This window comes from Eublepharis macularius, chromosome 16, assembly GCF_028583425.1.
Source record: "Eublepharis macularius isolate TG4126 chromosome 16, MPM_Emac_v1.0, whole genome shotgun sequence".
NCBI lineage: Eukaryota > Metazoa > Chordata > Lepidosauria > Squamata > Eublepharidae > Eublepharis > Eublepharis macularius.
Genome location: NC_072805.1, coordinates 32,253,758 through 32,311,732, shown reverse-complemented (window position 1 = coordinate 32,311,732; position 57,975 = coordinate 32,253,758). Strand labels below are relative to the sequence as shown.

The 57,975-nt window shown below is 43.2% G+C and overlaps 1 protein-coding gene across 1 annotated transcript; it reads right to left on the bottom strand.

Annotated features, from left to right (window-relative positions):
* Positions 1-5,787: 5,787 nt before the first annotated feature.
* On the bottom strand, positions 5,788-53,108 carry RHPN2 (rhophilin Rho GTPase binding protein 2). Its single transcript, XM_055000313.1, has 15 exons — positions 52,959-53,108; positions 33,914-34,029; positions 32,311-32,439; positions 28,929-29,004; positions 25,882-25,959; positions 24,571-24,695; positions 23,153-23,319; positions 21,542-21,729; positions 17,901-18,057; positions 15,180-15,299; positions 14,071-14,265; positions 12,594-12,670; positions 10,857-11,003; positions 9,524-9,679; positions 5,788-8,566 (listed from the first exon to the last, which is right to left on the bottom strand). Exons 1-15 carry the CDS (start codon positions 53,028-53,030, stop codon positions 8,312-8,314), a joined length of 2,058 nt encoding a protein of 685 aa, XP_054856288.1. The 5' UTR covers positions 53,031-53,108; the 3' UTR covers positions 5,788-8,311.
* Positions 53,109-57,975: the final 4,867 nt, after the last annotated feature.

Below are 57,975 nucleotides of genomic sequence, written 5' to 3'. Positions count from 1 at the left end.
TTAATTAGTGTGGAAAGTTGCTTAAAATCTAGGCACAAATAAAAAAATGTTTATAGTTGTGCCGCTGTTGCTTAGATCCCATCTCAAATGAAATGTGTCAAATTTGCATCTGTGCATATTTCACCCTATTAATCCTTGCCTTTTTATTACCTGTCTCTTCCCCAATGCTGAGGGTTAGATCGGACAGGTGGAACTACATATTACATTATTCCTTTCCCGCTCTCATCGGGTCAAATAGCATCAAGTGTTTAATCCTTTCCTTTATTCCAGTCCCCATGCTGGGGCAGGAGAGGGGGCTCATCACAAGAAATATAATACTGCTCCCCCTTTCTCTTACTTCTCAAGGAAAAAAGTAACTGGAGTGTGTGTAAAGGAGCTAGGACTGAAAATGTTAAAACTGTTCCATTTCTCTTCTGTTCCTCCACTCAATCTGAAATCACCAGTTGCTGCTTTTCCTAGTAAGAGAGCCTTCAGTGAAGATAATGCTTTAATACACAGTTGTGTGGCACAGGGACCACTCTGTCTTTTGTTTTTATGCTACTCTTTATATTGTGATGTGTGTCCAGGGTGCTTTTTATTTGCACCAGCGCTAAGAGCTCTTAAATCTAACCTTTGTAATACAGAGTAAGAATCTGTGATTTGGCTTTTGAGTACGAGTGACCTAGGAAGTTAGGTCGGAATCAAAAGCATTGTTCACAGTGCAGCGAGCTGAGACAGGCATAAGCAGGAAGAAAATTTGGTTAGGATCCTTCGGATTCTTCCCTTTATGGCTTTGTGTGAGTCATCAGAAGGGCAAAAAATTTCTCAGTGTCTTGTCCTGCTAAAATGAAAAGACAGAGATGCCCTTAGGTACACATACTTCCCCAGAAAGTTCAGCTCTGGTCACTTAAAGAAAATGAATGAAAGTCATCTCTCTGACATATCTATGATAACCAGCAAAGTTTTTAGGTAACCAAATACTGAAATGTCTACACAACCTTAGAAATTTAGGTTATAGATCACCAACCCGATATTGTTCCTAAAGTCTTAGGAAGGGCATGCAGCATTTTGGGTCTGCTGTTGAAACAATCTTCCCCACTGTCAACAAAATTGTTTATTTGTAAAAACACTGTAAGAGTTGGAATGCATTTAGAGTGATGTTGACATGAAAACCTTTGCGGTGTGAGCACATGTTTTGTAAATACATGTTGCAAAATTTGCAGCAAAGGAGAAATGTAATATTTTTCTGAATGACTGTATTGTGTCAATGTGAATATCATAGCAATATATCTAATTCTCAGTGTGGCCCGATCTATGGATACCTAAAGCCAGAGACCATAAAAACCATAGTGGGGAGGGGGTTTAAAAAATACTCCATGATAAAAGGAGTGCCTGTAGCTTTAAGAAATTAACATCCTCAATGGCTGTTACTAGGCAACCCCAACAGCATTGCCAGCAGTCAAGATGTCTTCTGTCAAAGAAAAAGGTGGAGGAAGGGCCTTTTCCAGGGCTTGTGTGGCCTTTGAGGGTCAGGGCTGGCAGCAACTACCGGAGGACTTGCTGCTACACAACTTGCATGACTGGGTGTACAATACCTAGTAACAAACTTAAGACGTTGTTTGTGGTGTACCTCTTGCCAGGGGTTAAATGATTTGATACAGGCTAACTAGATGCTCTGGGCTTCTTAAGTTCCCATCTCTCTCTGAATCAGGCCTGACCAGAGTCATCCAGAACATGGGAGTGAGATATCAAACTGCTCAAGTTCTTGAGTTTAAAAATCCTGGAGGGGAACAAATTGCCCCCCTCCTTGCAGTTCTTCACACATGCCCCCTCCCAAGTTTTTCTTCTAACCCATTATAGTCATTTGATTTTCTATGTGAGTGTATTACACGTATTCATTTATTCTTTTATGACCTATGCCCCCTTTAATTATTTAAATGGCTGGCTTGTTGTAGTAGATTAAGCAAGCCATAGAACAGGAGTAATCAAGAGCAATAGCTGTTAACTGCTAATGAAGTTAATGTCCTTATCTGCTAATCTAGCCCTATCTTTTGACCAGTCTGAAATGGCTGTAGAGCTTCTCAATAAAAAGAATGGCTAGGTCAGGTTAATAGGTGACCCCAGCGAGATAACACTGCCTTTTTCCCTGGCTGAGTATAGTGGGTTGAAACATGGAAAGGGGGATAGGAAGACCTTTATTACTGCTAGAATTTCTCCAACAAAGGCAGCTTTGACTCTCAAAAGCTTATACCCTGAAAATCTCGTTGGTCTCTAATGTGCTACTGGACTCCAATCCTGTTCTACTATTATTGTGTAAGCAGAAATGCATGAAGATTTCTCAGGGGAATCGGGCTGAGAAAGTATACCCAAGGCCCATCTTAACTTTTATCCTCCCAACTTAAAGGATTCTTTAAGGGGATGATTGGTTTCAGAAGGTGTATGCCGGTGGGCTTGCTAAGTTTATTTTCTCCCTCCTCTTTAGGCTCTATGCTGAAGAGAAGTAAATGAACGGTAGCTTTCTTTCCGCCTAACCCCTGGGCCGTTTCCACACAGCTTACTTTCTTTCGAAAAACAGCGTCTTCACGTGCGAAATCACACGAGAAGCCAGCGTCTTCTTGCGCGATTTCGCACAATAACAGCGTCTTCTCGCGCGATTTCGCACATGAAAACGCTGTTTTCCGAAAGAAGGTAAGCCATGTGGAAACGGCCATGATTCCCTAGAAGATGAAGGCAATATTGATGCAAAGACCATCGTTTGCGAGAGGGGGGGGGCTGGTTGCATCATTTGGAGTTCCTAACAATTTTTTGCAAGAATGAGATCAAGGGGGGGAAATCTCTATTTTTGGTAGAGAGCCAAAAATAGGCTGCAGTTACACCTGCACATTCAACACCCCTGGAAATGATGGTGGTTTGTTTGGTTTTGGAGGAGTAACAAAAACCACATTTAATGACATTATGATTTAGGGAAAAGTTTACGTGAAACTGACATACTTTGGTTTTTTCCAACGTGGTAAATTTCTCTTGCAAAAAACCAGATGTCATGGAGGAGGAAGGGAGTAGATTTCATCACCTCAGACACAACTGACTTGCAAAAAAAAGAAATCAGCCTTGTTTAGCTTCTGTAAGGTGGTTGTTTCCCGTATACCATGGATGGCACACAGATGAAACAGGTTTGCAATTTTAATTATTTATTGACTTAATTTATACCCCACCTTTCTTCCTATTGGCAACCCAGGGGCTGACATAATTCTGTTTTATCTTTACAACAAACCTATGAGGTAAGTTAGCCTGAGTGTGGGACTGGCCCAAAGTCACCTAGTGAGATTCCATGGTGGAGTGGGGATTCAAACTTGGAACCTCCCAGATCCTAGCCTGACACTAAGCACTGTATCACACTGGAAGTTACAGCTATCCCATCCTTAAGGAGGGAGGATTGCCAAATAACTAGAAGAGCAAGTTGCATTTGCATCTTTCTCCTCTAGTAAAATTAGGCAGAATAAAACCCTGTGATTGTTTGCATTTTAGGAGAGCTAAAGTACACTCTGGTCATCTTTCACTTGCAGGTACTTTCCAATGTGATGAAATCATGCCAGAACGGGATTCTCTTGAGGCTTATTTCATGATTTCAAGCTCGGTGCACAGAAAGCAAAATTTAAAAAAAAACACCTGGGTGACAGAGGATGTTTTGTTGATTCTTCTGTTGAAATCAACTGCCTGTGGGTGTGTATTTAAAAAAAAACCATTTCCTCATGTTCTGAAGTGAACCTTGGAACCTGCTGTCTAGGCTGAGACCCAGGAACATTTCACAAGTCCCAAATAGGCTGAGAATTGGACTTAGAAGTACATCTGCCAAGGTTGATTCCAACTCAAATACAGGAGGAAAGACAGAGAATGGGGTGGGGCATACACAAAAGTGAGCATATGATTACAGGCAGTCACTGGGTCTAGCTAGAGATGCCACTGAAATCATTCCAGCATCTTTTTGCAGGCTGACTGCAGCCACAGCCGCTCACACTGGGGGTGGAGGCTGAATTATTTTATTCCAGGTTTTCATTAGTCAAAACCAGGCCCCCTTCACCATTACTATTATTCCCCCTTTAAAGTGAACAACTGTCCATCTTTTACTCTTTTAAGTGCCTCAAACGGCACAGAGAGGTCAATTTCAATCAGCAAAACTGCATAGCTGCTTAAGGGTTAAACCACCACCGCCCCATGACCCCCACTGGAATTGGGAATCTAGCAAAGCATTCTTAACTTATCACCGATATCCCAGTATCTGCTCCAATTTTTTTTTATATATAGATGAAAGTACAAAGGTTAGTTTTGCCCCTTCTCTTCCTTTATTCTCATGGGAGATTAAGGACTATTTATTCAGAAAGGCATTCCCATAAAGGTAATTATTAAATGTTATATTTTCTCATGTTGGTTTTATAATAGTTAGGAGGCAGGTTATTCACTTTCCTTAAATGCCAGTTTCCTGGTTTGATTTTTACTGTGTGTCATGCTATCAGTTTTTAATTTTTATAAATTGCCCCTAGTAATTCATTTTAGAAAGAGTAAGTCAAACACACTAATACAAGTTATATAAAGAAACGGCTGCATAATTTGTATTCCTATGTCTGACACAGCTGCAGCTTTCAAAGTATTTTTAACACATCTAGAACAAATGTTCACAAAATGGTACACGGAAATGAAACTCTGTAAACAAAAAATCCAATAAATTCCCATGCATGGCAGTAGCCACATTCTACAACAATTGCAATAAATGCTGTCTGAATAAGGTAACTCACTTTCACCTAGATAGTAACTTTAATTTTTGAGTGCTTAGAAATGCAGTATCACAGAACACAAGCACATTTTGATCTGCACCACCAAAGACTGGGCGCGTTAGATGACATAAATTGATACTGTGGAAAAGGCTCCCCCAACTATGCAAGATAGCAACGCTTCTCCTTCTATTGAAGAGCCCGCCACATATTAAATCTATGTAGTGAAAGGTTGTTTTATAGTTGAAAGAGGATTTAGAGTTGCCAGCTCTAGTTTGGGAAATTCCTGGTCATTTGGCTGGGGGTGGAGCCTGGAGAGGGTGGGGTTTGGGGTGGGACCTCAGCAGAGTATAACGCCATAGGGTCTATCCTCCAAAGTCACCGTTTTCTCCAGGGAAATTGTTTTCTGTGCCCTGGAAATCAGTTGTAGATCCCCAGCCACCACCTGGAGGTTGGTAAGCCTAGAACGGCTGTAGGGACAGGTTTCCCTCCCCCACTCCTTTCTTGCCTTGTTTGCAATAAAAACAGCCGTTCTATTTCCTGGAGAGGATTCTAGTTTTCCTTCCGTACCTTGCACCTGGGATCTTTCCCAAAGGACGAGGGAACTGCCAACCTTTCCAAGCTCCACAAAACATTAACAACAGAGCACAGCACAGGCAGCATAACTAGAGCACAGAGCTCCCCCCATAAATTTACACCATACAGGGGCCAGTGCTTTGTAGCGGTAGTGGCCAACACGTCGCATGAATGCCACAGTGTAGACACGTTTGGACAGGAGGGCCTTGCTCCCAGCCGACACTTGTCTGCCTCATGCAGCTGTCCACACCCCAAAATCAGAAGGCTAGAGGCAAAAGCCACACATAAAAGTGCGGGAGCTATGTACTGCAACACACACTACAGTGTCCTAGATAATACTTCCATACTCAAGTTGTGACCCTTTTGCCAAAGAGATTGGCTGCTACTGCCCTACAGGGTATATAGCATCATTGATAACCTGGCCCCCGTGCCATATATACATCAAACAATCCAGCAATTCTCTTCATGACTTGCCAAACATTTTTATTATGTTCTAGGGTTGATTCCAGTGTTAATTCAGATATTGCACAATGAAAAACCACTCAGGAATGACTGCTGTCTATGATTTCTCCTTTAACAAAAAGGGTAGGTTTAAAACAAGTTAGTTTAAATCCACATTCTAAAACAACATCAACAGTAAGAGAAGAGTTAAACTGTTTCATCCTGCTTGTATTAAAATAGGGGGGGGGAGAGACAAAGCCAAAAGCTGGCTGCAGGATTCGTTCTTAAATAAACTTTAAAATTTATATATTTACAAGCTATCACATACAAACACATAATCCTAAAAAGAAACATGGGTTAATATCAAAGATGAAGCCCCAGGCCCTTTCCCATATTTTGACTTGGAACATCTTCCAATATTTCCCATCAAAGGAAGCAATCCTAACTCCACTGGAGCCAGAAGGTTAATATCCCCACCGGTTAAAACAGAGTTAGGATTTCATCCACTTAAAAATGTTTTGAGTATCAAACATCGTAAGATCTACCCTGTAGACAATATTTTATACTAACACTACTGTGTTAGCAACCCGCAACTTTTAAATGAATAGACAATACAGCAACTACTTTTAAAAAAAACATACACCCAAAGGAAAAAAAATCATGACATGAGTTCCTGAATTATCTGATGACTTCTTAAATTGTTTCTTTTTAAAAGGAGATAATTGTGCTGTCAGCTCTTTGGAACAAGATGTCATGCCACCGTAGAATCAATCCGCTGGTGGCAGCCTTTTGACAGATGTGATGTATGTATTTTTCAAGTTGATGGTGGCAGGTGTTGGCATTTGATGTGGAAGACGGTTCTATTCCCCCCACCCCACGAATATCCCTATAGCCTACCATCAAGGATCCAATGTAAGCATATTCCTAGCTTTAAAATGCCTCTGCGAGTTGCCTCAAGCGGCTCAGCTGCTGCAAACCACACCAAGATGCACTGGAGATGAAGCTGAAGCATGGAATGTAAGGGCTGCTTACGCTCTTCTTTTCACTAAATTACCCCTTTACGCACTTTATGGCAGTGCTATGGAAGCTGCCTCCCAATGGAGTTCATCCCACGGTATTACTATAGGATAAAGACCCACCTCCATGTGGATGGGGCGGACAGGACAAGTCTTCTCTCAGACAGTCGGCATGTAGCCCTTTTAAAAACTGTACACCAGTCCTGTGCAAGAGACCAATCAAAATTGGCTCTACAGGCAACATTTAGAAGGCAGGCAAGGTCAACATTTTCTTCAGCTATAGAGCCACCCTTATACTATCTGAGGGCAACTTCGGTTCAGCTGCCTGCGACTCTAGGCATTCCATGAACAGAGTCCTCCCCTCCGAGCATTTCTCTCCCCCCAAAAATCAGGTATGCATCGTAAAGCACCTGATTGTGGCAACCACAGTTTGAGGGGAGCTGGGATTAAGGAGGTGTTGGGATTAAGCTTTCCTCTCTGCACCCGGGGCTGTTTATTGACTGTTGGGCTCTTTTATGCCCAATTTGGGAAAAACATACAGGTACTTTCATCAAAATCTGCACGGTTGCCCGAAGGGAAAAAACAGTGGCCTCCCAGTTCAGGAACATGGTGTGAAGAAGGAGGACACTTGCTGTGCAACCTTGGTGTAGTGTAGTAGTTAGAGTGTCAGACTGGAAAGGTAAGAAAGGTAGGGGTATAAATGAAACAAACAAAATGATGTAAAAAAAGCAGTCACACCCTTCTAAATTCATTGACTTCTAAATTCATTGACTTCTGGACTCAGATGGGTGCAACTCTGCTTAGGATTGCATTGTTAAAATTGAATCTCCCTTCATGGTTCTGATGGGAATGAGGCCCCTGAACACATGATGGTTAGAGAGAGAAAACAGCTGGGATGTCCCATTCACAGACTTCCCAGAGTTTCATAAAGCCGAGGCCTATGTGAGTGGGCTTTTTAAACCTCACACAGTTATCAACAGAAGCTATGCACCAGTTTCTCCTATCTTACTGACTTCAGCTGGATCCATCCAAAATGGCAGCGGTCTAGTCTGCCCTCGAGTTCTTTGCCACTCCCATTTCAGCTGACAACGGTTTTCCTTTGTTCACTTGTTCGTCACTCCGTCTTCACTGAAGTTACTATTCATCATTAACAGTTATAAATTGACACAGTTATTTTTTTAAAAAATCCTTCATAGTTCCCCCAACACTATACAGCATGTGAAATATGCTACAAACAGTTTTGTCTATAGTTTTTTTTTTATAAGATAATTATGACATAGAGGGGAAAAAATTCAAGAGAAATCCAGTAGCAGTTAAGGACGATTTCTTTTCTGCCCAGGATTCTTAATGCTCTCCCAACAACTTCCTTCTTTTCCAAATATGGGACCCTTACAGATTTCAAAGCATGGGCCAGAGTTTTAGTCATCGGTGCCATTCAATGGAGTTACTCTAGATTTATAGGGTTACATTTCAGATTTAAGGCACCCTTTGGGGGAAAGACTTCCAGACAATAAAAAGCCCCCTTTTTAAGTCTCAGTACAACGAGCCGTCCGTACTTAGAAGCGTGAACGGAGATGCAAGTTTCTTTTTCGCTGTAGAACTCCCAGATACAACGGAAGGGAGACAGAGCGTGCTGGCCGCTTTCTTCCTATTTTTCGTCCCCCAGCTCAGAAAGGATAGCTTCGGAGTCACTTTTTTGGTCGTGTCTATTTTATCTTCTTCCATGGCCAAGCAGATCAAAGAGTAGGTTTTCTGCATTCCCGCAGAGTATGTTGCGCTTTTGTTAAGCTGCAGTGGAAAGGGGTGGGGGTGGGGGGGATACAGCACATTAAAAAAATTCAGTCATCCATGATGGGTCACAAAATTCAGGAGACAACAAAAGGCCACACAGTGTGAACTATTTTCCAGAGACAGACTTCACTGTTTTTTTCATGTTAATTATATTCTCTATTGAAAAAAAAAGCATGCCAGTCTAGACCTCCAAGAATTTTGCTTATTAGCAGAGAACTCTCATCAGAAACACACTTTGGCATTGGCAACCGTCCAGAACTCCAAGCTTCTGAAAAGGGTTCCCCGATCCTTCTTAAAATCCCTAAACAAGTGGTTAGAATGGTTACCTGCTTGCATCTTAAGACTTAACGTGGCTTCTGTAAAAGGAAATTCCTGCTTCAATTTTTTTAAAATCTTCCAAGGTATTCTGAGTGAGTCATACAGCAGGGTGTGACTCAAAAAACAACAGGCAGCAATTTAAAAAATGCCTTTGAGTGCCATCTGATCCAATTTGGGCCCTCCCACATTCCTCTCAAAAATGAAATTTAAAGAGACAGGAGTCATCCTAATACAGATCTCCAATGCCCCACAAAATGTCAAGCCCTATGTACAAGGATTACTGGTATAATGTGAAGTGCTTTGAACACTTAATAACAACATTCAATTTATATACCGCCCTTCAGGACAACTTAACGCCCACTCAGAGCAGTTTACAAAGTATGTCATTATTATCCCCACAGCAACAATCACCCTGTGAGGTGGGTGGGGCTGAGAGAGCTCTGAGAGCTGTGACTGAGCCAAGGTCACCCAGCTGGCTTCAAGCGGAGGAGTGGGGAATCAAATCCGGCTCTCCGGATTAGAGTCCTGATGCTCTTAACCACTACACCAAACCGGCTCTCTTTGAAACGCTATATAAATGTTACATGTTATATCCAAATACTGTACAGGTCTGAAGTGAACTGTCCTGCTACTTACCATAGACGCTGCTGAATCTTGGCAACTGATAACTTGGATCTCCATATCCTGCCCTCTCAGGTTTTTGAACTTTTCCAAGATTTCAGTCACTCCCAGCCATTTGCAATCCACGCCTCCAATGGAAACCAGACAGTCTCCCTCTTTCAAACCAGCCGACTGTAATACAATTGGGGCACGTTTAGGTATCAGCTGGGGGACTGTGGAGATATCCCCTTCCCATATGCTTGCATGACAATCAACGTAGCACAAAACTCCACCTATGTAAGAATGGCTGAACACTGCTTATATTCCAGTAATTTTAAGTGTGAAGGACCACTCCAATCAAAAGTTTAAAATTATATTTGGGGATCATCACTGCTCCCCAATATTAGAGCTTCCAAGGATTTAAGTTCAGCCTCAACTTCTGGTTCCTAGTGCTAGAGTGCCAAGACAGCCTCCTTTTTAGTATGACATTAACAATTTTAATGTTTATTTTAAACTTTATAATATATTTATTATATTTTATATTTCAGCAATTCAATGTGTTCCCCATTTCTCTGGGAATGCTCTAACTGTATATTGATGATTCTTAATGGTCAGTGACCGTAAATGAAATAAACGAAACGAACTGCCAACACTGGTGGCTATTACTTACAGGCCTGCTGGACAGAAGAATGGAGTTTTCCATCTCCATGTCTGTACTCACTTCCTATGTCTAGTCTTGCAAGGTGGCCTTCAGTTTGGTCTCCTGCAGCAAGCACATCCTCCACCCCCACCCCTGGATTACAGACTGCCAGGGTTTTGAGTGCTTCCTCACTTCTCTCTTTTGAATTACACTCATCTGCTCTCAACATTCTGTACTCTTGAAGCATGCACATTTCTCTTCAGATCAGAGAATGGGCTTGCGTGAGGGCAGTCTTTTTCTTCTGGTTAAACTATGGTCATACTTTATTGCATTACTGGGAAGTGTCTGCACACACACACACTCTCACTCTCTCTCTCTCTCTCCCCTCCCTGTAGCTGTCTTTTCACTGGACCAAAAAGTCCCAGATTTTCCTTATAGGAAATCATCTTCATTTCCCTCCCCTGTACTTTTTCCACCTCTGCAATATCCTTTATGAAGTCAACGAAATGTAGCCTACCATCTTCATCACAGATGCTTTGAAGTAAGAATTTTAACCAACGGCAAAAAGGGATTTTCCAACATTGATTATATTTCAAATGCATCCTGTCGAAAATGAGTTTAATACTGGAGTCTGAACATTTCACTGAAGTTAGCATTTTAGCCTCCAGACAAATACAGCTAAGCTACACGACACAGCTGTGGAAAACTAGAGAGCAGAATTCAACTTACTGCTGCAGGACAACCTGGATCGAGACAGTAGACATGTACTGGTGGGCCTCCTTTCACAGTGAATCCCAGACTGCCAGCTTCACAGGAGAAATTTACCGTGCGAGGAGCAGTCCACCTCTGCTTTGCCGAAAACACTGTCAGCGGGCCCTGAAAGTTAAACAGGAATATGAAAATTATACACCAAGTAGTTACAAAAATCTCTTACAAACGTCCTATGCTCATGCACTGCCCTGAAATTTCTTTGCAATTTTATGGAAGCCAATTATTATATGACAATCCTCTTAGGTCTGATAAAGGTGTCACAAACTGTGATCTCTGAACTATGATTAAGATTCTGGGAAACCCTTCAGGTGCACGAGCTCCCACCATCCCTCCTCCTCTGCTTTCACACTTTAAATTCCTCCCTCCCCCGTCTTCCCTACAGCATCACATCCACACAGCGTTTAATGATGAGCTTTAAATCAGCACCTGAAATCAAGGTGTGAAGCAATTTCAAACTCCAATGTAAAACTAACCATGGTTAAGATGCAGGCATGTTAACCACGGCTACCGTGGAAAAGGGGATGGAAAGTTAACTCAAATGTAAGAAGGAGGAGAGGATTGGCATGCCTAATCTTTTAACCATGGTCAAGAGATTGGGAGAAAGACAAAAGCGAACAATGTATGTTAATGGAATTAACAGATTTTTGCTAAGTCCACTGACTCCCCCACTCATGCTGTTTCTGGAAGTCCCTATCCATTACTCAGAAGAAAGATCCTAGGGGTTATTTTGGGCTGCAGCAGGAGGGAAACAATGGAAGTCCCATTCCAGTGACAGAAATCCCTTCCTTGGGCCACAATTTATTAAGGGACCCAAACCTACATATGCACCAGGCCCTTCGCCAGGACCCAACAGTGGAAAATCTTTTTAATTTGGATTTCTACCCCTCTTCATCCATAAGGCTCAGGACAGACTGCACATTCGCATTTATCATTAGACTACAAACAAATGTAAGCCTGAAGGACTGCCTGCTCCCATATTGTCCAGCCCACAAATCAGAGACAGGACTTTTTCAGCAGCAGCAGCACTTACGGAACGCCCTTTCCCATGAGGTTTACCAGGCACCTGTGCAGCTCTCTTTTAGGTGCTAGGCCAAAATGTTTCCGCTTTTAATTAAGGGGCCTTTTAACACCATTTACTGTGTTTTTACTGTGAAACTGGTTTTTTAAGTTGCTGAACGGTCTCTGTTTTTATGCCATAGCTAGGCCTACAATGCTGGATTTTAATCAATAATTTTTACTCTTTGTGTTTTATTATGTTTTAATTTTCTAAGTCACCTCAGGCAGGTTCCTTGGAGAAGCTGCACAGAAATTTGCAACATAAATAAATAAAGCCGATGATTTTGACAGTCCGTGTTGGCTGAGATCCAAGCCAGGCCTGCCCAAACGATGCAGAGCTCTAACTTGTGAGAAGGGCTTCCCTCTTGCTGCTAATGATGCATGCCTCTAACACAGTCTTGATTTTTATCAGACTACAAAAGAGATAGTAAGCCATTATTAGTCGCAAGCAATGAATGCGCATTATTTGTGTGTGTCCGTGGGACCTCCTTAATGAGACAGTAACACTCCAAGGAAACATCCATTTCATTCAGACGTGTGGTTAATTTTCCCTCTGATGCAAGGAATTCAGTCTCATTCACTGCAGAGAAAGAAATGCACACGAGCAAATCTTAACAGGAAGCATAACTTCCTACCTACCAGCTTCTCAAAGAAGTCTTTGACTTTCACCTTGGAGAACTGGGGAGGAATCATTTCGATTTTATGGTCTGTCTTAGCTGTAAGGAAAAACAATCCAAAAATGAACATGCAGTAGCTCAAAGCATCATTACAGTTTTCCTGACTTTCCCCCGAGCAGTTCAGAGCAGGACCCAGGGTTCTCCCTTCCTGTGGCTCATCCTCACAACCATCCTGTTGGGTAAGTTAGGCTGAGAGAGAGTGACCGGCCAACAGCGATCCAGTGAACACCACAGCCAAGTCTAACTCTGAACACGAGTTTCCTCTGTCCAACACTCTACACCACTCTATTCCAAGGGTCCACTCGTTGCATATTTTTTCCCCTTTTTAATCCTACACAGAGATTTTCTTCCTGAAATCTGAGAACCCAAGGCAGATATGTACACAACGTTTTGGGCAACTGAGCTAGAAAATCCAAACACGTGTCCCAGGGGGTCCACAAATAGTGTCTAGGTTTGGAAAGAACCATTCTTTCCCATTAGCAAGCTGTAAAATCCAATCCCTCTACCACATTATCAGTAAGAATAAGGTAATTCTTACGAGTAATTGGCCCTTACAATAATCGTGTTAAAAATTCAGTTTGAGAGGAGGAAGTAACGCTTTTCCAGGAATTTGGACTCATTATTACTACAGCGTCATTTGGCCCTGGAGGATTTGCTTACCAGGATGAAAAAAATACATGCTTGCTGCTGGTGTGTCGGCAAGTCCTTTTGGGAGAGGCGGTTTGTGCTCCCACGTCTCACTACTTTACCCTGCTCAACTACAGGGTCAGCCCTGGACCAAGATGTGATTTGAACCAGGAAGTTCATCATCGTGTTTTCTGTGCAGCCTGCGCATGCGCAGTTCCCCTATGTGTCTGCACAGAAGAACACTCGATGAACCACAGTTACAGGTAAGGGCAACCCTGTTTTCATCGCGGTGTCTTCTGTGCAGCCCCACATGGGAACTGCACATGCGAAGGCCAGCCTGCGCATGCACAGTTCCCGTATGTGTCTGCACAGAAGAATACTCGATGAACCACAGTTACAGGTAAGAGCAACCCTGTTTTCCCAGCCTGCAGCTGATTCTTTCCAGTGCAGTGCTAAGCACAGTCACACCCTTAAGCCCTCCAAGAAGATAGTTTCAAGCAGATAGCTGTGTCGGTCTGCAGTAAAAGAACAAGATTAGAGCCCAGTAGCCTCTTAAAGACTAACAAGATTTATAGGGTATAAGCTTTCAAGAGCCAAAGCTCCATTTGTTATCTGGCAAAGGGAGCTCTGAATCTCAAAAGCTGATACCCTGGAAATCTTGTCAGTCTTACCCCTAAGCCCACTGGACTTTGGTGGATTTGGAAAAGCACGTCTCCGCTCAGGGCTCCCCTGTTAGCCGCTCTGGTTTAAAATCTCCCTTGTGCATAAAAAGGCATTCACTTCAGAGGCATCTTGGTCTGCAGAGTACTTACGAAGGATATCAGGAGCCTGAAACAAAGCCAAGAATTCATCTTCCCGCTCTTGCTGCGAATATTTGAGACAGGAACGTTTGTGGGCGACCGACAGGATCTCCTGGAGTATATCTATATTCCGAAGCTTTTTACATAAGCCGCAAACCCGCAAGGCTTCTTCATGAGAAACAATGGCTCTCTGCAAGTGGGCTTTTGCTGGAGAAGTAAAGAGACAGCCTCATCAAAGGGATTCTCCCCTCCTTATCTTTCTGCCCCTCCCGTACCATTACATAAAATATCAACAGAGATGGGCCTCCTTGCATCAGATATTTTCATTTCCCGGGAAGAACAGCTGAATACTCAAGTGCCACAATTTTTGTAACTTCACCTTCCTAGGTTACGTTTCAAGGATCTCATGCAAGCACACGGATTACTCCACTAAGTATTGAATAAATGTTCTTTTCATGTAAAAGCCTGACATTCTTTCTGCAGCCCAGCAGAGGTGAATCTTGTCCACCCAAACTTTACCAGCTGTGCAAGAGGAAAGACCCGTTTCGGTTTGTGGAACTGAGCAACACACAAGACCGCGTACATGTGCACAGCATACCCAAACTATGTTCAAGGAAGTCCAATCAGTTTGGTGTGATATTTGGGTTAACAAGCTGCATGCTGTTGGACAGCGAACTAGAAGCAGAAACCTTACGAAGTGAATTTGCAAACCATGTTTTATGCTCTGGACAGTTGAGAGTCTCACCACACGAGACAAAATACACTCGAATTACACAGATAATTCGAGTGTATTTTGTAATTCGAGTGTAATTCAAGCGTATTTTGTCTCGTGTGGTTTGACCCGAAGTCATTTTAGACTTCATGATCTTCCAGGGGTCTGCCTTTTCATGATAATATGTACTTCAAACATGAAACTATATATTGCTTTTGGGGATCCCTCCCCTGCTGAGCCCATGTGCCAGCCCTGGACTGTCACTCCAAAGCCCAAGCACACAACTGGCTTTAAACCATAGTTTACTTGGAAGCTCACACCATGGTTTGGATTCTGAACAACAGTTAGCGCAAACAATTGTTTAATAACAATGCATGAGTTTATCCAAGACACAGATGCTTGTCCTTACCCAGCTGGCTGCGCTGAGCTCTGTCCCTCAAAAGGGTTAAAGGGGTCAACCCTTCCGGCATGTGGTCGTAGAGCTGGGAGAAAGCTTTTTCTTGCTGGTCTTCATCGTCATTCTGACCCACTGGGAGGTGCCAATAGATGCAAAGGAAAGAGCACATAAAGACTGGCTTATTTTTGTTTCCAGCTGCAGGAGATTCTTTCAGTTCCTCTAAGGGGAAGGTGTGACTTGAAAAGCTTCCAAACAATCTCCAGATTGGATTACTATGGGGGCATTTTTCTGATTGTTCGGAAGCCTGTTTTACAGTCAGAAGCCTGCCTACCATCTCTTGTTCACCCAAAGGCCACTTTATTCAATGTGTCAAATATACCTTTCCTCTTTAAAGCAGCTGGCGCATACTTGTTCATCACAGCATAACAAGTCGATGGGTGCGTGTGTGCGTGCTCGCATGCTAGATTCAAACTGCAATATTATTATGTTGCCCCCCCCAAAGCATTTAATAAATAACCAAGAAAGATCTTTGCTCCTAGGACTTCATAATCTAAAATGGGCCTGGGAGGGAGAAAAGGAAAACTCCCCCTTCCTATAAGCTCTAATAGGAAAGCATAGATAAAAACATGCACACCATACTCCTCTTATGCTGGACAGAGTGATTGACAGCCACACTACAAGAGATGAATTACAGGTGAAGGGACTCGCAACTTTAGCCAGGAAGGGAAGGCTTTGTCAATTTCCCCTCTCTACAGAGCAAGGGAGATCCCTGCTTAGAAGGTTTATTTCCTCTTCACCTCTTAGAAGAGGAAGTGAAACTGACAGAGCCTTCCAGAGGCAAAGAGGAAATTAACAAACCCTCTGAGCAGTGATCTCCCTGGCTCTGTAGAGAGGGGAAATTGACAAAGCCTTCTGATCTCTTTTTAAACTCATCTTCCCGGCTAACATTGCGACTCCTCCCATTTAAATCATCTTTTTACTACGAAGATGCTCTGGAGCTGATTTAGGTTGGTTAGTTGTGCTGCTATGTTTATGTTTATATGTATTTTAAATTGTGTAGTAATTTGGGATGTTTTTATGGTTGCTAATTTATAATAATCATTTTATATATTTTAACTGTACTTGTCTGTGATCCGCCCTGAGCCTGCTTGAAATGTTGGGAGGGTGGAATATAAATTGAAAATAAATAAATGTGCTCCTCCGTGTATAATTCATCTCTTGTAGCTTGGCTCTCAAACTCTTCTTGACCAGTATAAATTGGTGGGTGATTCATTGCCGTCTGTAGCAAATGCCTTAGCAATAACCCTATAATGTAAGCAGCATGTTTGTCTATAATACCTGCCTCCTGGGGTCTATACACACCCAGCTTCATTCTTCACATTTCTTTCAAAGGCAGCATAATTAAGCTAGTCCAAAATGCCCCTAACAGCCATCCAGTTGGCCCAGAGGGCAAATGGAGGAAGTTATTCCAAAGATGTGCACAGATGGTTCTTTTGAGAGGGAATGAGGGACTCCGCATAACCCATTGATTATGAGTGTACAGACATTTTCCTTCTAATTCCTTTTTTAAAAAAAACTTCTTTCTTAGCACTGACATGGGGACTGGAGTTTGCCAATTAAACTCAAGATTTCCTCCAGCCAACATCTGCCTTGCCATTTGAGTAACTGTTGCAGGCACCTGATTGGACAGTACCCATAACAACATTAATAATGAGACAATTTTTCAAACATAGTTTCACTAATTTGAGGGATTTCAAAAATGAGAGGGTCCCCACTTTTTAAAAAACAGACCCAGCAATATTTCACAGATTTTTTAAAAAGGCTTTTGTTACTCACACAGCATCACATTTAGGTGCCATTAAACAAACCTAGCTTGTTGCCACACCTTGCTCTTCTCCCACTCCTTCTTGCTCAGAGTGCCAGTTAGAAACAAACTGCAGTTGCTAGGATGTACACATTTAGGCACCTGGGTAAGACAGAGTTAGTTTTCTTCCCATAAATCATGGGTAACTAGAGCTCATTCTTAACCTGCATTCTCTACACAAGTTAGGAATTACATGTGTGTGAACCCAGAAATCAGGGGGATTCATGCACATCTAGGCTCAAAGCTGATTAAAAGTGGCACCTGAATGCAGCCAGCTATATACTGCTCTGCCCTTTCTGTGCAAAATGTTAATTTATTCTGCACTGACATAACCAAAGGGAATGTTGTTTTATTGAAAGATATAGTAGGAAAATGCATGCTAAAAGCAGTCATATACTATATTATACTTTGCAGATCCACTGTTCAAGTATTTCCAAAGACTCGGATAAAGGGTCTGACTCCACAGGATCTGCAATTTTAGCAAACGCACTCACGGTCTTTTAAAAAACCATCCACGCTAACAATTTATCAGACAGCAGACAGACGATTCCTGATAAATAGGGATGGCTGATGTATATGAAAAAAAGTATTTTATAAGAGGAGTGCTTCTCCATATTTGCACTCACACAGGCCGTTTAAAAAAACATTTGGAGAGGAGGGGGGAGTTAAAGGAACAGAGAGTCTTCTTCCCAAAACATGACAAGCCCGCCTCCAAGTAAGTCCCCTCCATAGAACAGAGTCACCTGTACACAGCTGGAGCCTCAAGAGCTCCTAAGTGACCACTTGTGGTTCTCTTGTCACTCCAGTAGTTGGGAATAAAATCACTTTGGACAGGAATGTGAAATACATAAATATGAACTCCTTCTTACATTGGTGGTCACTCAGAACCGTGGCAATGAAGTAATGAGCCAAAGCTCTGAAGTGGTCCGACTTGACCTGGGCCAGTTTCGACCAAGAGTAAGGGATGTTCTCCTTGACCGGCGCTTGATTCATCGCAGTGTTAACGAGCATATATATTTCTCCAACCTAAATCAGAGAACAAGATTCAAGTTCGAGCAAGTTTCCGTGTCATCAAGTGCTCTGTTATGCATGGGTAACAACAACTGGAATCTATTTCTCTTCCGCCTACCCTTCCTTGTTTTGTTGAGCACCCACATGAAGAGTTCTGTTGAACTCAGAAGCTTGCTCACTACTTTGTGATGCTTTAATTGGTCCTAGTAAATGGATTATCCTACTGTTACTTTTGAAGCATTTAAAAGATGTTAACAAGATGTGCGCATTGAGGAAAGCAGAGAGTGTAAGCTGTAAAGAGTAATTATCATCATTTAACCATTTCAAGGCTTTAAAGTACTTCTCATGGCTTGGATTCCCCCTAAAATTTCCATCTGCGGAAGTGCAATTTCCTTACCTTTCACATTCACTCTGCAGCTCAAAACATGCTCTCCTGGGGGACGGAGGACATGCCCAGCAATAGCTGGTGGGGAGCCTGCCGTGAAAGGGGTGGATGGGTGAAAGCTCCCTCTACCTTAAGCATGTGGAAATTTTAGGCAGGATTCAACCCTTTATCTTTTGTCATCTTAACTATAGCCCTATAAAACAGGTCAGTATTATCACGAGGCTCAGAGAGTAAAACTTGCCTAAAGCCACCTTGTAAGCTAATGGCAGAGGTGAGATCCAAACCAGGAGTTTGCCCGATTCTTATCCCAGTCTCTTTGGCATCCTGCACAATTCACTAGGCCTCATTTGAAGCTCCTAGTCCTTGAGTCTCTCTATATGAGATTCTTTGGTGCGTGTTCATCAAGTGTAGGGAGATGCAATGTTAGCTGGGAGGTGTAGTTTTAAAAGACAGAGCCAGTGGAGATCGATCCTTGGAGGGTTTGTTAATTCCATCTTCACCTCCCTGACAGCTCTGTCAATTTCACCTCTCCAGTCTAAAATTGGGACACATGGACTTACATTCTAACTATCTGAAGAAGCAAGCTGTGGCTCACAAAAGTTCATACCCTACCATAAATTCTGTTAGTCTTATAGGTGCTACTGGACTCTCGCTCTTTTCCCCAGTCTAAAACTTTGTAGGATCGCAACCAGAGGGCAATGAGGAATGGAAATGGGCTGGAGCTGCCTTCCAGAGCCAGGCTCGGACCTGGAGAGGCTATAATGGCCTGAAGTTTTCCTTCTGGCATTTCACAGCCCCTTCACACACAAAGCCTTTGCCCTGCTGCCAGCTCTGTCTTTTTCAACTACCTTTCCCAGCTAACATCGCATCTCCCAACACATGTTCTTCATGTGTCAGATATCTCATGTAAAGAGATTCCTCATCTTCCATCTTCCTGGTCAAAACTCCAGGCTTCCCCTTCTGTGCACCTTTCATCACACCAAAAATTCTTTAAATACCTCAACCATTGCAAAGTTAAAATTTCCTATTTTTGCTTGGATTTTTAAGAAACAATATGACTTTACTCTGACCTGGCCTTTAACTTGGCACTGGGAATGGTATCACTGTCCTATTGTAATACCACAGGGGCTGTATGATTGATGGGCTAATCTTTCAATTTCCTTTACACAGAGGAGAGTTATTAGCAGATGGCTGGTTTCATAATCATGCACTTTGCTTCCACAGGGCTAGATTACAGTCTGGATTTAGGTCGTGAGCATAATTGGAAATGCCAGCTGTACAGCTTTTAACATCTGCAAGGCAAGTTTTTGAACAGACTGCTTTAAAGCCACAAATTCAACCATCTTCACTTGCTGCTACCAACCAGTCTTTTGAAAAGCATTGTCTGCGGCTGATCAAAACGTAGACAGTGCAGTGTTCAGCTACAGAATGTAATTTCTCGTGGACATGATTCACACATACTCCTCCTAAACACAGAAACACGTGGATGGGAATACTCCACTTGTTCGGAATTCTGAGAAACAGAGGACAGCCCTTTCTTACTCAGAATTCCAAAAAGGATTCCCCTTCGCACCATTCCGGGAGTGAAACGATTCTTTGCAACTCAATATACCAAGAGCCAAAGCAGACAGAGAATCATGTTCTTTAATGTGCAAGTTGCAAAGGCGTGCACCCTCAATTTAAAAATACTAAGATCAGTGTACGCGTGTGCATGCATGCGAGAGAAGGGTTGAAGGGTTCATTCCCCCTTGAATCAGGGCAACATATGCACGTAATACATGCCTTTTACAGACAAAAGCAGATCCATTTCACGCCTGTCATGTCTGTTTCCGTCCTCAGCTCTTGTATTCAGATCACAGCTCTGTCATCGTTCATTAAGTGGCCTTCAATCTCTGATTTAATACAAGGTCTAGCCATCTCAAGTTCAGACAAAACGGTAACATATGAAGACCAACTATAACTGCAGTAAGTCATGAACAAGGTTTGGAGCAGACTAGAACGCCAAACCTTGTTCACGACTTATTGCAGTCAGACTGGAAGAGGGGAGAATGAGGGGCATGATGGGGCTTCAGTGTGCAATAGTCTTAGGATGGAGCAAGAGGCATGAAGCCAGATGGTGCTAGGAGCACAAAAAAGATCTTTGGCTGCACAAAAGACTATGAGGACAGAGAAGCAAAGGTTGCTTCCCTTTTGAAAATACAGAAGCCAGTTATTTAGCTCTATTACACTTTGATTTCCCCCTCCCAACATGTTTACCTGCAATTTCCATCTACTTCTATATTTTTAAACTGCCTTTCCTCATTGCCCATAGCTATTTACAAGCAAATTCTCTCTCCTTTCTTCCCTCCAATATAAGTCCCCATTACTGAGTAAATATACTAGCCCTTCCTCCCAGGAGGAGAGGTCTTTAACATCCTGAGAGCCAAGCAGGGAAGAGCCAGGTGCCACTCTGCCTTTGATGGTAAAATGGTGGTTACTTGGACGGCAGACTCTCTAATGACGTCTAAACGAACGTTGGGATCCTTACATGCTCATTCATTCATGCACATAAGACACCTGCACCGCAATCCTACTGAGAGTTGCTCCAGTAATGAACGATTCATTCCAGATGGGTAAACCATTTTAATCTGCAGGAGCAAAATACACTACAATGCCCAAAAACTTACTTGGGAATAATTTTGTTAGTCCTTTAGGTGTCACAGGACGCCTGTTTTATTTTTCTAGTAATCGATTAGATTGGAGTAACTTCACCTAAGATTGCACTGTGAATCTTTCATCTCCTCAATTACACTCAGCCAGCAATCTTTTCCCATTAAAGAACACGGAGTTCAAGCTGACACCAGATGACAGAGGAAAGCTTTCATTCACATGTGAGGATCAGAGCTTCTCACAGTAGTCAGCTTGAGAAGAACATGAATGTGTGAGAACCAGAAGCCTATGAGCCAAGCTACAAATGACGCCTGACATGAGGAGAACTCATGTTCGTTCCCCAAAAGTTTTGACGGGAAATGTAGGCGTCTGGTTTGACTGACAAGCTCTCAAAACTGTGCCGGGGGGGGGGGGGCGTTTAAATCTCCAGAGCCGTCCCTGGATCCAGCGGTAGCTTGGCTCTACCTTTGCAACTTCCTGGGCCATCTTCACCAGTGTGAAGAATTCATTCCGTATTCCGGGAAGGCACATCTGCTCAAAGACGCACTCCTGGGCTTGGGCCAGCATCATCTTGACCAGCACGCTCAGCATGGCGGGACTCATGTCATAGCTTGGGGTGTGTGTGAAGGTCTCTTTTAGATAATTCAGAACTCCTGGAGGGTTGAAAGGGAAGAATGTTTGCTGTACAGCCTTTCACAGGGAATCACAGTTCACAGATATCACTCAAATTAAGACTATGCCAGCAGCTATTCTATCTGGGGGAAAAATATTAAATAAGGTATCCAAGTAGTTTAAGCACAGGTTTAAACTCTTTTTTAATGGACCGGTTTAAATACCCTTAAAATGAGGAACCTGTTGCTGAATACAAGGTGCATGAAGCAATTTAACTTGAGTAATATATGCTCTCAACTTCCAATGATTTAAAAACTAAAAATTCAAGTAAGAAATAAAACATGAAAAAAGGAGGGACCTTCCTTTGATTGCATGAATTGTAATTGACTGATGATTTGTTTAATCAATTAATCCAGAGCAGTTCACCGTGTTAGTCTGTAGTAGCAAAATAGAAAAGAGTCCAGTAGCACCTTTAAGACTAACTAACTTTACTGTAGCATAAGCATTCGAGAATCACAGTTCTCTTCGTCAGATGCATGCATAAGCTTTTGAGAACTACAGCTCTCTGCATGCATCTGACGAAGAGAACTGTGTAATTAAAAAAAGTGTGCAAAATTGTATTTGGCTTCTGCAGATCTTGGGGAGGTGAAAAGATCTGTGCAGAAAGTGAATTTCTCCCCACCCCCCACTTTTCCAAGATTTTACCCTTTATTTACTGTACATTTAACATGCTTCTTTTCATAAGAACTGGCAAATTTGTTTTCTTAAAAGATAAGCCAAGATTTTTTCAGGTGGCTGAATTCTAAACACAATGCCACTTTTTGCACATGGTTGAAACTGTGGAACACACACATAGATACGAGTGACCTCCAACTAGAATTGGTTGCTTCCGAGAACCAAAACTTCTAGTACACATAGACGTTTCTAGACCCACAACAAAGTTATATTACCACTTTGGGGGCAAGATAGAGTGGAGTAAAAATATTGTTGCTGTGGACCACAAGGATACAGTAAGTGATGTTCCCACTGGTGCACTGCCAGAGGAGTTACATTGCAGCCAAGAAATAGCTGTGACTGCAAGGATGGAAGAACAGTTAATAATGGACCACAGTGACCTAGGCTTCCAAACCCACAGCGGCATTAATCGTTAACTACAATATTCACTTTGTCTACAGTTAAATGAGTTATTCAAATGGCAGCTCTGGATTTGGAAAAAAAAAGTTAAAACTGAAATTTGAAAAGGAATGTTTAATTAAAAGCCGGTCCCAAATCCCATTAATAACCCTTCAGGCCTTAATCCTGTCTCTCTTGTGTGTCCAAATTGCTGAGAAATTAAGCTAAGAAGCTCACAATGAAACACAGACCCCTCTTCTGAACACAGAGACAAGCGACACAAACAGGAGCACTGGAACGAAGCAACCTGTCAAGCTTTCCCCAAGCAATAAAGGCAGCACGGCACCGTACCTGCGGCTCTCTGGAAAGTGTCGACTGCCTTCTGGAGCCCCGCCTGAGTTTGCCGGTCGCATCTCGTGCCAATCTGAGTGTAGAGCGCTCCTATGTTAAACAAAACACTGGCTTTTTCGAGCAACAAGTTCTTCTGGCAGACGGGGACTCCCGTGAAAGAGTCGTACCTTTATTTTTTTTTTTTAAAAAAAAAAAGAGGGGTAACATTTCAAAACAGACCATTTAAAAAATGGAACATAAGTAAGGAAGACCTGGTACTTTTCACTATACCAATAAACGGCTTGGACTGGCATATCTTTGGGACCGCCTCTCCCTGTATATTCCCCGGAGACCGCTTCGATCAGCGGATAAATGTTTACTGGTGGTCCCGAGCCCTAAGGAAGCCCACCTCGCTTCAACCAGGGTCAGGGCCTTTTCAGTCCTGGCTCCAGTCTGGTGGAACGCTCTGTCAACGGAGACCCGGGCCCAGCGGGACATATTATCGTTCCGCCGGGCCTGTAAGACGGAGCTGTTCCGCCAGGCATTCGGTGCTTGAAGGGGGCAGTGCCATGTCAGCCTCCCACCTTTGGGGTGGGGGGTTCTCCCCAACATTGCACTTTAATGTACTTGGTTAATTTATTTTATTATTGCTTATTGTATGTTGATTTTAGAATTATTGTTTTATTGTTTTTATTGATTTTAACTGTCGTTCACCGCCCAGAGCCCCTGAGGATGGGCGGTTTATAAATCGTAGTAGTAGTAGTAGTAGTAGTAGTAGTAGTAGTAATAATAATAATAATAAACACAAGGAGCCAGTGCAGACATGACTCTGGTCACTCTCTTTTATTACAGCAGAGAATGCCTCCAGCATGCAGTCCTCCCAAGCCTCTGGGCAACCGGTTTACGGGAAGTTTCTCTCAATCGGGACTTTGAATCTAATTTCAGATCCTTGGAAGCTCTGGTTAATGTACATGCCAGCAAGAAGTACGACTGAAATGGGGAGGGGGAGAGTTGTGAGAAGTCGCAGACAGACAGTTCTGAGACCTGCTCCCAAGCTCTTGCCCATAATTAAAGAGATTAACATTACATCCATTCCAGACACAACCTTGTGCTTCAGCTAAAAGTCAACAATGTTCCTAAATGAGAGCACGTCACACACCTGAAATTGCTGAGCTTTGTAAATGTGAAAACAGATTTCTTTTCCTTTTTTTTAAAGCAAGACACGCCCCTCCTTGCAACGCTCGACTAGATCCCTAAGAGCTTTTTTGGCTAAGAGGCAAGCTTTGCACTTTGCCTTCAAAAAGCACCCGGGCTGCAATCTGTTGGGTTCATTTTCAAACTCTCTATTAAGAAGGTGCAGCTATGTTTCAAGTTAGCTCGGACCCAGCGTCAGATTAACAGTATTCCAGTTCACAAGGCGGGGGGGGGGAAGCACTTACCAAGTAAATAAAATCCCCAGGTGTCTACTTGGTGAAAAAAATCTGTTCTCCACGAAACCCAGTTGAACAAAGTAGCTCATCAGCATCTCAACTCCAGACTCATCTCTGCTGGGAGTACGGCAGGCCTTAGAACAAAAAACATAAATTAGCTATAATATATTGATATGCAACCGCACAGCAGCTGTTATACCGCCACCATAAGTGTGAGCAGTAGGGTTGCCAGCTCCAAGTGGGGAAATTCCTGAAGTGGTGAAACCTGGGTGAAACCTGGAGAAGGTGGGGTTTGGGGAGGGAAAGGACCCTGGCATGTATAATTCCATAGAGTCCACCTGCAAAAGCAGCCATTTTCTCCAGGTGAACTGATCTCTGTAGCCTGGAGACCAGTTGTAATTCCGGGAGATCTCCAGCCACTACCTGGAGGCTGGCAACCCTAGTGAGCAGGCCTAAGAAGACCCTGCTAACTCCGCTATCTTCTCTCACCCACTTCGCAGCACAACTACCATTTTCCAACTCTCCTATTCCCACATGGAGTTCAAATTTTCATGGGATAAGACAGATATGACTAATTTGTAGCAACAATTCCACCACACAGATTATTTTTCCTTTAATTGATTAATTAATTACTGTTACCATTTTGCTTATGGAAAATTTGCAATGTGAAGAAGCTCTCATATAGCACAAGTGTATCCTGTTCTTTCTCTAACCACCACAGGACAGTTTACACAAGATCTTATTCTCACAAAGAGCCCTGCGAGGTAGATTAGGCCCATAGAGAAGTAACCTGCCCTAATTCACAACTGAGCAGGAATCCAACCCCCAAACTGCCCTAGTCTAACCAAGTACAATAGTTCTTACCAGGGGTCATTTCGTAGAAAAAAAGCTGGAGGAACTCATTTGCATATGCCACGCCCCTTGCCAGCACCGAAGTGTGTCGTTGGCATAACTGATTTGCATATGCCACACCCCCTGGCATCACCTATCCTGGCTGTTTTGGACCCAATCCTGGCCATTCAGGGCCAAAATTGGGCCCAAAATGGCAAAAAGGGGCTGAAAATGGCCGAAAAGGGGCCCAAAATGGTCAGGATCGGACTGCTGCTGAGTGGGAGAGTGATCCACCACCCATCAGAGGCTCGATCTGGACCGTTTCGGCCCCAATCCAGACTGAAACGGGCCTAAAATGGCCGAGAGTCAGGTGGGTGGGGCCACATGACATGTGACCTCTTTGGGGAACTGCCAGAACTGCGTTCCTGCATGTTCCCCCTTGAAATGAGCCCTGGTTCTTACAGTACTTCTTAAAGAGGCTCGGCTTACTTGTCGCAAATCCATAAGATCTGCTATTTCCTCTTCGTATTCAGAACCATCTTCACTGTAGTGTTCCAGAATGAAATCCTAAAAATAAAACATGTTAAAGAACAGTAAAATAACTGGGAAATAACTGAGCTTCTCTGTCACAAACAAATACTAGATTGGATATTTCTAAATTAGACCCAGAAACGGGGTCTGCAGGTCCGATTGAGTCACAGCTCACTTCTTCAGATACAGCTAAAATGTGAGTCCATCTGTCCTTATATCTTGGAGAGTGGAGTGATTACAGCGGAGTGGTCACTTTCCAAGATGTAAGGACAGATGGACTCACATTCTAGCTGTATCTGAAGAAGTGAGCTGTAACTCACGAAAGCTCATAGCCTGCAACAAATTTGTTAGTCTTATAGGTGCTACCAGACTCTTGCTCTTTTCTACTGCAAGAAGAATTAGATTTTCAAAGGCTCTAATTAGATTCACCCAAAATAAACACATGCCTTAATGCCAAGGAGCGCAAATCCTAATTATTAAAACAGCCTCTAGCCCCATAAAGGAGAATGTAGGGTGTGAAGCTCTTTGTCAGACAACCACAATCCCAAAGGCATATCTTAGGAGAGAAGCATCCAGGGAAGTCCTCAGCGGGTAGCAGCCAGGCATTTGTCTATGAACATGCTTCCTTACTACCATCATTCTGTCTAGTACGATCTCCCCCAAAATCTCGACTAATATAGTGCGTAGTTTTTGTTGAACCGTTTGAGGGTTTTTCGGGGGTCACACCCGTTCTGAAAACTGAAACTGGTTTATAAAATACTATAATTATAACAATCATTATGCAGCATGGATGATCCATTTTTCTAGATGCGTACTGATCCAAATGAAAGACTATGGCAACCAGAAACTCTGAACGTTACCTGTCACATCCTACTTGCTTTGTTCCACTAACAGTGAATGGCTGGCTTGTGCATGCTTGTCTAAATTAAAAATACAATAACCAAATGGCCAAGCCCTGAGTTCTGGGAGGGTTTATTGGTTGTTTAGCTGGCTCTAGGCACCTTGTTGCCAAATTCTTTCATTTTCTTGCTTTTAGCAAAAAACAGGCTTCTCTTCATGGAGGGAATGAAAAAAAAACCCAAATGATATTAGCTGGGATCTAGATAGCTACTTGGTGCAAGGCCAAGATTCAGGCACATCCAGTGGGATTGGGAAGTTGGTGGACATAAAGACAACCACCACCTCTCCAAGTCACATTATGGTAAAGAGTCCAGTAGCCCCTTTAAGACTAACCAACTTTATTGTAGAGTAAGCTTTTGAGAACTACAGCTCTCTTCGTCAGATGCATCTGACAAAGAGAGCTGTATTTCTCAAAAGCTTACGTTACAATAACGTTGGTTAGTCTTAAAGGGGCTACTGGACTCTTTACTGTTTTGCTACTACAGACTAACATGGCTGACTCCTCTGGATCCAAGTCACATTATAAAGCAGCTTGTTGTGTGGCGTGGAGGGAGGGAGCACTAAGATCTTTGAGCTCATGTACACTAATTGTGTAGTTCTTCAGATCCATACAGCATCTATGGCCACTTGATTCTGAAGTGTTAAAACAATGCAACAGAGGAAAGCACAGGAGTTGGACACCGTCTAGTTTTCTGACATAATCATTCAGAGAAAAAGGCAAGGAAGCAAACAAAAGTGCCTGATCTCATCCATCGTGTAAATATTTGCATAGCTTCTTAAGTGCGCCACTCAGAATCTTGATAAACATCTCTTTTTTAAAAGGGTGTCACGTGATTTGTGCAACACACAGAAGCCGCACTGTCTTTTTTTTAAAAAACGAAACATGGGATCGAAATCTGCCTGGCAAAGCCACAATTTGTTCTCTGTGCAAATTTCAATTGAGCTTGGGTTTCGCCCATGTGTCCCAACAAATTTAAAATCAGACCAATTCTGTGACATTTTGAACTGCCCTGCCCTCAAAGGGCACAGCAGAATTAAACTTGGGGAGGGGTGGGGTTTTTACTGTTACCAGTTCAGTACACAGGTAGCACATCAAATCTCTGAGATACAACCCTAAAACCTACCCACAAACATACAGTAAAAACCAAGAAACTAACAAACAAAGGACTTTGAAAGAAGTCTAGAAGTGAAGCTACATTCCCTCCCATCACCTTTTTTTGTGGTCAACAGGAACTCAACACCCCTACATTTTGTAGGAGGAGCATGTATGATTCTCTATGGGAAGGCCATTTTCAGGGGAATTTCCATGAACACCCAGAACACCGGTTCCATCTCTGTTAACCGGGCTTTCCTAATATATGTCTAAGCGACCCCTATCTTGGAAGTCCAGAGAATGCTATACTATTTTGAGAACTGGTATTGCCGGTTTCAAGAATACACACTTCAGAAGGAAGTTGGTCCCAAAACAGGATACAATCAACCTCTTTATTCCTACAGAAAGGATTCTCAAAACATAGGGGCTAGAGAGCCCCCTCCACCCCCCCAATAGGGATGACACAGATAGCCACGAAGAATTAGACAGTTTTTACGTTCCAAAAGTCATGGAGAAAATATCTAACATGCTACAGTTTACATTAAAAGGAAACCTATTTTTAAATACTCTGTTGAAGGTCAGGAGTCGGACATATAATGATTTTAAAGAATTCTCTTGTTAACATTCAGACCTAAAAAACCATCCAGGTTCACACTGGGACTTTAGAATGTTCCAGTACTCAGTTTATGTGCCGCAACCATCCATCAGAACACAACAAACAAGTCAAGAATGCATAAAAGGAGTAAACAGACGCTAGGAGGAATTGCATGTTCGAGAACTGCCAAAAAGCATTTTAAGTAGTCATACAACACTGTGAGAGCCACAATAAAATCTTGAGTTGACTTGGGGGGTGCATCATGTAATTTTGGATTAAATGCATGAATTATTTTCATACAACCACATGAATATAAAATACTTAAAGTTATTTTTGAGTCATAATATCACAACATCTGCAATACACATTTTTGTTGTTTTAATAACATTGCTTTGGGCGATTTCTTACAAAATCTACCTTCAAGTACACTGCGAAGTCAATATCTTTGGTCTCTTTCAAGCCAAGCGGTATCAGAGGAATGCTAAACGTCTCTCTGTAGTAAAAAGAGAAACACACCAAATCGATTAATCCCATTTCTCTCTTGATCCATAAGGAAAAAGTGGATGCCTGAAGAACTTTTATACAACTTCCAAGTCTTCATCCACGCTTTCCTATTTCGAGAGTCATTCATAAGCATTTACTGCTCCTTTTATTCCAGATTGTTTCACCTTCCTTCCCTCTAGTAACAAACCAGTTCAGTGGATTGTTATCATTTCCATTTCAAAGGAAACAAAGATGAAGATGAAAGAGCAATCACAAGCCTACGGCTGCAGAATGAGTTCATGGATTATCAAAACATTTCTATCCCAGCATATAGCCAACCCTCTAGCTATTGTACATTACAAGCTACCCAGCTCAAAATACTGCTATTCTATTACAGTTTCTACACACACACACAAATGTACAGATATGATCTATTTAGAATCCTATTCAGGGGTCATTTCGCAGAAAAAGAGCTGGAGGAACTCATTAGCATAACTGATTTGCATATGCCACACCCCCTGACATCACCTATCCTGGCTGTTTTGCACCCAATCCTGGCCATTCAGGGCTGAAATTGGGCCCAAAATGGTAAAAGGGGGCTGAAAATGGCCAAAAAGGGGCCCAAAACGGTCAGGATCGGGCCATTGCTGAGCAGGAGAGTGATCCACCACCCATCAGAGACCCGATCCAGGCCATTTTGGCTGCAATCCAGGCCGAAATGGGCCCAAAAGGGCCAAGACAGGTGGCGGGGCCAAATGACATGTGACCTCTTTGGGGAACTGCCGGAACTGCGTTCCTGCATGTTCCCCCTCAAAATGAACCCTGATCCTACTTATCTTTCTGTCATGCTCTGGAGAGGTATCATGTGACCCAGCAGAGCAGAGCCCCCCAATCCAAACTGTCCAGTGTTAAATTGGCAATTTCCACTGATTTCCCCCCTTCCTGCTGCAGACCCCCCCCCTCCTGTGTAATTCCTCAGGGGTCCCAATCCTCCATGGGGGTCAGTGGGCTGCAGTAGGAGGAGGGAGGCAGGAAAGTTCCATTCTGATGATGTAGTTTGACTTCAACCTTTTATAAGCATGTCATGCACGCTGTTGGCTAATTGTGCACATGGTACACCATCAACCATTTGCTTTTGAGTCTTTTTACAGCAGCCACCACAAAAAGATGGGGAATGATCAGAGGAAGACTAGAACTCTTCTCCCGATTCCCCTTAGCCACAGATGGAAGCGACCGGTCTGACTTGCAGCTAAAGCAAGAAGAGGAAGCAAAGCTGGTCGTTATCCTTGTAAGAGTAAGCCACTTTCGGTGTGACAATAAAAGGCCAAAAAAATCTCTGGTATTAGCCAGGGAATTAAAACAAACCCTTCACTTGTTGACTTAAAACATTCCCCTATGATCCATCTTTATTAAGTTGCCAGGTTTGTGTGCAATTTCCATGGGCACCAACATTCCTGCCAAACCCAAGATGAATGTGGAGTGGAATTCAATCTCTCATTGTGACCATTTGAAATGCCAACCTCACGTTGGGGGAGAATAATAACCTTCTCTACTCTGACTGGCAGGGCACATAAGCCTCTATAAAATGTCCCTGTACCAAAGCTAAAAGAGTGGGCTAGCAACCTGCCAAGACTTTTAAGGAAGAGGTGATGATGATGATGATGATGATGATGATGATGACTGTACTTATATATTGCTCTTCTAGACAGTTTAGTGTCTCAACCAGAGCAGTGAAAAACTTAGTGGCTGAATCCACACGTCCCGGCATAGCACTAAATTGTTGGAACGATAGCGTCTTCTTGGTGTGATTTCTAACATCATCACGTCACGATTCCGTTCCTGTGGCACGATGATGTCAGAAATTGCACCAGGAAGATGCTATCGTTTCAACAATTTAGCGCTATGCCGGGACATGTGGATTCAGCCAGTGTTATTATTATCCCCACAATACAGCTGGGGAGCTGGGCTGAGAGGAGTGGCTTACCCAAGGCCACCTACTGAGCTCATGAAATGAGTGGGAGTTGAACCAGTAGAGTGCTGATTCGCAGCCGAACCACTTAACTACAGCAGTTCTACCACAGCAGCTCTCTGTACATATGCCAATGAGAAGAGAAACCAAAGGCGCATCCACACATCTTTGGCTATTGTGCTATAGCAATAATTTGCAAATGGATTAGCTTGTCCATACAGGAACATCCAGTTGTAAAAGACTGTTATAACACAGGGGGAGCAAATATCCAACGGTGTATGGATGCAGCCCAAATCTGTGTGTGAGATAGACACCATATTTTTCTTTAAAAACCAAGCTGCAATTTGCTTCCAGCTCCTGTTGGTTGTAGGTTATTGTCCAATAATGTACTTGGCAGGCATTAAGGTGTGAAAGGACAATTATTTTACTCCACTGACTCCAGCTGTTACACAATGATTGATCAACTGTTATTATTTTACATCGTTTTTAGCATTTCCTCCTCTTGGAGGGAGTTACTTGCTTTTTCCATTAGTTCTTTTCCTTCTCTGCAAGCGACTTGGTGGACTCGAGACTACACAAGGCTTTGTGGCAGAATGGCCATGGCTGGAGGTTGAGAGTTGCTAGCCAATGATCTCTGTCCACGCTGGACACTGCTAGCCATTCTTCAGACACGGTGCCTGTATCACATAGCGCTGGCCTGTCACCACCAGCAACAGCAGAGGCCTCACCCACCCTTCGGTAAACGTTCAGTGGTGGCAGCTCGGCAGCACAATCAATCAACTTCACAAACAGCCTTCGGCTGTGACCTGTGGCAATTTTACCTCAGACACGTGTTCAGAACAACAAGCCTGAAGTTTAAGAGGTGCCAAATTAAAATTTGTTCTCCGGAGTGAGATTTATTAATTGGGAGCGGGAATGCTGCTAAATGAAATTTTTATGTTTCCCTCAGGTGTTTACATTTGCCTGAGGCTTGGCATTAAATGTTCCAGTACAAACTGGTTCTCCATTTTGTCTGCAGGCTTTGAACAGATTAATATGAAAAAAGAATTTGGCCTTTGCTTTCTGCACTGCTTCCCATTCAAACCACCTCCTAGAAGGTATTTCTGAGGGATTAAGTATCAGAATTAATTATTATTAATACCATTTTTGAGGAGGTAGGTAAATACCCTATCTAATCCTCTGTCAACTGCTAGAGTGAAAATTTCCAGCAGTCACCTACGTGTATCATTCCCTGCTCCTTTTCCAGCATTTTGTTCATCTAGAAGTACATTTCTCTCTCAGACTTTTATTTCCAGGTGGCAGACAGACAGTGGATCAATAGGTCTGTATCTCATCTTTCCTACTTACTCAGTATTCTGATAGACCTCGACCGAGATGTTCAGACCTTCTAACTCTTCCTTCAAGATCTGCAGATCTGAGTTTACGTAACTCAGTTCTAGAAGCACTTGCTCCCGTACTTTGTTGTTGGTTGTTGCGCTGGCAAAAAGAAAATGATACGCACCTTTGTGAGTGAGTGTTTTGAGAACAGTCCATTGATTGTATAGGGAGTCTCTTAAGCTCCCTCGCCAGCATTCCCCACATTTCTAAGATTTTTCCACCCTTAAGAACTGATATGAAAACTCTTGTTCCAGAATTGACTTGGTCTATTGCCAAGAAAGAATGCAGCAGGGTTTTCAGTCAGCAACAGGAGCCAAGACACCTGGAGGAATGGATGGACGGACGAATGGATGGACAGACAGACCGATAGGTAGATTTTAGTTAAGGAAGACACAGTAACAGATATAAACACATGAAGCTAACTTATAAACATATGACGCTAACTTATACAGTCACTGATCCAGTTTTCTCAGTAGTTACGTTGAACAGTTTTGGGTTCCAAGGTACCAAGCCCAAAGTGATCCTTGAAATAGAAATACTAGGGACTGAACCTGGGTCAGCCTTCTACATGCAAAGCGTGGGCTCTTTTCTGGGAAAAGAGGTGGTGGAACTCAGTGGGTTGCCCTTGAAGAAAATGGTCACATGGCTGGTGGCCCCGCCCCCTGATCTCCAGACAGAGGGGAGTTTAGATTGCCCTCTGCGCCGCTCGGCAGCACAGAGGGCAATCTAAACTCCCCTCTGTCTGGAGATCAGGGGGCAGGGCCACCAGCCATGTGACCATTTTCAAGAGGTTCCGGAACTCTGTTCCACCACATTCCCGCTGAAAAAAAGCGCTGGCTCTACCACACAGCCACAGCCCCTCCCTATGTGTACAAGTCCATCACTGTTTGAGAGGCACAATTACCACATATGTTAACTCTACCACAGCAGAAGGGGATTAGAAACATTGTTCCTAGTGGCAACCACAAACTGAATTCTGGTAGCTAGTAGAGGAAGCTCCCCAGGATACCGTACCACACATTCTTGTGCCTGGGTGTGGCATCAGCAGCTTTGATTGGAAAGATTTTAACAAGCATGCACACCCATCTCATGGCTTTCCTGTAAAATCTTCCTACTGGGCAACAAGTACAAGAGGTACATATTATGCCTTTGTGGAACAAGAGAGAAACCAAAGTCTATCCTAAACAGTGGCTGGCTACAAAGCTTAGTTAAAATATGTAGACATCTACAGCAAAGCACCCATCCTTTCCAGCTGCTATAACCCTTCAAGAAGGATTAACTAGCGTATACATTTGTTTTCCATTTTAGTTTCCTGTTTGCACTCTTTAAATAAAAGACGTTTTAGGAATCAGGACTTATACAGCCTTCAGATAAAAGCATGGATTTCTGAGAGGCGGAGCATTAAATAAATATTACACAATGTTTTGTGCAACTTTTCCATCTAACACTGGCTCAGAACCATACGGGAGCAATTGGACAGCTGGCTGAGAATTGGCGGCTGTTCCTGTTCAAAAGAACAAAGACTGCATTTTGTTGCCCTGGATAGAGGAGAAGTGAAATCGTGGGAACATACCGGAGAAGATTTTCAGCGCCAGCTCTCATCCTCACTGCCTTCAGTATCTGTTGATTCAGAACGGCTCTTTGATTTTGAAGTTTGCTCCGTCCTGTCTCAGCGAGAGGGTTACATCCCTGGCATACAGAAACACATTATTTAGCGGACAATCAAACAACATCTTTGAAATCAATGAAGCTGGTTTTCAAAATCTCACCACTCCCAATCTTTGTGAGACATCCAAATTGTTTGACCAGGCCCTATACCTTGACCTCTGAAATTCGCCCTTGAGTTACGCTTTTTTTAGTATTTAAATTTTATTTAAAAATAAAAGATATAACAATAGAAAGTGCATTAGAATTTCTACAAGCACCATATTTGAATTTAAATTAGGCTTCAGAGTAAATAACAGCACAACTAAATTATGTAATAGCTCTCATTCCCTCTCCTTAGTTGCTTATACCCAAACTTTAGTATCAATAATTTTTAATCAATCATTTCTCCTGTGTTTTATCTTTGTATCATATTACCTTAATTTATCTTCATTTTAACTTAAGTAGAAGAAATCATTCCATTTTTTCCAGAATTTCGCTATTGGTCTATTGTGCACATAAGAAGTTAATTTGGCCATTGATGTGTATTCATAAATCTTGTCTATGCATTCTGGCTATGGCTACTCTTCTCAATAACATCCATTATTTATAACTATTCTGCAAGTAATTATGATTCTAACAATGTATTACACAATGTTTTTAAAATGTCATTTGATGGACACAGATCATGCACAAAATGTGGAGATTTCCTCCGTTTCTCCCTGCTACCACAGGGCCTTCTGACCAACAGGAAGATAACTCCTGGGCTCATGGGACCTGCTTGAAAGAATTGCGACAAAGATGTGGGGGGATAAAGTTAGGAAGCACAAAGGGGTGAAATTGGTCCTCCCTTCCTCTTCTGCAAACGTAACTCCACTGAGAGAAGGGATCGATTTCATCCCCTTCTCCCTCCCACCCACTAATCGGCATACTTGTTCCTCCACACAGAGCTTGCAGCCCCAGAAATTATCAGAAGGGATTGCAGGAGAGAAATGTGAGAAAATCTGTACCTCCCACGCTTGGCTGCCTGGATCAATACCAGGGGTCATTTTGTAGAAAAAGAGCTGGAGAAACTCATTAGCATAACTCATTAGCATAGCTCATCAGCATATTTCACACCCTTTGACATCACCAGAAATGTTTCATTAGCATAACTGATTTGCATATGCCACACTCCCAGGCATCACCCATCCTGGCTGTTTTGGACCCAATCCTGGCCATTCAGGGTCAAAATTGGGCCCAAAATGGCAAAAAGGGGCTGATAATAGCCGAAAAGGGGCCCAAAATGGTCAGGACCAGGCTGCTGCTGAGCAGGAGAGTGATCCACCACCCATCAGAGGCCCGATCTGGGCCATTTTGGCCCCAATCCAGGACGAAATGGACCCAAAATAGCCAAGAGTCAGGTGGGAGGGGCCACCTGACATGTGACCTCTTTGGGGAACTGCCGGAACTGCGTTCCTGTGCGTTCCCCCTTGAAATGAGCCCTGATCAATACAAACAACATCCACAACTGCACTTGTATACTGCTCTTCTAGACAAATCAGTGCCCCATTCAGAGAAGGGAACAGAGTCAATGTTATTATTATCCTTACAATACAGATGGGGAGCTGGGGCTGAGAGGAGTGGCTTACCCAAGGTTGCCTCTTGAATTCATGCCAATAGAAGGAGCCAAACCAGCAGAGTGCTGATTCATGGCCCAACCACTTAACCACTATGTTTAAGGTGTCCCCTGTTTAGGAACATACCATGCTGAAGAGCTTTGGGATCTGGCACATATTAAATCACTTTTTGATTACCACTTATGGAATCTCTGTTGTCATTTATAATAATAATAGTCATACAGTTGAGCCATCTAATCTATCCATGACTACAATAAATTGTCACTTTATTTACCTTGTAGAGAACTGGGACGTGCATAGAAATGTCACAGATTGTACATCTTGCTTTTTTATTGGCTTTTGGCCTATTGTTTACTTTTTTCCCTATGCCAACATGTATATATATTTAGCAAATGAAGTCATAATTCATGCATCTGAGGAAGTTAGCTCTAGTTCACAAAAGCTTCTGTCACAATACATCTAATAGTCTTTAAAGTTCTTTAGTCTTTAGTGTTTCCTTACACTGACTGGTCTTGTCTATATTTCTTTGTTTGTTTGTTATTGATAGTCTGCCTTTCTCACTGAGGATCAAGGCAGATTACACAGTGTGAGTCAGTACAGTCAATATCAAAGACATTTCAATAAACATGTAATGGGTATGCAAATTTGCAAAGATTTAAAAACCAACAGAAATCCAATACAGAGTTGAAAAAATGTTGAAACACAGCATAAGCAATTCTACAAGTGACATATTAAACAACATAGGAACAATCATACTTATAGCAATAGTAGTGAAGTCTAATGTCCTATAATATTTACAGCAATAGTAATAAAGTCTGTGGCCTGTCCTTATCCCTTTACTGATCGGTACCCTATCCCTCTAACTAACAGATCTCTTGAAACCAGGGGTCATTTCGTAGAAAAAGAGCTGCAGGAACTCATTAGCACAACTCATTATCATATGCCACACCCCTTGTCATCACCAGAAGTGTGTCATTAGCCTAACTGATTTGCATATGCCACACCCCCTGACATCACCTATCCTGGCTGTTTTGGACCCAATCCTGGCCATTCAGGGCCGAAATTGGGCCCAAAATGGATGAAAAGGGGCCCAAAATGGTCAGAATTGGGCCGCTGCTGAGCGGGAGAGTGATCCACCACCTGTCAGAGACCCAATCCTGGCCGTTTTGGGACCAATCCTGGCTGTTTTAGGCCCAATCCTGGATATTTTGGGCCAAATCCAGGCCAAAACCGGCCCAAAATGGCCAAAAATCAGGTGGGCGGGGCCACATGACATGTGACCTCTTTGGAGAACTACCGGAACTGCGTTCCTGCGCGTTCCCCCTCAAAATGAGCCCTGCTTGAAACCACTTCTTTACAGCACAGCCCTTGTATCTGAGTAAAAAGCCCTTCCGAATAATTCAGTGTTGCATCGTTTGCGGAAGGCCGGGAGAATAGGAGCTTTCCTAACTTCCTGCCGAATACCCTGTTCAGACGAGCAAAGCTGCCGTGGCGGAATAAAGGGAGAGGGGTGGTCCCACAGATATGACGGACCAAGGCCATGAAGAGCTTTGTAGGTAACGGCCAACACCTTGAACTGGGCTCAGTAATCGATAGGTAGCAAATGGAGCGATGGCAGAATGGGAGTAATATCCATGGTCCTCCTCGCTCCCCGTAATAGCTGAACTGCACATCTCTGCACACCTGTTGCCAGCACCCAGGAATTTTTGATATGTTTGGCCTGACCTGTCCAGAAGATGTACTTCAAAAGAACTGGTGCTGGCAAATAGGAATTCAAAATATTTTTTCCAGCCCTGAATATTTGAGAGGGTTGAGCACTAGACTTGCCCACATGAGGATTCTACAGCTCCATATAGGGTATGTTTCCCATCAACATTCTGTTTATCTAATCAGGATTTTGTAATAAGTCTCGCTTGCATTCTGGTTGCAATTTCACAAAGAAAGGCAGGAAGCATTCCACAGCTGCTATTTTGTTAAGGCAGAACCTCTTCCATTTTTGTGGCTACTGATAACATTGAGGGGGCTCCCATGGATGGATAAGAAACTCAATCACAGAAAAGTAAAGAGTTGAATGAAGACGCCTCTCTACCAAGTGAGGCCACGAGTCTATCTAGCCAAATACTGTCATCTCAGAGTCTCTCTATACGCGACATCTGACATGTGAAGAACATGTGTCAGGAGATGTTAGCTGGGATGGTAGTTCAAAAAGACAGAGCTGGCGGCAAGGCTTTGCTATACACTGGAGCTGTGTGAAGGGGCAGTGAAATGCCAGAAGGGAAACTTCAGCCCATTATAACCTCTCCAGGTCCGAACTCAGCTCTGGAAGGCATCTCCGGCCTATTTCCATTCCTCCCTGCCCTCTGGATGCAATCCCACACAGTTTTAGGCAAGAGAGGTGAAACTGACAGAGCCTTTGGGGAGGCAAGGTGAAATTAACAAACTCTCTGAGGAGTGATCTCAGCTGGCTCCGTCTTTTAAAACTACACTTCCCGGCTAACATTGCATCTCCCTACACTTAACGAACATGCCCCAAGGTGTCTTTTGTAGAGACTCTCAGAGTGGCAGCAGTTCTCCAGGATTTCAGACACTTGCTACCTGATTGTTTACCAGGAGATGCCAGGGTTTGAACCTTGGACCTTCTACATGCAAAGCAGGTACTCTGCTACCAAGCTATGGCTCATCCCTTACTTAATCAGAAGAAACGCTATAACAATGACAGGCAAAGCTTCAACACTGATTCTTATCTCTATCCAAGAACACTACATGTACAGAGATCATTATCTGCTAACAGAATTTCTCTCTTTCTGGTAGGAAATATTTGGAAATATCTGGGACACACAGCATTTTTTAAAAAATATAGTGTATTAGGGCTGGTGGGGAGAGCTATTGGAAGTGAGAGACAACTTGAACCAATTTCCCCCTTTCAGCTGCAAATTCCCAACTCCCACTTCCTGCTATTCCTGGGGTTTCCTGTGAAGCAAGGTAAGCTGAGAATGTGTGACGGGCCCAGGATCAGCCACTGAGCTCCCACGGCAGAGTCAGGATTTGAACCTGGGTCTCCCAGATCCTAATCTGATACTCTAACCACTACACCACGCAGGCTGTCTTTGGTGGCACAATGTGGAATGAGGCCATTTTGCCACACGGAAGCCGGCGAAGTAGTTTAGCTACTGGAGCAGTTATATCTCCAGGAAGCATCATGTTTGCCAAACTGCCTGAATAACATGTCGCCATTAATCTCTCTCTAGTTACTGATGTTTTTCACTCTAAAACCAACCACAAACAAGATCTGAAATTTAAATCTGTGAACTTATTCCGGTCTTTGTTTCCAGGGGAAAAAAAATCTCAACCCAGTAAACCCTAAACTCATTTGGGACCACTCCCTACATTATCCAGGCTGTCCCTTGTGCATTTGAACATGGTAGATCCCTGACTTTCTGATTTACCCCCAAGAAGAATCAGTGTTTGTGCCACAACACTCAGGAGATGCTGTGTTCAAATGGTCCAAATCTGTCATTCTTTGAACAATAAGGGCACAGAAGGGCAAGAAGCACCCAGTCTATGCAAATAAGTCATCCAATGGTAAGACAAGACCCTTTCTAGACTGTGCTACTTCATAATACATGGGTGATTTTATATTTCAATGGTCCCTCATGAAATTTGGTGGGGGTGGGATCAGATACATAGAAAACTAGGATATCAGGAAAAGAGGCAAGTCTAGTGTCTTTCTCCCTGACGATTTTCTATATGCAGGGAGATTTTTAAAATGCCAGGAAATAATTTAGCAGTACAATTTTCCACATGAAGTCTTCACCTTAAGCTGCCAGATCTGGGTTGGGAAACTCCTAGAGATTTGGGGAGTGGAGCTTAGAGAGGGGGCTTTGAGGAGGGGAGATACCTCAGCAGGGTATAATGCTATAGAGCCCATCCTCTAAAGTAGCCATTTTCTCCAGAGGAACTGAGCTCTGTAGACTGTAGATCAGCTGTAATTCCAGGAGATCTCCAGGTCCTGCCTGGAGGTTGGCTCTCTGACTCTGGAAGACTTGTCCCCTAATAAGCTGCTGGCTTTATCAAGCTGGCTATTGCTAACTAACATCTAAGCAAGCGGGACAATAACCAAGCAAGAACTTTCTTAGGGCCAAGCTACAAGTGACAAATGACACTTGCCTGGCAAGTGAACAGACTCAGGGCCAAGCTACAAGTGACAAATGACACTTGAATGGCAAGTGGATTGAGTGGAGGGCAAGTGAACAGGGAGAAATACACTTGCTGTTCAAGTGTCATTCGTCATGTGTAGCTTGGCCCTCACGTGTATTCCTCCCTGTTCACTTGCCATTCACTTGCGCTCCACTTGGAGAGCAAGTGAATGGCAAATGAACAGGGAGGAATACACGTGAGTCTGTTCATTTGCCAGGCAAGTGTAATTCGTCACTTGTAGCTTGGCTCTCAGTCAACCACTGGTTAGTGGAAGTGATACTTAATCATGCATGCATAGTAAACTTATTTCTCCCAGAGCTTGAAAGAACCTCCAAAACAGAATCAGGCTTATGTACTTTGTAAGTGGTGTCAGCATTTGGAGAAAGAAAAATAATTTGTATTGTCCGAGTTAATAATGGAGGTCCTACTACTTTTATTGCAATACCCAGGTATACCAGAAATGCATATAAATAAATTCACTTAGGCTGCAATCCTAAAGACACTTTCCTGGGAGTAAATCCCACTGAATAATATGAGGCTTACTTCCAAGTAGATCTGCTTAGGACTGCTCCCTTAACAGACCTTCAAGGAGAAGGGATATGCATTTGATTTCACTCAGAGATACTGTTGATATTTAAGTATCTGCTACTCAAATTTATAGACCACTTCCCAGCCAATGTTCTCTAAGTAGTTAACAGTACAATCTGATTACAGAATACAAAATAGCCATGCCAATGTACCAATCTAAAAAAATAAACAATGACAGGCCATAAAGCTGTTATCAGATAGGGCAAACCCATATGTCGTAGTCCCAGAAAGCAGTCATTCTCATCCAGCGGCACCAACGCTCTCCTTTAAATGGTTGGCAGAATCAGATTTTAAAATGGGAAATGTAAATGTGATGTAAAGCCAAGTCCCAATTACTGAGCTACTCTGCAGATGAGTTATTTGTGTTTAATATTGCCAGTGGCTACGAGGCGTTTCAACTGATAAGCATTAAATCGGAAGAACGTGATGCAGAGTTGAAACTGGGTGTGTCTCAATGGTTAAAATGAGACATTCAACTCCACCCAATGCGCAACTGTGGTACCTCCAGTGCAAACAAACGGCTGACGCAGTAAATTCTTCCAAGCAAAACCTTTGTACGCATAGGCATTTCATTAACTCTTTTGCCTACCTTTTCTCTGGAGGATTTCCATCATACTAGAAATCTCATGGTTCAATTAAGCTGATTGGCAGCAAAAACTGACAAAAGGAAAACGCAGTTTACTATCACAAAATGTAGTGAGGGCCACAGACTTAAATGGATTTTTTTCAAATTCATTGAGGATATCCATCAATGGCTATTACATATGATAATTCAATGGATCCTCGGTGTTTGGAGGTAGACTGCCTCTGAACATGGAGGTTCCATTTAGCTGCCATGGCCAACAACAAGCAAAAGCTTGGGCTGGCAAAAAGCCTACTATAATAGACTATGGTAACCAACTTCCAGGTGGGATTTGGCATTACAACTGATCTCTGAGTCCAGACTATAGAGATCGGTTCCACTGGAGAAAATGGCTGCTTTGGAGGGTAAGCTACGACATTACATCCTGCTGCGTTCCTTTCCCATGCTCCACCTCTGAATCTCCAGGAATTTCCCAATCCAGAGTTGCCAGTCCTAAACTGAACCTCGGTCCCATCCAGCAAGAGAATTTGTACTTGTGTTCATGAGAAGCTTTCTGGGTTAAATAGTGAAAAGTCCAGTAGCACTTTTAAGACTAACCAACTTTATTGAGGCATAAGCTTTCGAGAAACACATCTCTCTTAATCAGATCTGACGAAGAGGGCTGTGGTTCTCGGAAGCTTATGCCTCAATAAAGTTGGTTAGTCTTAAAGGTGCTACTGGACTTTTTACTATTTTGCAACTACAGACTAACGTGACTAACTCTTCTGGATTTCTGCGTAAAGTAACACTGACGTGAGCTATATGTACAAGTAGAATGAGCTATAAATATTAACATTTCCCCATTCTTTAGGCACTCCCAGCTACAGAACAGTTACCACACACTACCATCTTAAGCAGTTACCCCCTTCTAAGTCAATGAGCTCAAAATGGCACTGTAAAACTTCAAGATATCTGTGCTAGCTGTAAAGTGGCCCACAAAAGTCCTATGTAAACTCAGCAGGTCTGCCTTCCTAAGGATTAACCAGGCCTGTCTAAGACACTTGCTTAAGAATTCCCTCTTATCTTTGGCGAATTGGAATATGGTTTTATCTCTCCCTCCCCTTCAGTCTGTCATGGATTGAAACAAGCTGGGAGTTCGAAGAAGGGGAGGGAAATCCCCTTGGTGGCCACCTCAGTAAGAAGCTTGGGATACAGAAGTGCAAGCAGAAAGAGAAACTTATAATTTTCCTTTTACATGTGCTTCCTGTACTTACATTTTTAAAGGCACGGCATTAAAGGATCTTAAATCTGACGTCCCTGTATAATCATTGACAAGGCCAGGAAGCACCACAGTCTCTCCGTTTCAATCTTTTTCTCTTTTTTTCTCCCTCCAAATGTCCAACTGTGAAGGGGGACGGGAGTAAGCAAACACTTCCCCACTTAGTTAAAGGGTAAACTAGTTTTGTTGTTTCTGGCAAGACTTTCAGGCAACCTTGCTGGAGTTCTGTGATTGGAAGCTGAAATGTGTCACAAAAGCAAGAAGGCAAAGGGAATGGGTTAACAATTTCCCCCTTGATGTTTCCCTGGTTAAGAAGGCTATTTTAAATCCCAGTAGGGGAAAAAAACCAGGCTTTTAACAGTATACTTAGTAAGTCACCAAAGATGTTCACTTACATATTAACTAGTCTAAACCAAACCCAGGGCTCATTTTGAGGGGGAACGCGCAAGAATGCAGTTCCGGCAGTTCCCCCAAAAGGTCACATGTCAGGTGGCCCTGCCCACCTGACTCTTGGACATTTTGGTCTTGTTTCAGCCTGGATTGGGGCCAAAACAGCCCAGATCGGGCCTCTGATGGGTGGTGGATCATTAGGCTTGCCAGCCTCCAGGTGATAGCTGGAGATCTCCCGGAATAACAACTGTTCTCCAGGAAACAGATTAGTTCCCCTGGAGAAAATGGCTGCTTTGAAGGGTGAACTCTATGGAATTATACCCCACTGAAGCCCCTCCTCTCCCCAAACCCCACCCTCTTCAGGCTCCGCCCCCAAAATCTCCAGGAATTTCCCAACCTGGACCTGGCAACCCTATGGATCACTCTCCCACTCAGCAGTGACCATTTTGGGCCCCTTTTCAGCCATCTGGCAATGGCAAGGGGTGTGGCATATGCTAATGAGTTATGCTAATGATTATGCTAATGAGTCCCTCCAGCTCTTTTTCTACGAAATGACCTCTGACCAAACCAAATATTTCCCCCTTTAAAAAAAAATGCTAGTTCTTAGAGCAGAATTTTAAAATTCTCCATTCCTCAGCCCCTGGAAATAATTGGGAAAGGTTATTAACTGCCTGCATTCCAACACCTTGCAGATGTAGTGTGACTAAGGCAGCAGGAAAGGGAGAGAAAGAATCAACGGGCAATGCAAGAGGCGCACTGACCAACCAGCAGAGCGGGCATTGATCTCACCAGATTGCACCAATAGGTTTCAGTGCCCTGCATTTCCAGTGGTCACTTCCCTGCCTATGTCTTTACAAGTTCTTCTGGGGGCTGCCATTGCTTGTGCTTGTGCTTGGGCGTGTGTGGTGCTAAATGCCTCCCTGTCCTCCCTCTGCTTGCATCCTGCTGTCTGCCCCCTTGGCATTCCCAGACGAAAGCCAAGGAGAACAGCTGATGCTGGATGAAGTGTAGAGCCCTTATCAGACATTATGTGCCTATGTACCAGGCGTCCAATAACTGCGCATCTTGAGAGCATATGTTATCTTTCAGGTTCTTAATATGCACGGTTGCCAAGTTGCAGGCAATGAAATAAACCACATTGTATTCCTTTGTTCAATTTGAACATTACAAATTATAGTTCGTTCACTATCTGCATGGCAGAGAAAGAGCGAGAGAATGTAAGCCAAGAGCATCCTATCTCATTTCCATTTGCTTCTGATGTCAGTTTCTCACCTCTGTTGCAGGCTGTTATTTTCATATGATCCACTGAGGCTAGGAATATGGTGACTTTTCCAAGTCCTGGAATGATCTGGAATTTACATTCTAGATTCAATGCCCAAATCATCGGAAACTACTGCCTCTCAACTGTAAACAAATTAAGCATCTTTCTTGCCCACCCAAGATCATATGCCAGCAATCTCTTCTTGACTCTCCGCATCACAAATTAAAGGAGCCATTGTGGTGGACAATGCAGTCATAGCTAACTTATGGCAACTCTTGCCTGGGTTTTCAAGGCAAGAGACTTATAGCCAAACTACAAGTGACGTTTTACACAGGTTGGACACTAGTCGGCTTCCCTCAAGTTTTGATGGGAAATGTAGGCATCCTGGTCTTGCAGCTGTAATGGAGAGCCAAGCTGTAAAACCAGGGCGCCTACATTTCCCATCAAAACTTGAGGGAAGCCGACTAGTGTCCAACCTGTGTAAGACGTCACTTGTAGTTTGGCTCTAAGAGCCAAGCTACAAGTGACGAATGACACTTGCCTGGCAAGTGAACAGACTCACGTGTATTCCTCCCTGTTCACTTGCCATTCACTTGCTCTCCACTTGCTCAAGCAGAGCACAAGTGAATGGCAAGCAAACAGGGAGGAATACACGTGAGTCTGTTCACTTGCCAGGTAAGTGTCATTCGTCACTTGTAGCTTGGTTCTAAGAGAGATGGTTTGCCATTGTCTGCCTCTGCAACCCCGGTCTACTAACCAAGGCCAACCCTGCTAAACTTCTGAGACCTGATGAGATTCAACTTGCCTGGGGTTATCCAGATCAGGGCAAAGGAGCAACAGACCACTTTTTTAAAACCTTGAAACGTGATTCCGTTAAATCTTCTTTTCCTTCAGAGCTCCAAGGGAAAGGATGTAGTAAAAGCAAGCATTATTCTAACACGTACACATTTCTCTTTACAATGCATTTTTTTAAAGTAAGTGTGTGCTTTTAACTCAGTGTCCCCTGATTCCTTAAGCAAATGCAGCAAAAGAACTAAGCCTGGGAGCATGAACACGCCTTAATATCTAATCCACACTAAGAAAACAATTAACAAGATCATTCCTCAGCGGTTTCAACTGAACTATACAAATAAGAAAGTCAAATAGAATTTGAGCCAAAGCCTGTTTCCTTACCCTGCTCTGCAGGTGGTTTTTTTTTTAATTTAAAAAAAACGTGAGGACGTGCACTCAGTGTTTCCCACCCAGCTGTACATAAACCATCCACACAAAGGCGCATCGTAAAAGGTTTAACAGCTTTCATTCTCCAGCCGCTCCTGAACAGCATCTCTTTTCTAAATATATAGTTTATATTCAGTAATAAGGAAGCTTTAAAACACAATCAGGAAGTAAGAAAGTCGCAGACACGCCGTTATCCCTCTTTCCATAGAGCACATTTCTGTGCCATGCTGGAATTGCTGAAGCTCCATCCGTGCCATATCCATGACTAATATTTTGGCACTCCTGTGACTAATATCCAAAGCTGTCTCACCTTTTGCCTATATCCAGGGCTTTTTTTTCTGGGAAAAGAGGTGGTGGAACTCAGTGAGTTGCCAGCACAGGGGGCAACTCTTGGTGGGAGGTAGTGCCCCTGGTACCACATGTGTGTGCACAAAGTCCGCGCATGCTCCCAGGACCGTACAATGACGTCACTTTGGGTCAGCTGGAATAAGGGGGACGTTTTTTAAAGTTTAAATCGCCCTCGGTGAAAATGGTCACATGGCTGGTGGTCCCTCTCCCTGATTTCCAGACAGAGGGGAGTTTAGATTGCCCTATGCGCTGCTCCAGCATTGCGGAGGGCAATCTAAACTCCCCTCTGTCTGGAGAGCAGGGGGCGGAGCCACCGGCCATGTGACCATTTTCAAGAGGTGCTGGAACTCCGTTCCACCACACTCCAGCTGAAAAAAAGCCGTGCCTATAAATCAACTCAGGACAAAAAGTACTTCTTTCTGCAACACCTTAGTGAAATGGAATCTTTAGATCCAACCCTAACAGTGAAGCCTACAACACAAAAGGCTAAATATAAAGGTCCGATTCCACTAACAGCACCTTTCCTTGGGTGGAATACAGCTTTTCCACCAGAGGAAGACTCCACTATTAGTAGCGCAGAAACTGTGGGTCCAGCCTGCTGTTTATAGAATGCAGAGGGCTGTAAAATGGGACCCAAAAGTTGGCTGTGTCTGTTATTGCCATTTAGCTACAGTGGCTAAAAAGAACCCCCATGTTCAAAGGCAGTATACCACTAAGCATGAGTTCCTGGAGAAAACGGACGGGTAGAACAGCCTCAGTGATTCCAGCCACGGCACATGGCTTTCTTCATTTGCTTGTGGGCTTCCTCAAAACATCAGATCCACCACAGATGGCAAGAAGACGCTGGACTAGATGGCCTTTTGGTCTAACCCAGTAGATTTCTCTCTCTCATAGATTTTCAAAAACTGGCATAAAATTTAGCCAAAAATCTATACCCGTTTCACAATTCCATGCCTTGACCGACAATGAAAATAACATTTAAAAAACATTCCAGAAGTAATTGTTGAAAAAATGAAGACATATCGAGGCATTAGAAAGAGGTTGCAGGGAGCCTCTTTGTCTCAAAGTAAAACCCCAAAACGAAAGCCATGTCAGTTAAGCTCAACCAGAATGCCAAATTGCAGTGTACAAGCTTTTGAGTGTTCTTGGCATTAAGGCAATATCTATCACCATTTTCAGGATAGGCCATTTCCCCCCTCCCTTCTTTCTGTTTGCAGCCTCAGAACTTCATTGACTCTTTTCAGCTTACATTGTTTCTTTGTAAATGAGCAAAGAAGCTCTTGCGATATAGTAGATTGGCATAGGCAAAGATCTTCACTACCATGTTTAAATTAAGTCCCTTCAAAGGAAGGTGGGGGAAAATCCTGTATCCCTTGGTAGGAAACTGGCCAAGCAAACAAAAGCAAATTCCCAAGTGGTAAATAAGATTCACAATGGGTAGAGAAGTAAATTAGCTCAGGATCAGTAGTCTTGTCATCCAAGGAGGTGGTAGATTTGCTTACTTTAATAGTGGTAGGCTTTGACTTCTTGTAAGAGTTAAGAGAAGAGGAGGGACAAAAAAGCTTTTCAAGACACTAATACAATCCTTTGAAGCCAAGGGTGTAATTCTACTTAGAATGGCATTGTAAGAGTACTGCAAAATGGGGTTGGCAAGTTTCTCATGCGTGGTTCACATATGCAAGAGAATGAGATGGGGATTAAGAGACAAAATAGAGACAAATTAAGAGACGAAACAGACTGCACCGATTCCAGCTTTGCATGTTCCTTTACATAAAAGAAATTCCCCTTAAGTGGAAGACGAGCACAACAAACAGAAATATTCTACTGCACAGCTTTCTATTTGCAGGGAGTTTATAATACAGAAGAGCGGTCCAAAATGCAGAAAAGAGAATGGCATGTTGAATTTGAGGTCTAAGAGGCCAACATTGCTTTTAGCTATTGCAAAACAATACCGGCATTCTTTTGGACTTCACTATCAAGAGCCTCATATGTTCGGATTTTTAAAATTAAAATTTCCACTCCTTTCTTAGTGGTTTTGCGAATCTTAATTCTTCTTTCTCTGCAACACTTAGAATCACCTCAAAAACAAGTCAAGTTTGTAAGACAGAAAACACTTGCACGTAGGAAAGAGAAACATACAATTGTCCTGTGCAGATGTTCTTCTCTATGGAGGAAGGAACTATAATTTCAGGTCAAACTAGATTCGACACCTTCACCACTCTGCCATGGAAGCTTGCTGAGTGACCTTGAGCTATTCACACACTGTCAGCCTAACTTAGTTCACAGGGTTTTTGCGAGGATAAAATGGAGGAGACTGTTGTAAGCTGCTTTGGGCGCCCAGTGGGGAGAAAAGTGGGGTATAAATTGTGTAAATGTGTAGTGATTAAGAACGGCAGGACTCTAATCTGGACAGCCAGGTTTGATTCCCTACTCCTCCACTTGAAGCCAGCTGGGTGACGTGGGGTCAGTCACCCCACCCACCTCACAGGGAAATTCTTGTGAGGATAATAATAGCACACTTTGTAAACTGCTCTGAGAGGGCATTAAGTTGTCCTGAAGGGTGGTATGTAAATTGAATGTTGTTATTATTACTAGTAGTAAATAAATTTCAGGGACAGGCCCTGAAATATTGCTATCACACTATGCTACAGTATTTATTTATTTATTATTTAAAACATTTATATGCTACCTTTCCACCCAAACAGGGCCCCCTATTGACGTCATTTATACTCCGCTTTCTGCCCAACGGGGACCCAAAGCAGCTTACATCATTCTCCTCTCCTCCATTTTATTCTCACAACAACCCTGTGAGGTAGGTTGGGCTGAGAGTGTGTGACTGGCCCAAGGCCCACCCAGCAAGCTTCCATGGCAGAGTGAGGATTGAACCTCAGTCTCCCAGATCCCAGTCTGACACTCTAACCACTACAGCATACTAGCAAGTACTGATTTTTTAAAAAGCCTTCTGGTGGTGCAGGGAGTGGGTGGGTGTGAAGGTTTAAAAGCACCCATCTTCCTAGGTAAATGCATGCAAATGGTGCTGATGCAGGTGGGAGGTTCAAAAGTGCACACCTTCCCATCCAAACAGCACGCAGGCTTCCATGAAAGATGACAGCAAAGCAGGGAAAAGCCCCAGAAAGTGGATGATCGGACGATGATGTTGCGTGAATGCTTTCCCCACCCTCCCAAAAAACCTGCTCCAATCTGGTCACCAAACTGGAACCAAACCACCAAGCAAAAGCAGCCACCATGTGTGTAGCCAAGTTAATATACACACATTGGGAAGTGCAGCCAATCACAATATCAACACATGCAGAAATAGATTCAGGTGTTGGTCTGCAGTAGAAGAGTGAGATTCGAGTCCAGTAGCAGCTTAGAGACTGACTACATTTCCAAGGCATGAGCTTTCGAGAGTCAAAGCTCCCTTCATTAGACAGTGTTGAAATTGAGTTTATTTGCAACTTCGGAACAATCGACTCCCCCCCAGGGCTGAATCAAGACTTTGGATATTTCTTGCATTGCAGGAGCTAATTTTCTGCATTTTACACCCCTGCTCTCTCAGACTAATTACAACATGTATTATAGCTAGCTTCCTGACACTGCAATACCCCTCCCACCTTCTACCTGGATCATAAAGACTCTTATCTTTCCCCCCTTCTGGTGTCTGACAAAGGGAGCTTTGACTCTCGAAAGCTCATACCCTGGAAATCTAGTGGGTCTCTAAGGTGCTACTGGACTTGAAACATGCGGACACGCTGACATGCTTTTCTCAGCAGAAGATGCTGGAGAAGGAAACTGGACACCCCAGGCTCGTTTGAAAAATTTATAATATAATCAGCATAATAAGGTGAAATCGCACTAAGTGTGTGTTGGGGGGGAGAGTTTTGAAACTTTGCTTTCTGCAATGCACCATATTTTCCCCCATATTTAAAATGAAAACTATTCACTATCTATGCAGATTTAGGTTGGCGTTACAAGATATGCTAATTGTATAGTTGCAACAAGAGTTCAGTCAGGCATATTCCACAGCGCTTGCATAACCTGTTGAAGGCACCTGTTGAAACCTGTTGATGTCAGGAGCTCCCAAATGAGCTGCCAAAGTTTTAGAAGTGCCCTAAATTTAACCTGTGTAATCCGATCCGCAGGGAGAGGCTCACCAATCTTTAAGTACTCACCTGGGGCTAAAGACTCTATTGTCAAACACGTAGCAGGCTGAAAAAGCTGCACTGTAATCTAAAGAGCCTATCGCATTTCCTTTCAAAGAGTTTCTTTTACAGATTCCAACACCAGCAATTTCCTTTCTTCTTTGCATTTAATTTTTTAAAAGTTAATTGGCTTTTAGAACCGGTTTGATGATCCATCACAAATTAAGAGAACATTCTGGGATGAAGTTTGCAAACTGTTTTCTGCAATCATTGCTGTGTGATCCATATGCCACTTAAGCAGAAGTATCATTTATATCAGCTTCCACGGAAGCTTATGCCACAACAAATCTGTCCATCTTTTTAAAAGGTGCCATAAGACCAGGGCTCATTTTGAGGAGGAACGCACAGGAACGCAGTTCCAGTAGTTCCCCAAAGAGGTCACATGTCAGGTAGCCCCGCCCACCTGACTCTCGGCCATTTGGGGCCCATTTCGGCCTGGATTGGGGTCGAAACGGCCCATATTGGGCCTCTTATGGGTGGTGGATCACTCTCCCGCTCAACAGCGGCCCGATCCTGACCATTTAGGGCCCCTTTTGGCCATTTTCAGCCCCTTTTTGCCATTTTGGGCCCAATTTCGGCCCTGAATGGCCAGGATTGGGTCCAAAACAGCCAGAATAGATGTTGTCAGGGGGTGTCGCATATGCAAATCATTTATGCCAATGACATACTTCCAGTGATGGCAAGGGGTGTGGCATATGCTAATGAGTTATGCTAATGAGTTCCTCCAGTACTTTTTCTACAAAATGACCCCTGCATAAGACTATGCTTTGGGTTTTCTTTTCCTTTTTCCCCTCCCTCCCTCATGATTTATGAATATCGCTGCATGACAGCTGAAAGCGTGGGGCGCCAAAAAAGATATTATTGAAGTGCACAGAGCCACCCACTTGGAAGCATATCAGCAATGGGCAAACTTTTTTTTTTTAAGTTCAGCTGAACTGGCTTCTGGAAACCCTCCAACCCCTGGCTGTTGCAAGAGGAAAACTCTCTTTACCTTTCAGGAGACAGAGGCTACAACGTGCATTGACTATAACAATTGCAACAGCAGGCAAAAGAGGAACAGGCTGTACCATCCAATCTGTTTACTTGCCTTTTTACGATGCACACTATTTTGCTGGCGATGTACCAAAACAAGTAACAAATATCAAAGCACCTGCATGCTTCTTTATCATAAGACCCCACACATTCTAGTGCGTAAGTTTCCACCATTTGAAAGTCTGGAGCCCCTAGGTTCATGTATGTACAAGGCAGAAAAGCCAGAAGCACTGTGCATTTTCTGGCCTTTAAAACAAAAAATGACATTTAAGGCGGCAAGCTGATGTTATTGCCCTGTTTACTGTATGCAATATAACGTTTTACTGCATTGTTCTCCGATCCTAACCCCCTGCTTCAGTCTCTGTGTTTTTAGTACAGCCTACAAGTTTGTTGGTTGTCTTGTATTCTACTGTTCTTAAAGCACTGTTTTAATCTGTCTCAGAGCAAAAGGCAGACTAAAAAAAAAAAAAGCAAAACCTGGGAATTAGCACAAACAACAGTATTCCTCCCGCATCCCCCCCCCCAGTAAATCCTGTAACTGTTTGTATTTGTTTAAATTGTACATTTTATTTTATATTTTACTGCTAATACCTTGGGGGCCTTCTTTCCCTAACAGCAGCATACAGAAGTACCAAATACATTCTGAGTAAGAGAAGCAGCCTAGACCAAACTCCCCTGTAAATGAAGCACGCCAGCCAAATATACACCACCGAAGCAGTTTATACCTCTTGCTTCATTCCCCACCTCCCTGTTTCATTATCAAAAACAAGGAGCCCCTATGTTCATTCAGCAAATATTGCATTAGAGGCTATTTAGATTACCGCCTTGTTTTTTTCACCCTCTCTGTAAATAATGCTCTTGGGCCTTCAGTAAATTGCATGGCAGGAACAAACATGACAGCTGCTCTCCGCATGCAGAGCTGGAAGGACTCTGTCCCCATTGAATTTCCATCCAAAGTGGCCAGATTAAAGGTACAGGAGCCCAATCAAGGAAACACAGTGGCCACTTTAAGGATTACACAGCCCCACCCACCCTCTAGAAGGGTACAGATGATAATAACCACGGTACATTACCAGAACAAGGTCTACTGTCTTCATATTAATTACTGCCCATATATCAACTGCAGGGATGAAATGAACCGTGATTCTATAGCTTGCTTTTCCAGCAGGCGTTCAAAGTTGCTTGAAAAGTTTCATCCTTGCATTCAGATTTATGCTCATTCTGAAATTTTCTGCAACCATACCCTACTGCATCCCAACTGTTGATCGTACTGTATTTTGCTCAGCTGATGTCCTAGCTTTTGCTTATACTGTATTCACTTGTGCTGTGTCATGTGCTTTGGGTCTCAGCGAGAAAGGCAGACTGCAAACAAACAAACAAACGTGGGGTGGGTTACAATACACACATTAATCAGAAAAAGTCACTTCAAGAGTTCTAGAGAGCCTTTTAATTTTTTTTAATTTATTTATGTTATTTATAAAGCACTTTCTCACTGAGACTCCAGGCGGATTACACAGTGTGAGCTAGCGCAGTCAGTTTCAAGGACATTTCAATAAACAGCGTAACAGGGTCTATAAGCGAGAATCTACAAAGATTTAAAACACACAGAAATCCAACACAGAGTTGAGGAAATGCTAAAACACAGCATAAGCAGTTTTATGACTGTTACATTAAACAACGTAGGAATGCTGGGTAGGATCATACCCAAAACAACAAGTAGCACACAGTAGTAAAGTCTATGGCCCCTATCCCTCTACTGATGCATCTCTCTGGGACCGCTTTCTTAAAAGGGAAGATTTCGACCATCACAACTACCTTGTGTCACCTGCCCTCAAAGCCCTAGATTAACCATAGGGTTGCCAACCTCCGGGTAGGACCTGGAGATCTCCCAGAACTGCAACTGATCTACAGATAGCAGAGATCAGTTGCCATATGGTTGCCAACCTACAGAAAGGTCCTGGAGATCTACTGGAATTGCAACTGATCTAAAGATAGCAGAGATCAGTTGCCATAGGGTTGCCAATCTCCAGGAAGGACCTGCAGATCTCCCGGCATTGCAACGGAGCTACAGATAACAGAGATCAGTTCGCCTGGAGAAAGCGGCTGCTTTGGAGGGTGGACTCTACGGCATTACCCCCTTCGGAGCTGCCGGTCCTCCCCAAACCTCGCCTTCCGCAGGCTGCACCCCGAAATCTCCAGGAATCCCCCAACCCAGAGCTGGCAACCCTAAGTCTCCCCCCTGACCGAATGCAGCTGCCCCCGCCTGGCCGGCTGTTACCTTTCGGAAGTAGCACTCCCTCGCCCGCTGCGCCGCCGCCCGGCAGCCCGAAGGCAGCAACGCGTCGGTCATCGTCGCAGCCGGCCACCCGGGCGAGCGCGCACCTGGCCGCGGGGAAAGGCGACGTGGCTCCTCCGGCGCGCACCACCGCCCGAGTCCGGAGCGCAGCGCAACGCGGCTCGCCAGCCGGCTGATGGAGCCGGAGCCGCCGCCTGCTGCCCCGCCCAGGGGAGGCACAGCTGGACCAACCCGGAGCCGGGCGCCCTCTCCGCGCCGCCTCCTCTCCGGCAGAGACCGGCTCTTTGGGCGGCGGAGTTGTTGCTACCCCCGCCTAGCAGCAATGTTTGGAAGGGCGGCGGGGTCTATTTATTTTCTGTTTGTTTTATTTCTATTTGTTTCCATTGATTTTTACTTCTATTTTTTGTATTTGTGACACGCCCGCCTGGCAAGCAACAATAGTTGGGAGTTTATTTAGTTTATTTTCATTTTTTTATGTTTATTTCTATTTGTTTCTATTCATTTTGTGTTGATTTTATTATTCTTTCGATTCGTTTCTGATCAGTTTTATTTCTGTTTATTTTTGTCTGTTTGTATTTGTGGCACGGGAAGCCCCCCCCATCTAGCCACACTATTTGGGAAAGGGGGGTTCTGTTTATTTTCTATTTATTGTATGTTTATTTCGATTTGCATCTATTCATTTTTATTGCTATTTATTTTGGTTTATTTGTGGTATGGGGAGCTCCTCATCTAGCAACAGTGTTTGGGAGAGGGGGCTTCTATTTATTTTATTATTTATTTTACTTCATTTATACTTCCTGCTAAGGACCCAAAGCGACTTACGTTCTTCTCCTCCTCCTCCATTTTTATCCTCACAACAACCTTGCGAGAGGGGATGACTGGCCCAAGGTCACCCATGGCAGAATGACAAAGAATGGCACTATCTGATGAAGGGAGCTTTGACTCTCAAAATCTCATACCTTGGAAATCGAGTTGGTCTTTAAGGTGCTATTGGGCCCGGATCTCGGTCTCTGGCTGTAAACCAACACAGCTACCCACCTGAAGCTATCGTCACGGCAGAATGGGGATTCAAACCTGAATTGCCCAGATCCTAGTCTGTCACTCTAGCCACTGCACTGTACTGGCTGGGGTGAGGCTTTTAAGATGTGGGCAACTGGGAGCAAGGTTTTTTTCATCCAGGAAATGGAGCGAGTTCTTTCTTCTGTGCAATGCAAACATAACATAAGTCTCAGGTGGGTAGCCCTGTTGGTCTGCAGTAGGACGGTAAAATTCAAGCCCAGTAGCATCATCCAGTAGAATCATTCTCCTTTCCTCCATTTTATTCTCACAACAACCCTGTGAGGTAGGTTAGGCTGAAAGTATGTAACTGGCTCCAGGTAACCTAGTGAGCTTCCATTGCAGAGGGGGGATTTGAACCTGGTTCTCCAAAATCCTAGTCTGGCACGCTAACCTTTATGCCAGACTGGCTCTCTTTCTAGAAAGATAAACACAATTCTGGGAGATCTAGAGCCAAGCTACAAGTGATGAATGACACTTGAACGGCAAGTGAACAGACTCAAGTGTATTCCTCCCTGTTCACTTGCACTCCACTTGCCCTCCACTTGAGGAATACGCGTGAGTCTGTTCACTCGCATTCAAGTGTCAGTCATCACTTGTAGCTTGGCCCCTAGAGAGGGAAACCACAGGAGAAAGAAGAATCTACACCTATGGCATAAAGGAACGTGATAGTTATCAGAGGACTTAGTTATCAGAGGACTAACCCTGTTTGTTTGTTTGTTTGTTTGTTTGTACGTACCATGCCTTTCTCCATATTTGGGACACAAAGCAGCTTATATTGCTCCAATTTTATCCTCACAATAACCCTGCAAGGTAGCTTAGACTGGGAGTGATTAACTGTTTCAGCAAGCTTCCACGAGAGAGCAGGGATTCAAACCTGAGCCTCAACGATCCTAGTCCTGTGCTCTAACATTACACCGGGAATATCACTCAGTCCTGTAGTCTTTCGCCACAAGAGTCAGTGTGCATGGGTTGCTTTTGGATGGACAAACGCTCTGTCCTTTCGGCAGCAGATGTATAAAAAAGTGATTGCCTTAGCCAGAGAGCCGAAATGGTAGAAAAATCTTGCTTATGACAGGGCTGTTCAGCGTAAGAATAAAATCTCAGAGTTGAAGCCTGAAATAAGGCCTGCTACTCCTGCCGTGTATAATTTCTCCTGTGTGTTTGTGTCTGGCCCACTAGGATGTTGTAGAGCTTCCCGCTGTTTCAAAAACTTGTTTGAGCAGAGGGGGTAGTGGGATAAAAAGCAGAGTTACCCCAGTCTAAGCCCACTGATTTCAGTGGGTTTAGACTGGAATAACTCTGTTTAGGATTGCAGTGAAAGTCTATTACTGGTGACCGTATTGACTGATCTTTTGCATCTCTGTCAATAAACAGAGAACAGGTTGGCCCACAGAAAAAATTCCAGAAGCAACAGCAGTGTAATTCCATTTTATTATGTATTATTATTTTTTAAATTATTATTATCCCACATATTCTCAGCTGGGTGCTTATGAGGCAGCTCCAATCGACATCAGTTTTAAGTATTTAAAAACACCACTCTCCCTTTTGAGAATATCAAAACCAGAACAAATCAAGTGAACTGCTAGCATTTCCTTCAAATGAAATTAACAAGTAGCCTCATTGCTTGTTTGGAAACCAAATGATTTATAGTCTCAGGTGCACTTCTAGGCATCTTACTTTATTAAAACAAAATCTTTTGAGGGTTTAAACCCCTTAACAGCAATACCTACATGTGTGCCAACATTATAAGAAACTAAACGGCTGGCATGTGGGTTGCTTTGAGGGCTGTTTCTTCAAATGATATATCATGATCAGTGGTGGCTAGAAAAGCAGGCGGTTGAGAAAATGGTAATGGCTGGCAACACGACCGAAAGTGAGCTAAAAACTGGTGAGGAGGGAAGGGAGCTAGCGATGTTGGAAAGGAGAGGAAGGGAAAAATGGACTCTCTTGAGAGTTTTTGTTGTTCTCCCTCTTATATCTGTTAGCTATAAAGTGCCTAAAGAGATAGGTGCTGTACAAAATGAGTAATAATATACATATATTTTTAAAAACCTCTTGCCTGAGATATGAGTCATTGCCAGTCAAAGGAAACAAAATTGGCCTAAATGGACCAAAGGCTGGATTCGCTATACGGCAGCTTTGTTAATTTATAACAAGGCTCCTTCAGAAAGACATCTTGGTGGTGGACCACACTCAACGCAGTGAGAGTTCTTCATGCGTGCTGCTTAGTTTGTTGGACCTTTGTGCGGGAATGAATCACTTCAGGGGTGGATCGCTACGATCTTTGAAGTACGCCATTCTTCAGTTCGTTCAGAGCAAACTTTTCATTGGAACGAGCCAGACAATGTATATAGATTGTGATTTGCAGCTGTGTGCATAGAAGGAAACAATCGGTTGCCAGGATACTTTACCCCACTGGATGCTTTCCCCTCCCTGGGGTTTCAGAGCCACTCCTTTTGTCATCCCTTTAGTCTCTCTTTCAGGAGTGGAATTCTTTCCTCTTTATCTTCTGCAAGAGAAGAGATAATGCGGTCACTCTGTTTCCCTTCTCCTCCCTCATTCACGACTGAGTCATTCCGCTTAGCACCAGGAGTCTTTTCAAAGTGCTGTCTTGCTCAAGAAACAGACCCTAGACAAATTGCAACATTCTCCCACCCAAAATTCTTGGACACTCAGCAGTGTTTCAGCAAGTGGGCAGTGCAGATGGGAAACATCTATAAAAGTACTCTGGTAGGTAAAAAGGCCTTTTAGCTAGAACCATACAGACATTCTGAGTGCCATGTTGGGCACAATGTTATTCAGTCAATCAGTTAGATTAATTTGTTTAAAATGTCGTGGTCAATTATAAAGGTGCTCCCAACTGAGAAGTGGATTAAGCTGTTAATTATATTTCATAAAATCGGCACAGAAGAAGCATTCCTCTTTACTCTTCCGTGGGGGGATGGGAATGCCTCTTCTGAGATAATAACAGCTGTGATGTAGAGGTATGTATGCATTCAGAGGATACTATCACTTTAAGTAGGCTGTACTTAATATCTGTCAGTGAGGTGTATTGTTTACAATGTTTAAAAGCATCTGGGAGATCCAAGTTCAAGTCCCTGTCCTGCCATGGAAACTTGTTGGGTGACCCTTGGCAGGGGATCACACGCTCAGCCTAACCTACCTCATAGGGTTGTTGTCAAGATAAAATGGAGAGGAGAACAATGTAAGCAAGCTTTGGGTCCCATTGGAGTAAAAAGCGAAGTATATTGATGAAGTAAACAAATCAAATAGTATCTTAGAAGGCCTCTCACCATGCAGTCCTAAGCAGAGCTATGCCTTTCTATGTCCACTGAAAGTCAGTGGCCTTGGAAAGGTGTAATTCTGTTCAGGACTTCAGTTAGATATGAAATGGCTGAACCAACAGTTATAGTTTCTCTCTTTCTAATACTGATTCCTTAATTATGTAAATTATTATTCTTATATTTTATTGCATGTAGAATCTGAAATACTAGAACATGATGTGCATAATTTAACAACAAAGAAGGTTTCTTTAGAATTGTTATTTTAGTCATATTAATTAACTAATTCATTGGTCACAATCAACCAATATTTCTTAAATTATGTGACAACTGTCTTAAAGACCCAGACCTATTATTCTGAAAGAGTATGAAATTAATTCTGAGATGGTAGCTGGTGTCTTCCACAGAGCCATCTCTGTATGCAAGTCACCAAGCATTTGCATAGATTCACCACAAGTGTTTTGCGAAATCCCCAGCACAATCTTTCAGTGGCTTGCCTTATGCAGATGTTCTTTTCTGCCCGATCTTTAGGATTTATTCCCCAAATCACTTCTTTGATTAGCTGATAATATTTACTAGTTAGTTAATATCTCCATCTCCATCATTATTTCTATATTTCAGGTTATTGCTAAAACCACAGAAGCAGGGCCAGTAAAAAG

What these genes read in the sequence shown, in the direction of transcription:
- RHPN2 (XM_055000313.1), bottom strand. Translation starts at nt 53,030, where the DNA reads ATGACCGACGCGTTGCTGCCTTCGGGCTGCCGGGCGGCGGCGCAGCGG. An exon ending in ACTTCGCAGTGTACTTGAAG is followed by an intron (nt 25,960 to 28,928) that starts GTAGATTTTGTA and finishes TTTTATTTTTAG; the next exon opens with GATTTCATTCTGGAACACTA. An exon ending in AAGATTCAGCAGCGTCTATG is followed by an intron (nt 8,567 to 9,523) that starts GTAAGTAGCAGG and finishes TTTCCACTGCAG; the next exon opens with CTTAACAAAAGCGCAACATA.